The sequence below is a fragment of the Ruditapes philippinarum genome, unplaced genomic scaffold, assembly GCF_026571515.1.
Source record: "Ruditapes philippinarum isolate M1 unplaced genomic scaffold, ASM2657151v2 ctg1951_1_1_1_1, whole genome shotgun sequence".
Classification (NCBI taxonomy): domain Eukaryota; kingdom Metazoa; phylum Mollusca; class Bivalvia; order Venerida; family Veneridae; genus Ruditapes; species Ruditapes philippinarum.
In genome coordinates, this window is record NW_026861315.1 from 159,237 (window position 1) to 231,325 (window position 72,089).

Below are 72,089 nucleotides of genomic sequence, written 5' to 3' on the forward strand. Positions count from 1 at the left end.
TTGTCATTCTTGAACCGTCGAGTTGTTCTTTCTTTAAATAAGTTATCGTAAAATGCACCATTTCCCCGAGCAAACCGTTTAAATACCGTTTGTCTGATTTATTTGCAGATTCGATTGTGTATAAGTTTGGATGGTCTTTCTTACACACTCTTAGACCCAAAGCCCTAACGCAATCAATGTATTCGTCAGATTTCCTCATTACCTGGTCGTTTTCTGTAACGGCACATTGTTCTTTCTGTAAATTAAGTGTATAAATTGTCGAAAAAAAAACACCATTTTCTCGAGCCAACCGTTAAAACACCACTTGTCTGATTCTTTGCAGATTCGATTTTGTACAAGTTTGAAGGGTCTTTCTGACACAGCATTAGGCCAAAAGCCCAAGTCAGATTCCCACTTGGAATGGTCGTTTTCTGGGCTAGCAATTTGCTCTTTCTGTATGTAAGTTATGGTTAAAAAACATCATTTGCTCGAGTCAATCGTTAAAACATTATTTGTCTGATCCTGATGCGGATTCTTTTTAGGTATTAGTTTGGAGAGTCTTCTTTGCAAAATATAAGGACCAAATACCTTAAACAAGCGATATGGCATGGTCCTTTTTCGGACCGGCGATTTATTTTTTTCACATGCTTTAAATAAAAATATATCTACTTCTAAATGCTAGTTCTGATATAACAGGAACTGAGGCAGATGCTTAAAAGTAAACAATGATTTTCAAGATGCATCTACAATTCATCGAATATTCATAATTAAACAGATGAGAGTATTAATTTGGTCTTATGATACATTCCTTTTTCGATTCTTTAAACTGAATTAGGGTATTCGACTCTGTTTCCATTAATGTAACAGTGTTTTGTGACTGCAATTTTAATGCAAGATTTAATTTGATTGTTTACATATGGTTTTAATAATGCAGTGGTCCGACTTAAATCGACAAATATTTATCTAATGCTTAATAAAATATCAACTTGTTAAATGTTAAAACAATGAGAAATATGTTCAACGGATTCCAAAAGAGCTTGCATTGATATTTTCTATTTTGATTTTATTCTTGTGAAATGTTGTTTTACTTTTCATTGTGTTTATCTAGATTAGACATTCCATTGACATTGTGTTGTTAGAATTGCTAATTTATTGGTTCCCATTTATTGCAAAACTATATATTGCCGGGAATTTAAGTTTCGAATATGATATGGTCATGTCTGACCAAATTGATATACAATCTGGAATATTTATAAAGTCATCAGCTGAATAAATCCAAAATATGAAGATTTATAATGTATATAGAGAATTTCACAGACGTTTGCAGTCAGAAAAACGTAACAATCGTTATACACACTAGTTATTTAATGACCACAGCAATACAAGTTTTAAAAATTTGCTTGCCATATATCTCTTGTATTTTGTTTGTTTCCTTATAACACTGTTGAAGACGTTAGCCATTCGTGATATTATTGCGTAATCGTGCTTCAGATTATTTCATTTCTGTTGAAAAAAATAAATCAGAATTTTATGTCAACAGGTTGAAACAAATAACAAAAATGTAATGATTTAACGTTCAAACTCTCAACTTAGCATATTCTTACATTGTTTACAAATGTTATTTTGACCAAAACAATTATAATACTAATTTGGCAAGAACTCGCTGTTATAGGACTAAGAAACCCAACTGATTCAAACACATATCATTGAAATATATTTTTATATAACATAAGTAAATAAAGGATACTCAAGTTGTTGTTTTATTTTCTCTTAAAACAATTTAATCTCATCAAGTGGTATGAAAATAAATGTTTGTATGAGTTATAGTAATGTTCATACCACAAGACTTAATATAATTTATTCTATTTATTGACAATAATATTACCTGAATTTAGAAGAAAGTAGTCCGGCAAGACGCCATTGAAAATACGGGAAACATGTTTCACTGCAGTGGCAAATAAATTTTACAGTGAAAATACGGAAAATGAAAATATGTTTTTTATTTCGTCAGTATTTCTCAATATTTATCTATAAGTACATTGTATATAATAAAGACAATTAATAAACTCTAAAATAATATATGACTTATGGTTAAGCAATTACGTTATATTTTCAGCAGAATGACTTATTGTTTTCCATATTTAATATTCAGCCAAGTGCCACACATATTTTTTTTTTGACTTTATGATTTATTGCTCTACGATAATAGAGCAATAATTGTCTATTGTATATGTGAAGAAAATAATGTAGACTTATGTTTTACTATGGTTAACCCAAGCTGGTCTAAATACTTTGTTATCGTAAACATAAAAGAAAATTACAATGTTTTGGTTTCCGTTGCTATTGTTGGCTTACAGACGAACAAGCGCTTTCTGCATTGAAGTAATTTTCCAAGATAAAAATGTTTATAATACATTTTACAATTTCATTTCAATTTGATTCGTTCTAAATTTTGGAAATTTTGAACAAATCAAGTATTAAAAATACTTCTCAATCACACTTATTTTAATAAATGAAATATATTTCAACAATTTATCGGAAATATTTTAAGTTAAAACAAATATGTGTGATACCCTGATACAATGAAACAGTAAGTATTTCAACAATGCAAAATAAGAATTATAAATATGAATAAACACTAACCGTTTTTTGATAGTCAAATTGTCGTTAAAAGCAATAAAAAACAACAGATACTACTTTTTACGTAAAATAAATTCTGTTGACATTCATTACAAAATACTAAAACATATCTCTTATCATATACAGAATTTGACAGAGATGAATATCAATAAAATTGGTTAAAGATTTTCACTGCCTATCCTACAATTTATAATTCAAAAGATTTTTGTTCACTAACAGTATTACAATATATTGGCGTGAGATGTCTCAGCAAAATATAATTATAACAATCAGGTATTTCTGAAGGTATGACTTGTGTGTATAATTATATAATATTATAGTTTAACGTGTCCAAATTGTCTTGCATTTCTTTATTTTTGAAAATATCACTCTAATTATTGAGAAAGTCATGAAAGGAAAGTCAGTTCGTTTTGTGGCGATTTGGCAATTTGTGAGCATCGTCATACATGAAAACCCTTTTTGGCATAATGAGCACACTTTATTTTAGTATGTTACATAAACCAAAGAAATAGCACCATAAAAACAAATTGATAAGGAGGGTCAAGACACAAGACATGTTTTAATTAAATATATATCTTCAATTCAATTATCATATTGATTTCACAGATTATTAAATAGTTTACAGTCTGGCACGTAGCGTAGCTTTATAATCTTGATGTTTTAAAACAGCGACATTTGTCGTTGTGACAGTTTAGGGGTTATTTGAAAATACAAATTTCGTATTTATTAAGTTATGAACAAGGATATTTATGTAATTAGGCAATACATTTATATAACTTTAAAAGGAAATAGAAAAGAAATACGAACATGTTATTGAAAGTAAGTTGTGCGTTGTTTTAAAATGGCGCTACATGTTTCACAATTTCAACAAAGAGCTTTTCAAAAATTGGAACCGAAGTGATCATTTTAACTTTTACGTTACTCCAAATATTTCACAATACGAAACCTATCTTGGGATTTCGTATCTATCTATAACAATGCCTGTCAGAAACTGATAACCGTGACATGATCATTGGTAATAAATTTTAATAAAATACGATTATATCAGTATAAATATTATGTTGCAAGTGGCGGGGCAATAAGGGTAAATCAATCCTGATAAACAATATAATAATTATGTTGTTATTCATTTCTGAAAGTTTAACCAAGTATCAATTTTGAATCTTGCATAATATAGCCTGGTTCCAACGACTTTTACATAAATGTTTTTGTAATAATGAGTAACAGGTACTGTAAACTGAGCAACGTTTACGTTATATTCAAATTTTATGATGATGCTCTGTCGTAGGATTGATATTGCAAAATAAAGAATACTGACTTACTTGTATCGTGAACTGATAAAAACGATGTTAACAAATTACAGACATACGATTACTTACAACGTGTTTCATGTTTTGCTATACATAATACAATCACAAAACATAGTAACTGCGATTACATTTAAACTTTAACTGCTGTAATGACGATTTTAATATATCGTTTACTGCTAGAATGATAAAATCAGAGAAAAACTGTCTTTATTTCTTCGTTTACTGTAGTACATTACACGTATGTTCACAAATACATGTAACATAATTAAAATCGATTATTAAGCAAAACTGCTTTACGTAAAAACACGCAAATACGGCCATTTCTCGAATTGCTTTTTTTTTATTACACAGCGTAAAAACAGAATCACAACATCATGATATTTTATCCTTTATTGCTATAGTTCATGAAAGAATAAAAGAAAATTAAGATCAAATATATCGTTTACAGCTAAAAATCATGTAAAAGAATTAACAAGATTTTGAATATTCCTTTTCTGCGAGATAAGCAAATAGATTGCTCATGAACACCCAACCATTCTAAACTGTTGTGCAATTGTTCGCAATAAAAGCATCGGCATTTCTTCTATAAGTTTGATATTTTGTGAGATTTGTAAAGTATAATCACTTTAACATTAATCTGATAGAGTGGATGTCAAAATGAATTCAATTTAGAATGCAAATAAAACAAAAAATATATTATATTTCGGTACATTTTAATGTTGTCGGCATTTATTGCACTTACCGCATGAGTATTAATTTAACAAAAGCTACTATCTTTCTTTGAACGCTCAATAATGTCTTAGCTATTACTCTAAGAAAAAAGTCTTTTTTGATGTGAAACGAAAAATTATCAAAAAAATTGTCTTAAATGCTTTAAAAACTAGTATCTATTTTCCCACTTCCCGGCCCAATTTTTTCGATGAAAAGGAAAATTTTTTTGGGGAAACCATTTTCTAAAATTTTGATTTAATTTGGGTTTTTGGGTTTAAAAAAAAATTTATAAAAAATAATTTGAAATTTAAATTTTCTTTCAAGGGACATGGGGCGTGAAAATTATATCCTAAGTTTTTTAGGGGTTTTTTGGACACATAAAAATACGGGAAAGGTTTTCCCTTACAAACATTTATCCAAGCTATGCTAAAATATACAAAAATTACCCTGCATGAAAAAGGAAAGATTTTTGGGAGTATGAAAAAAAAAAAAGTTAAACCAAATCAAATTTATTATAATATGTAAGTACAATCAAATCTTTCAAATAAACAGACAAACAGCATCAACAGGATAAAATTAAAAACCAGGAAAAATGCCTCTGATGAATTATGTATCTGTTTTACAGGTTTAAGTGAATCACTATGAAACATTATATATATTTGACATATTTGATTGAAAATTTATTTGATTTCACTTCAATAGGGACAATGTATGACTACATTGTATTAGGTTTTGAAATAAAAACTATTATACATATTACGGAAATTTTTATTGAAAATCGTCCGTAAAATATTTGACAAAAATAACGATATATTTCACATTTTTGTGAATATTCTATCAATTTCTGTCAATAATTTATATGGATGTTACATTATAGCATATGAAATAAAAAGATTTCGTTCACAGAAAAAAATTTGCTAAGCCGAAACACCTTCATATAGAAGAAGCGATATAAAAACTGTACAAGACTGAAACTACCAGAAGTAAAATGTAAAATGTACAAAAATTATAATTTTGTTTTATATAGATGTTGTAACTTTTTTCTTTGACTGTTATAATTGCAAGTACTTAGACAGTTCCGTCAGTTTTATACAGAACGGAAAAAATTAACTGTATAAATGACAGGCCCATTGGTAATCACACAAACTATATTACTATTGTATGCCTAATGGACATAAGTGGCAACATTAATAGTCAAAACCTACTCCTCAATGATAAAGAATATTTTGTTTTCATATAGTATTATAAATAAGGTACATATTTAATAGAAATAATGTCTGCTAGGTTATACTCAATCTTAAATTGTAAATTATATAGATAACACAGCTATAGCTATTTATCTGTAGAATAATAGGAGTAGTATAAATAGATTTATTACATGAAAAATAATCGTTATTGAACATTAAATATTGTAATATTTACTCATATGTGTGTATGTGTTAAGTGCTTTTATAAATATTTCTTTTAACGAAAATACTTTATTGAATTCAACCAACAACCAAATCTGTACAAATCAAATACATTTTAATTGCTTAATGTTATATTAATTGCTTATGATAATATTAAACAAACTCACAAATACTGTGAGTCTTATAAGATGCAAATCTAACATATTCAGAATGAAGGAATGATTTGAAAATTAGCACATACGTTTTTGGTCCAGACATACATCGAATGGTACATAAATCATGAAAAAAAATTCAAGTCCCGTCATGTCAAAATATATCAGTGGAGGTCCTTTAAATGACATAGATAATTTCAAGAAACAAACATTGAAATATAAATACCCCTTACCGCATTATAAAATTTACTTATTGTATTACATTTCATTGTAGTTAACTACTAGGGATAATGGTCATATATATTACCCATTGCCAGACCTACAAGGCTAATATCAATCCGCACAAAACATCATATGATGTTTTTAGTGAGATTGAATTATTGGTTGATCTCAAACATTAACCGGGACACGCATGTCAAGTAGCGGACATAAAGCAGGATTATCAAGGAGTATAATGAATTATGTAACTTAATATACAATACAATGAATCCCCATTACGAATATTTTAGTTTCGTGGATGTGTTGGAACATGATTGAAAGCGTCATTGATATGGAACTAGTCCTTATGTCAATGGTTAATGGCTCTGTGTTTGTATCAATATCACTGTAACTGACCCGTGTTTTCTAAAATATATAACTAAATATATAGGTAGACAAACTTTTATCACTGCACCAGAAGACATGGAACACATAGTATCAGTGCACCAGAAGGCATCAAAAGATGGGACCAATTAAACAAATTTTGATTCCTTATTGAACTTTCAGTTACACAGTAAAAATGACAAAAATAGCGGTGTCAAAAGGTCATTATACATTGTTGAGAACAATACTAATCCTATAGGACTCGAACACAGCTGCAAAAGGATTATCAGACTCGGCTAGATACTTGTTCAATATAGGTTTGACAGGTTTGTACTCGTCCAGTAGAATTAAGTATTGTACTCAATAATTTCCTCAACAATTTATAATAACCTTATAATTATGTACTCCTATATGATGTAAGCCACTTGTATCATAATACTTTATCCGTTCATAAAAATGTTGAAATGATCTGAAAAATCAATTATCATAATTAATTCGTAAACAGTGATCATGTAAATGGCATAATGAAACAAACATATCTTTCCTTTAAATACTATCCCAACAACTAGTTACATTTTATAAACTGTATAATAATTTTTGTACCTTTTGTTCTAAAATTTTCACATATGTCATGATATAGACGCTATCGATTCAAATACTCAATCAAGTGCCCAATTTGTACTTTTTTAAACACCATCGATCAGTTTCTTAGACAATATCTTTTACAAGATAAAGCTTTTAAAAAAGATAAAGTGCTTCCGTGGAGAGTAGAATATCATTATAGAGGTTATAAATGTTTGATGTACTTGCAAGGAAAAAAACACTTTATCAGGACTTCATCTGCGAGGACATAAAAAATGCACTTGATACACTTGATGAATATTTTGTATCCCATTGAGAGTAGGGAGACAAGTTGTTATAGCAAACAAACAGAAAAAAAGTATCTTTCAAAACTTAAGTAATTAAGTAACTTATCTAGAATATGTACCTTTTAAAAAATTACACATACTATTATATACTGGATTTTTAAACAGATATATCATTAACAGAGTTTGTTTCATTGAATCTGTTACACTCGAGCAATTTTTAAACAGTATCAGCAAAGCTATTTTATTTTGGATTTTTCTAAGCACATTAAGATACCTTAGAGATTTAAACCCGACAGCTGATGTCTTTTATGATAAATTAATGTTTCCAATTACCACCTAGCCACTTGCTTGCGTAACCAATAAAATCAAATTTGCACAAATAACTGATTAGTAAATAATATGTCCTTCAAAAGCAAATAATAAATACCAAATTACGTTCATCCTTGCATTTGGTCACATAAGGTAAAGTTCACACTAGCAGCTGATGCCTTTTTGACAATATTAAGTTTCCTTAAAACAATTTTCACCAATCAACTTGCTTACGTTAGCAAAACGATTGAAACTTTGAGCACATTCAGATATATTCTTAGGTGAATATACGTCAAGTTAAAAACCTGTCCTTTGAAAGCATGTAAGAATTTTAAAAAAAACAATTCACGTTTATCCATGCATTCAAATTGAGAATATGTCCCTTAAAAGCATGACTGTAAAAATTTATTTTAAAAACAAATCTTGTTTTTCCCGACATGAAACAATGGAAAAATACAGAATCCCTACAGAAAGTCCAACAAGGCAAAAGTATAAATGTTGCAGGCTCGGTTTGATTGAGTCTGTTCATAGACGGTACTGGAAAGTATTAAGTTACCGTCAAAACCCCTAGCACCGGCTTAAGAAGACTAAGAAAGAACTTTAGTTTTATCATATGAGTATACATTAACAAAAGAATTATTAGTCTAGACAACTCACACTATAATCATAAAATAATTATACAAAGATAGAAAATCTAAATATATAACTGGATTTATTACTTATTACATAAATGACTTATTCGTGATTATTTTGTTCACTTTGACTTCACATATAATCGGAATTTTTGTTATATGCTTCTCAAGTTAACTTCAAAGGAAAAGCGATATTTTGAATATGATTTACGGATTAATCTGTTTTTTTTTAATCTAACGTACACTGACATAACAGAAAATAAGTTAGATATTTCAAAGCACACTAAAAACATAAAGTTAATAAGCCTGTGTTTTTAAGCATCCGCCATCAATCGAACATTTACAAAATGTATGAAAGGGTCCTACTGTTGTTAAATAAGATTTCAAATCATAAATTGAAACTTATATAGATCAAATGCAGTATTTATAAAGGAACATCTGCAAACTTAAAGATTATAAAGAAATATACTCTAAATCGAATTGAATATCGATAGAAATTTTCATCACAATTTCAGTGCAAAGAGTTGCAATGTTTTTGAAAGTTGTATCAATACATTTAGTTTTGAACGATAAAAATGAGTATTGTGGAACAACGGGTTGAGGAAATGTTTTGAAAGTTTGCACAAGATCACATGATATATCAATTTTGAAAAAGAAAAATCCAGGGTCATCATGTCAAAAACCCTAATTGAAAAACCTAATATTCCTTTCCTGTTTAGGGGTATGCTATATGTTTTATAAAACTACTCTTAACGTTTAATAATAAATATATCAATATATCAACTTCTATTATACTAAATTACTGTTTTCATTACGATATAGGCATTAACTGTTTGTTTCAATAAATGTAAATCGTTACATTAAATTGTATGTATTCTGATGTAATGCTTTAATGTGTACAGTGTTTTGACTTGAATTGGGAAGCATTTGTATTACTTCAATATGCAAATATAACTTACAAAATGTAGCAGTTGTCTCGGTTGTCAACGATCATGTATCTATTGTTCCTACTAACGAGTTAGAATTTTATCAATATGATATTAAATTGTGGTTATTTAATACATATCTATTTTTATGCATGTCAATTTATGTAGCTAGAAATTAAATCTGCTGCTGTTGCATGGCATTATATTTCCAAGTAAAATTAACTTTAGAATTAGGTTTTGACAGCTTAATTGATAGACTAGGTAAGAATTTACCTCCCCCTGTTTTTGACACAAATGAACTCATAAATATAAATGTTGGTTAGTCATTGTCATTTAAATGGTTGCTTATATCCAAAGATCTTTAAATTATCTCTCTTTTTGGAAATATTTGAACTAATTGCTGTGAAATACGTTCGATTCTGATATAACTTGTCGGAAATAAAGACAGTTTATCGCATGAAATTAAGTAATTGTAGTAAATACAAACTAAGATTTGACGGCATACCATCATCTCAATTGAAATATAGGTGATGACGTGTTATGGTTCTTTATGTATGAAAGACTTTAAATTGTTGCTTTCGCAATAAACGTTATATAATTATGTTGTTTTCTTCCGAACAACAATATATGTTGATATTGTTTCAAGAGGAATAATATTTTACGCAAATAACATATTCTAAGTATAGTAACTTAAAATTGAAACGGTATACCCATTGTCCCAATTGAAATGTAGCAGTTGCCGGTTTCTGTTTAGTTGATATAAGCTTTCAGTTTTTTTTCCGTCTTTACAAGTCACTTTTTTTTCTGTTACAACACTACAAGTATATAACATTTATATTTCCAGACAATAAAGATGTATAGATTTTATGATGTATTAATGTCAGACTACAGAACGATATTAGTTTTTAAGTTATTAAAGTATTTATATAATCATCAAAGACATCACGTGTCGATATTTGTTTCATAAAATGTATTGGTATATAATCTGTTATATAGAAACAAACGCTTTTCTTACCTTTTGACATTTAGACTTCTTCAGAAAACATGACTTTTATAAAGTAGCGAATGACTACTTAATATTTTATACAAATGACAAAACACTATACACTATAAAAGCTTTTCCAAATAAATAGAATGTTAATAAAAAAAACATTATATAGCAAGTTTTTTAATTTATTGATGAATTAATTGTTCGCAGTAAATAATATACCTTATTTTCCTAGACTCATCTTTCATATTTCTAATCTGATCCGGAAAAATTTGCGCAATTTTGTCCTATTGTAATGGAAATACCAAAAAACTAGCAACAAAACTTTTATCATTTTTATTAATTTCTAGACGGGAACTGAGTAACAAGTAACATCTCAAAAGACCATTCAGCTTGTAACTAAAGTCAGTCAAACTACAAATAGTGAAGTATTAATATATGAGTAAAACGAGCACCATTTTACGACATGAAATAAGCAATAATTCTACAATCAAAACAAAATAAATCTCAAACAAAATATGGAATGATGAATTTATTCTAACAAAATAGAACTATAGGAATTTTACAACATCATATTGATAACTATGGTTAAATATAATTGAATAACTCGTAACTTTAAAGCGCAGCGGTCTACAATGGACTGATTTTTTATTACTTATGTTTATAAAAACAATCAATAAAAATGTAGTATTTGTATATTATTATAGGTGTATAGTTTGTAAAACTAATGTTGATAAGATACTAAATGATTTAGTATGAACATTTATATGATAAATAATAGAATTTAATTCTAGATTATTTGTCTGATATATTTATTTTATGAAATATCAGATCTTGTAACTACATCAATGAATAATTCTTTTGTTATTTGTTTAGAAAATAGATATCAGTTTTGAGTGCATTGTTCTAGAATAACGCAAGATTGGATTTCGAATTCGCTAATCAGGAAGGCCAAAAGGCATGAGTGATTAAAAACAAATCATGCATTAAACCATGCATTATACAATTTAAAGAAATGAATATCTATTTCCATTCTAACTTGGTTAATAAGAATAGAATTGATTAAAAAATGCTAAACTAGATTCAGCATTTTTTTTTCTGACGTCGAATGCTTTATTGACATCATATCTGACGTCATACGAAGTGTAAGCATTTTTTTTATTCCGTACAAATCTCGTGTTATATAATGCACCCGATTGAATGGGGAACAATGATATCTGACGTCATACAGCGTGTAAGCTTTATTTTTTTTATTCCGTCAAATCTTGTGTTATATAATGCACTCGACAGTCCTATTTGAATGGGGAACAATGTGAAGCGTGTTAGAATGTTTTCTTTAGTACTAAACATTTCTTAAGTTCTTTTGCTATAAAAGAACTATATATATTTGCCAAGTTGTTCAAAACTTTTGTTAACTTTAACAACAAATTAACTTAACAGTTGTTAAATTTTAACATGTTCGTTAACTAACGAAACACAAAAAATTGGGTTGTTCAGAGCTATGTTAACATTTTCGTGAGTTAACAAGGTGTTAAAAGGCTTAACTTTAATTAACAAACAAAAAATAATCCTATAATGGAGTATTTTCCTTTCCTTTAAAAGAAAACAAAATGAACGATAACTCTCCAATTTAATAAGAAATACTAAAAAATCATTTAATGTACACTGTTTGCAAAATACAGTCGAGTCATTGACTAAAAGAAAATGAAAACTCATATCATGTAACAAGTACAAATGTTGTCGCAATGCAGCAATTGAGAAGCTCCACGCAAAACATGCTCTCATTACAGGTACCTTACGAAATCATTCCTGCACACAGGTCATTTCTATTTAGATTAAGTACTAGTGAACATTATCAAAGGGCATCCAAGCAAGAAATGCAGCAAGTGACGATGACCTAGTAGGCATATGATGACCAGATATTCTTATAAACTTTTCAATAGTTCATTGGATTTTACCAGAATTGTACATGTGTATCATAAATGAATGGGCGGATGAAAGACATTGTTCATCATGAACTTTGGTAGGCTTATTAGAGATAAGAATATAAAATGTATTTTCTTTCGAACGTACAAAACAGTAGTCAAAATGAACAAAGTCTGTTTTTTTATTATTATGATTGTAACAGTATAAAAATAGCATTAAAAGTGACTAATATAGTAATATTTCAAGCACATTTTTCATGTTAAATTAAGAAACATTGTTACTTTAAATACCTGGGAGTTAAGTTATATTCTAAGTCCCAGATAAATAATGGCAGAAGTACACACACTGGAGTGAAAAATTTGTGATGAATTTCAAAAAGACAAAAGTCAGGATTATTCTTGTTATATGCGTTAACAAAATAATGGTACATTAAAAAGCATGAATAAATTGATATTGCATGTTGATATAGTGAAACATTATTTATCAATGGAGGACTGTTACCTGAATTTCAGACAAATATGAGGAAGTTCACTAACATCATGTTCATGCGAGTCAAAGATATTAAGCTACTTGACATTGGTTATAAATAAAGAGCTAATGTTAATTGGTTTAACACCTCATGTTAAAACTGCAGACGAAAGTTTCTGTTGTTAAAATGTCACAGTATGCGGCAAATCAACATTTCACTCAAACCTACATGAAACCGATTGCCGTCAAACAAATAGGAATCAACTTTTTCCAGCAAAAATTCGGGAAAGCAGGGTCGATGGTAAAAAAATATCAGAAGTGCAATCAAGGTCGTATAAAAGAAAGGAGCAATCAATTTACCAAAAAAAAAAACCTACGTAAAAGACGATTTCAAAATGATAATACTATGACATAACAATAAAATTTTTCGATAAACTTATGAAGAGTGTAATTTAAGGTTGAATATGTTTGTATTTTATTTCCTGCAAAACTCTCCAGTTCGTTATTTATAACCATAGCGCATAACAAAAGATCGTTTACTAAATAGATTTTCGGACTTTCACAACGTGGATGTCATATCTAGTTAAGATAATATTATAATGAAATAGAATCGAAAAAATGTAACTATAATATTTATAACTAATTCCCAACACAGTGACTTTCATAAGAAGGCCGTAATTTGCGTTCAAAATTATAATGAATAGTAAACCACCATACACATTACCTTCACATTTATACCAGAAAAGTTACAGACCAATTTCTAAAGAAACTAATTATTTGTAATATGTGTTACCGAAAGAATGAATGAATCCTAGTTCCACTGCGTATTTTGCCGTGTTGAAAAAATACTTTCGATAAATTTCATTATTTTCCCCTCTACCATAGAAGTCGTTTGCTAGAAATAAAATATTTATTGTAATAAGAATAATTAGAATTATTTTATTTATTTATTTATTTCTAGTAGTACATAGAGGGCATAATTGGGATTAAATTAAAGTATCATAGAGGGAAAGGGGAAAGGAATATACTGTTTAGAAACGTTTATAAAAGTAAATGACCAGTTGAACCTATTTTCCTGTTCGTTAAATGCTTTTGAAAAAATAAACAATGTAACAGTATAGAGCGAGGTGAGTTTTGCAGGGTTACAGTATAGACCGAGCGACTTTGATCCGATTTTGTTACAGTATACACAGATTTCGGTTACAGTTTAGATACTTGCCAAATTTCAAATAAAGTTTGTTTTATAAAATGACCCATACCTTTCTTTTTAATATATTCTTGAAAGTTGTATTTTTGCCATTTTTTTTTCTGCAGAAAAGTTACAGTTTGAAACACACATTATAATGCATATTAGTTATAAAATAGAGAAAAGGAAAGTACAACACGGCAAAATTGAAAATTTTGCAGACTCGATTTGTTTGAGCCTGTTCATAACTGCAAGCTACCGTCCACCCCTCCTAGGACCATCTTAAGCAGACTTTAACATGAACTGGTAAACTGAAGAATTATTTAAACATCTGAAGATGTGTTTATATGGCGGCTATCATGGAACCTTCTTTGTGACACATAAGTGCCATTTCATGAAAAGAAGAAAATTGTCCCAAAGATTAATATTGCGTGTGCCCTAAACGAGAACACAATGGGTGAAACTAAATAAAATAGAATTTTTGAAAGGAGGTTATGAAGCATGCATACCACAGATAAGCTGTCAAAAGACACAATTAATTAAGCAGGAAACATACCCTAAAGGACATTAAACAGTAATCAAGTGAGAAATACTGCAACCTTAAAACTAATTCTAAGTATTTAAAAAGGGTGGTTACTTTTTTCACCGATATTAAGGTCATGTGAAAACATTCCTGCTGTACTGTATAAAAATCCTTTATGAAACATTTCAGACAAGAGCGGGCACCTGACTAGAACCACCGACTTTCCGTAATATAGCTTGATAGATTCCTCATATACAAGGAATCCAACGTCATGGCGGAATTCAACAACAGCAGTAAAATAAAGATGATTTGAAGTCGGCGACCTTAACCCGACTCTGCCACTATTATGTACCTCCATCAGGCTCTATGGAAAATATATTGTAATTGTATGTAATGTTTATAATAAAAAACGGCTTGTATTTCAACAATGACAAAATAATTCCCATTTCAACAAGGAAGCATTCAAAATGACGCCATGGTCATGATTCGATCTTTCTTTGCAAAATGCTTCACAGCGAATGCTTTTTGGTTCGGAAGAAGAATGATTTATATTGCCTTTTTTAAGAATCTATATTTTTGGTTTTCGTATCCCAGATTGCAACCGAAACCATTTGAACAACTTTAACATTTCATCAAATCTGGCCAAGTAAATAGTTACTGAGCGGATGTCATTGGACTCACATGTGTACGACAGACGGACGAATAGTCACCAGGACAATAAGCTTAGGTTTAAAAGTCTATAATATCATTAATACATTTTACCTAGTATATATAGAAAATATTGAGGTCTAAACTGTAACCGAAATCTGGGTATAAACTGTAACAAAATCAGATAAAAATCGCTAAGTCTATGCTGTAACCCTGCACAATTCACCTCGCTCTATACTGTAACATTGTTTTTGTTTTCAAACGCATTTGACGAACAAGAAAATAGGTTCAACTGGTCTTTTACTTTTACAAACGTTTCTGAACACAAAGGACTAACGTTCTGTAGGTTTACTTTTTATAGGCATGCTTTAATAATGTCGGAATTGGAGAAAAATGCGTTGGACTCTCGATTCAGATTTTCAATCTGTTACATCAACACATTTATGAGACAATATAGAGATATAACTGCGGTGCAGGGTCTGAAGAAATATATGACTAGATACCGGATCCAGTTCCTTACAAACAAAGCACAATCATATCTTTGAGAAACTGAACTACTTTTAGTATGGACAGGAATAAAATCACCTAACCGTCTTCCCCACAAATAATCCTCCATCTTGAAAATTCTATACTGTAACCGGAAAGCGCGATACTGTAACACGTTCCCTACCGTGATCCTAGTGTAAATCTGTCACATCTAAGATTAAATTCTGTATAATACAATATATCCGGTACAGGAACCTGATGGCTACTTCTCTTAACAACAATACTTATGATCCAACTGATCTTGACACACACAAAACATATATAAGCCCTTGGACCTTTTGACCAGCTTATAATGTGTGTAATCACTTTAAAATAATCGAAATAACAACTGGGGTGTATTTTGATGCATAGTACTTTATGAAACATTACATACAGTCCTGCAAAGATACACAAATAAATTGCAAATCAATACACAATTACAAAAAATATATATTTGAAATATAAAAAAAACTAGAAATGTGTCACCATGCCACGGATGCCCCCGCATGCAGCCAAAATTTCAGATGGTGCATTAATTATTTTTTTTTATTTTAAGTTCAAAGCCCTTAAAACTTTTCAATGTTAACACAAACCATTTTCATACAATGTTCATGGCACTGAAATGATTCAGTCTTATCCTTTTAAAAATAGCATATTGCATATTTGTAGCCAAAATAATGGCTAAAAGTATGAGTGCTGAAACTGAATGTTCAAAATTTTTCCAACATTCAGGAAAGATAAGTTTGTCTAAAATCATTGAACCACAACCAAATTCAAACTTAAACTGCTTATTCCTAAGATGTATCTATATTATTTTCAAAGTGAAAGGGACATAACTCTGCCAAATAATCATCAAACCATGACCAAATTCCAATTTGACCTGCCCATTCCTTTGACATATCCATATGTCAAATTTAAGTTGAATATGTAACACTGTTTGGTAGATAATGAACAGAAACTGTAAATTTCATATTATTTTCAAAGTGAAAGGGGCATTACTCTGCTAAAAATCATTGAACCATGACCAAATTCGAACTTGGCCTGGGCATTCCAAAAACATATCCATATGTCAAATTTGAGTTGAATGTGTTGTACCATTGGGGAGATAATAAACGGAAAATGAAAATTTCACATAACTTTCAAAGTGAAAGGGGCATAACTCTGCCAAAATCATTGAACCATGACCAAATTCAAACTTGACCTGTATTTTTTTCATGACATATCCATGTGTCAAGTTTGAGTTGAATGTGTTGTACCTTTGGGGAGATAATGAACGGAAACTGAAAATTTCATATTATTTTCAAAGTAAAAGGGGCATAACTCTGCCAAAATCATCGAACCATGACCAAATTCGAACTTGACCTGTATTTTCTCATGACATATCCATATGTCAAATTTGAGTTGAATGTGTGCAACCGTTCTGAAGGTAATGAACGGAAACTGATGATGACGGAATGACAGAATGACGAAAGGACGGAAGGATGGAAGGACGGAAGGACGGAAGGACGGAACAGGGTTATACTATATGCCCCGGCAATTACATGGCGGGGGCATAAAAATCTTTAAATAAACTTCATTTTTGAATACAACGGGCTTTGTCTAATTCCGCACCGGAGTGACATCTTAAGGAGACGGCCAACAGAATTTTCGTACCATATATTCTATAGTAAATCCATCACATTTAAGGCTAAATTCTGGACAAAGCAAATCCGGTACCGGAGCTTCATGACCATTTCTTTAAACACCAATGCAGTCCAAGTAAATTTAGCACAAAAAATAATATATTAGCCCTTGGAGTTTTTTCTGCAGCTTTTAATTTCTGTAATCACTATAGAATATTCCAATTAGTAACTGGTGTGTATTCTTGTGCATAGTGCCTCCTGAAACCTTCCACCCAGAAATGGAATCCTGCAAAAATACATCAAAAACAACCTTTAAAGTACTCAGAAATGAAACTTTATGTACACAATTACTAAAGATATACTTAAAATATAACCAGTATCAATTAAGATGACTTGAAATAGGCCATTTCAAAATTTAAAAGAACCACTTTCTAGACTACAACGGGCTGGGTCTAATTCCGTACCGGGGTGACACCTTAACACGATTACAAAGACCGGACGTACCGGATCACGGGATTTTCCCAACCGTTATTGAACCACGTGACTGGTTAACAATTATCTCTCCATTTTCTATTGACTACCGCTTTAGTGACACAATAGTTAATGGAGAAGAAACATAATTTATCTACGATTTTGTGAATGTTCATACTTGAATAAAGTTGTCTGTTAATACGGTTTAAACCTCATTATAACAGTATTTGCAGGTAGGTTGAAATTTATTTCATTTTACAATCTGGAGTGGAGTTGCTTACAATTTAATTATATACCATGTAATAACCAATTCAGTTTGTAAATAAATAAATAGCTGAGTACAAATCCTGAGTACAAAGACCTCTAGCACTCCGAGACATTATATTCTATCCTGGCAAGACATTTAAAAATTAGAGCTAGTGATGTACTAACTCATTTTAAATAAGGAAAATCACACAAAATGAACGGATAAAAGTTTATGCACTCTATACATGTTTTTGAAATATGTTATTGAAAGATTTTTATGTAAGGTGAAGAGTATTCAAATGATTTTAAATGCATTTGTAATTACGTTACATCATGAGAATTTACTAATTTCAACGAATTTAATTTATCAAACATTTAAGTCCAGTTAGTAAAATGTATTTAATATAACTATCGCAATTTCTTAGTTAAAATACTTTGCGATTATTATAGCATAAAATACATCATTTAATTGTTTTATGAAAAAAAATCTTGATAAAGTGAGAGTGAAAAATGGTAGTTAGAGCATACAGTAGTTGCCTAGTTCCAGAGACATCACTGGTCCTAACACCTTTACTTATTGGACCTCAATGACATTTGCAAGATTGTTTATTTATCAACACCCCCATCCCCCCAAACAAAAAATAAAAAAAACCCCATTAATTAAGCTGTGTAGCTCTACTGTTGCGATACAGCCTCCTTTGTAGTACGTCAACAGGAAACTGTATTGAAGTTATAATGTTGCCTAATAGTTTCTAGTTACTTAAAGCATGTTGTATCATTCTTAACATGTAGTTTTAAAAATGGCATATATATATATTTGTGGTGCTTACATGTATATACTGGTTGATGACTCTCCTGCATATATCGTTATTAACACCGACTAATTTGATCTTTTAGAAAACTGTATATCTTTATATGAACAAAAAGTAAAAAGTCACTGGACACTTTTAAAGTAGAGTTTGATAGAAGAATGATTTAAATGTTAATGAAAAGTTTAAATTTATTCACAGGTGATATTGATTGTACAGCTAAATAAGTCTATTTTGAGCTTCAATTGATATTGTAAATAATAGTAACGGTGTTAAACTTCTTGATATAACTATCGTGGATTATTTGTTTACCAATGAACGTAGAAAATTTCAATATAGATTATTTAAAATTGAGTGATCGTGCGCTTTTGTGTTTTTGTGTTTTTCTTTATCTTGTATCATAATGTAAACATACCCGATATTATAATTGCAACGGCCTGAGCTTAATATCATTATTGAAGATATTGATTTCTCAACCGAAACGTAGCGATAATGTTGTAAATTTAATACCTGTGTCAATATTTGTGACAAATTAGCTTCAATTTTTAATATTTCAGATAACTCTATATAATGTGACAGTAAATATATAAACGCAAACAATATATAATTATATATTGAAGCATTGCGGTTTTTAATACATGCACTTGTCGTATGATCCTTCTTCTAAGACAGAATGGCAATTTATGATTGTAAAGGACCAATTTTTGACGTAAACCAAGGAAATAAATTCATGAAAGTAATGAGTGAGATGGTTCGTCGGAAAGTTTGTAAAAACTAGACCCGGCATGCAAGTTAAGTCTAAATAAAACAAAAAATAATTAGTTGTTAAAATGAAGAGATGAAAACATGGGAAGGATATTGGATGGTGGCTTGAATATTGCACTGTTAAGAAATATTACACAAATAACAGTCACACAATTAAGATATATATAAATACGAAGACAAAATGATACATAACACGATATTCCAGACCGTACAATAAAATGGGCAGACGACCGTTCAGCAGTCGACAGCCGTACTAGTTTATACATGTCGGTGTAAAAAACATAATTGACGGACGATGAGTATTTATCTTTTTTGGAACATATCCCAATTGTGTTCGAGTAAATCAATGCTATAGATCCAAACAAGCATGCTAACAAAATTCTGGTGAGAAAAGATTCCAAGTAGGTTAAAACATCAAGTTATGATATAACGATTGTCACATATTAAATGTCACATGAACGCGCATTTTAACTAAATTTCAACACATACTTTTTCTTAAAATAGTCTGCCATATTGATGTCAAATGAAATGAAAGGTTTTCATTGGCTATTTTAATGCGAGTGATGTGATAGTGGCAATATGTACACAAACAAGAATGTGATAAAACTGAGTTAAAATTGCACTTTTTAGAGGCAAAGATTGTTCACAAATAGCTATTCAGTTGGAATGTAATCTTTTAACCTTCTTGAATTTTTAAAAATGGCAAGCAGCTAAATGCATGTTAACTTGTGGTTGATTTTAGAAATTCCGTTGGCACAAATAAGTCGACCTCGCAATTTTAAAGTAGTTGTTCACGTTTGATCATTATTGATCATAAATGAGGATAGATGGCTTAATATTTTAAACGGTTACTGAATTATGAAAATATGTCTTATTAAAAAAAGCGAGAGCTAAATATTGACCGTGTCAGGGGAAAACGCTACGTCGAGTTAAATACCTTGTATATATTTTATATAGTAAACAGGTGCCGGAAAGTAATTTTGTTCTTGATGACCAATGGGTGATTATTTTATTATAATTTGACCATAATTTGCATGGCAAATATGGCTAACGCCTGTGGTAATTGTTATCAAATATGATAAACAAAATCAACAAGGAAAGGTGGCGTTCAATGAATGCAGCCCCCACGCGACCCAGCAACAAGGGCCAGTGGCAAGGAGCCCAGGCGGACCCCAAACAAAAACAGGAAAGGGCACAAGGCAAGCACAGACAGGTTAATCACTAAAATGATAAATAATTTATAACTGATAAGGAATTCAAAGAAAACAAATAAATGATTGAATAATAGGAAATAATTTGTAACTTATAAGATATTCAAAGAAAACATGATTGAATTAAAGGCCCACAAAGTCAAAGGGCAAAGGGGAATGGGACAGGAGACCAGGGAAGGGGGTTAACTAAGGGGAAGATACTGACCGTAGACGTAAAAACAACAAGGGACACAGGCAAAAGTGTCACCAAAACAGTATGAAACAACATAGAAATACATTTGAGGAATTCAGAGTCAGTACAAGTACTCCCGGGGAGTTTAAACTGGCTAATGGTGCACCAAACCTCACTCTTAGCCTCACGATGTTCCTATAAACGAGACAGTGTAAATAAAATGAATCCCGCCAAGTGAAATTCTAAAAGTTGTTATGGTTACAAAAGTTTAAATAAGTAAAACACCAAAATGATCAACAAGAAAATCACCTGCAAGGGCCCGAAGAAGCAAAGCAGAAGACGGACATTAAAACAATTCAGTCCCAAAGGGCTTTAAGAACTGTCCATCAAAGAGTATCCCTCTTGGTCCGTCAGAAGTAATCAAAAGAGGAAAGCGTAGTGTCAAACTGTAAAAAGGTTGAACACTAAGCATGCAGTATGTCTTAAAATAGTAGAGTCATGACCTCTTTTAATAAAACGTTTCATGATTTTTGTAAAAACAGCTCGTTGAAATCCTTTCGTTGCTACAAGCTCTAGCGAATCTAACTGAGAAATATATACCCCATAAGATGTTACATAGGGTACGTCTTCATCTAAATGTGGATAATTAACTATACAAAAGTCAAAGTCATCTCTTTTATCATAGATTTTCGTGTGAATAGGATTTTTGTTGATAGTAATGTGAAAATTCAAAAATTTTAAGAGTTCATTTAATTAAAATGTAGTTCATGAGGATAAATATCAGACATCATTTGATCAAAATAAGATATATCTTAATTAAAAAATATCATCAAGGTATTAAATGCAACTTATCAAGCATTAAAACGAGGTTAAAAACCCCTAGGTTAAATAGGAAAAGAAAGCGCATTAATTAAATCTCCAGCTATCATTGAGCATCCATCCAGGTTTCTTTCGAAGACGTTTCTGCCTGTATATTGTTGTTTTTGTTCTTAAATAATCTCCCAGTGCATGAGTTACATATTTATGAACCAGTAACGTAAACAGAATCAGATGGATTATTTGCAACATATGAAGAAGTCCTTTGAGTTGTTGGCGTGACATTTTGTTTGTCGTTTGATGTTCCTTTACAAGTAGTTGATTTACAAGTGCTAGAATCATGTAAAGGGGTAAATAACTATGCAAAACTTTTGATGGGCTTGATAAGAATGAGGAACATGAATCTGACGGAGCTGATTTTTAAACTGTAGGAGAAACATTAGATGAGGGATTGGACAACGGGATCTGATCCGAACATTAGTCAGAGGATATGGGCTTGTAAAAGAGCTAGTGGTTCCACACAAAGCCATTCCAATAAAAGCAAGTTAAAGGTTTAAAACCCGCGACTTTTTCTATACTTTTCTCCTTTCACACCTCATAGTTAATATTTCCCTCTAAAACCTATATTTCGGACAACTAATCGATCTCCGGGTTTCATTTCCGCTTCTCTCACACGGAGGTCATAATGCCTTGTATGTTTCTTATCTTGTTTCTTGAAATCTCGAAGTGCAACAGAATTAGCAAATGTGTGCCTGTTCACATAAGAAGAGTTGTCTTTGCAAGAGAGGTGGCTGGTTCTATGCCAAGAAACACAAAGATGGAAAGTCTTGGGTGGTGACCGAACATGAGAAACTAGGGACATGGGCATTCCAATTTGCCTTCTTGCCATCCTGAAATGTCCCCAACATATGTAAAAGGGTTCCGTTAAAGCTCCCAGGCATTCCATTTCCTTTTGGATGTTTCGGAGTTGTTCTGGTCGCAACGCCAAAATCACTTCACTTTCAAAATTTCACTCATGGTCACTATTTTGCCGCTTAGGGAAACGTCAAAGAGAAGTTAAGCGGTCGTATGTTCAGTTTTATTCTTGGCAAGGGTAGCTTAAGCAAAACGAATACACTATAGTGGTCAGTTTTGATAAGGATGTTTTCATAGCCTAGACGAGACATTTCAAGAAAAAAGAAAATCAATACAGACCATTTCGTTGGTTAACCGGACTGAACAGGATCCAACTAAGCAGTGTTTTTTTTCTAATGACTTTTCATCAAAGGATACATATGATACAGTTGCGAACTCTGTGTTCGATTAACTGCTTATTTGGCCAAAAGAAATGTGAACGAAATAAGGAAAATAAGGAAAGCATGTAAACCTTGAAAAGCTTAATAAAGAAGATGTTCTAGGAGACGGTCTTTTGACGTTATACATCCGACTTCAATCTCATCCCTGGGATTAAGAAAATGAACAGTTTGATTAAAGGAAATGTATTCCACGGCAAAAACCTGACCTGGATCTTCAGACTTGGATTTTTTTTAACGGCATCTGAAAAGAGAATAAATTAGTGTCAGGAAGATAAGCTGAAGGATTTTATTAGAATGTGTATCGGCATCGATATTCTCTTTGTCAGCTATTTATCTCATGTTGATGTCATAAGTTGACAAGGAAGACAAACCCCTGTGACTAATTTCACAAAGGTTAACAACTAAAACAATTAGATGAAAGGGTTATCGTCTGTTGGAACTTCCACAGAATTACCATAAAGGTAAACATGGAACTTCTTGTGAAATTTGTTTTGGTCCTTCGGGATCATTGAGTCTGATGTCAGAAATAGAAAATTTAAAGCACAGTTAAACGAAACATTTTTGGGAATATTAAAAAAATACAAAACGTTACGGTATCCTTTAACATCTATGAAGAATTGCGAAGAGATATATTAAACGTACAAATGCTGATAATTTTTGTGAAAGCCATTACTTTTATGACTTGTATACTCCACAATAAGGAATAAATCAACCAATAAATTAAGAAGGAAATTTCAAAAGCTATCCCAGCAAACACATGACCTTTTGGAGTTCAACGTTTGATAGACGTTAAAATTAAATAGTATTCAAATTTAAACATCAGAATCCACCGTTGATTAAACGTCTTGTATCATCTATTTTCCAACAAATTCTTAATGTAAACAAAGCCAGTTTCAAACATGATTCTAAGCATATGCTAAATTAATTCCAGTCAGTTTCCAACGTAATTCCAACCATTTCCTAACATAACTCCGACCCATTGTCATGTATTCCATGTATCAAAACATCCAATTTAAGAGAAAAATTCAGAACTTTCAATAGTGCTTTTATTCTTTGTACATAGTGAGCAACAGTAAAATGAAAAACATGATTACAACTTCGTACATTAATGTAAAATTGCATATAAAAAAATTGTCAATATGAAAATTAGAAAAAAAATACTTATTTTTAGTAATTTACAGAGATAGTGATAGTATAAATTAGAATATTCAAAATATGTATATACAATATCAAAAATAAACAAAATAGTGCAAAAGAATGCAGTGATCGGACCTCCTTCAATAATGCAAATATTGTGATTATTTTCTTTTGAAGGTTAAAGTACTTACTTTTTATTTCATGCATTTCAAGGTTTTCTTTAAAAACTAACTCTAAAAAATAATAGAATTTCAAACAAACGTTTTCATTGAAGTTCATAAAATCAGTAATCTGAAGAGTGGTAAATTATTCCTTTCTTTCAGTATTAAGTATGACGCACAACAAATGTTCACTTTAAAAAGAAGGAAGTTATTGTTAGTCTTCATTCTAGTTACTAAACCCAGCTTTAAAGTATTTAATCTTATCTTGAGAAATACTCCTGCGCAGGAAACAATCTAGTATACTTAACGACTAGTACCTGATCCTGATTCTTCTCATATAAATGTCAAATAACTAGCACATAGATATGCTTACAGTAACACCTTGTCTTGATGTGCCTTTTGCACTATAAGAGAGAAACAAAAATAAAAATGTACCTAATAACCAAAATGGTTATAAAAAATATTGCATAGAAATTATAAAATACCCTAGCAAATTATAAAGTGATTAATGAAATGTCAATTGATGTTGTGAAATACTCCAAAAAATGACTTCAAATTTATCTTGCCGAACATATCGAGTAATTTAATCTTAAGTCATTGCCCTCACTGATTTGAATACCGTTTCACAATTACTTTTCATAAAACAGAAATCCTACAAAGTAATAATTAGTAAACACGACATTCTAAAGCCATTAATTTTGATTTTATTATTACTTGCTGATTACATGGCCATCGTGGGCAAGGCAAGTCACTTATGGAACCTCAAAATAATTTAGATCTTTTATATTCATATTATTACACTTAGGGGTCTTAAGATACATTCCAGCAAATCATGCAAGTATGTCACGGACGTACACATACATCAGAACATATGAACAATATCGCAGGAAGGTAGTCTAGTACTGGTGTCACATTCCAGGAACGATTGTTAGGAAACTACCCGCCTATATAACTGAAATACTGTTTGGAAAAGGCGTAAAATGAAAAAAAAACAAAAACAAAAAACAAACGAACAATACAGATAGCCTTATGTCATATTTCATTGTATTTGTACTTTAAAAGCAATTAACAGAGGAGGAAGAATTCAGGCGTTATCAATTAAGACTATGCGAAAGGCTTATGAAATTGTTGAACTTTCGCACTTTGAAGTCGGCTTAGTAAGTTTTTGTATATCACTTTTATTCGAACGGCTGTTAATGTAAACATTTGACTACTTATATAGTCAATGGGTTTGATGATGATGTGACTACATGCACTAGTATCAATCATCTCAAAATCCTTAGATTTCTGTATTGATATCATTTCTGTATACACTAATTTGAATGTGTACAAAACAAATATTACTGTTACAGTAAATCATGCTTTTGCATGTTTTGTTTAATATATGTCACTGATAAGGTAATGACATGTAAATCAACAGGATATTTTGGTAAATAAATGTAACATTTCTATTAATTTAAACACCAAGGTATGTAAAATATGGTATCTTTGTCATAATGTCCTTAAATCAAAATTAGATATTGTGATAAAGTCTATGAAAACACAGTCAAACATCTCGTTTGGTCTATAAAAAAATCTAGTGAAATCTTGGATAAATTCAAAATTAAGAACTTTCAAGCTTCCACTGTCAGTACATACGATTTTTCAACACTTTATACAACTTTGCCACATAAATTAATCAATGATTAACTAATTTCCCTTATTCAGAAAACTTTCGCACGGGAAAAAAACCTTTGTAGCATGTTATTCTAACAAAGGTTTTTTTTACTAACGGTATTGTTAAACATTATACTATGTGGACCTATGACGAAGTTTGTAGAGCACTTTCGTTTGTTTTAGGCAACATTTATGCCAGGTTTGGTAAAACCCTTTTATAACAGATCATAGGAATTTCTATGGGTACTAATTGTGCACCCCTTGTCGCCGATTTGTTTTTGCACTGCTATGAAGGAGACTTTATGTTGAGTCTCTCTGAAGATAAACAACAAGATGTTACAATCGCATTTAATAATACTTCCGGATACCTTGATGATATTTTAAATTTAGATAATTCTTATTTCGATCAAATGGTTTCTGACATTTATCCCCATGAACTACAACTTAACTACAACTACAACTTGCCCTGTCCAATCCTTTTACAGTTGGACACTACGCTTTCCTCTTTTGATTACATCTGACGGACCAAGTGGGAGACTCTATGATGGACAGTTCTTAAAGCCCTTTGGGAATGAATTGTCTTAATGTTAGTCTTCTGCCTTGCTTCGTCGAGCCCTTGTATGTTTTTTCTTGTTGCTCTGTCTTCCTTAGGACATTGAGTTCTTGTTATGGTCATTGGGTTTACATTTATATGTTTCTACATGATCATTTTGGTGTTTTACTCATTTAACCTTTTGTAACCATAACAACTGTTAGAAAATTCACTTGGCGGGGATTCATTTTATTTACACTGTCTCGTTTATAGGAACATAGTGGAGCTAAGAGAAAGATTTGGTGCGCCATTAACCGGTTTAAACTCCCCAATAGTACCTGTGCTGCTGACCGTTCCAAGGCGGCGCCCCTCTGTGTTCCTCAAATGTATGTCTATGTTGTTTCATACTGTTTTGTGGACATTTTCGCTTGTGTCGCTTGTTGTTTTCTTGTCTACGGTAAGTATCTCCCGCTTTGCCCCTAGTTTGTATTTCTTTAATTTACCCCCCCCCCCCCTTTCCCCGGTCTCTTGTCCCCTTCCCCTTTGCCCTTTGACTTTTTTGTGGCCTATTATTCAATCATTTTTTGGTTTTCTTTGAATTACTTATCAATTACTATCTATTTCTAATCATTATGAATTATTTATCATTTTAGTGATTAACCTATCCGTGCTCTGTCCTGTACCCTGTCCTGTTTTTGTTTGGGGTCCGCCTGGGCTCCTTGCCACTGGTTATTGTTGCTGGGTCGAATAGGGGTTACGTTCATTGAACGCCGATTTTCCTTGTTGATCTTGTTGATCATATCATATTGTATGAAAATGATTAAAAGATGGATGCCTCCAGATGAACCAAAATATTTCAAGAAAGTCAAACTTGAGAAAAATGTAAACATTTTAAGACACGAAGAAAGATTCAATATTCAAGTAATTTTTTGTATGCTTTGTGCTCTTTGTGACTTTGCAGTATATATAGCCATATTTCTGTTGATTGATTAACACATTTAGATTTTTTTTGCACATTTCGAACTCTTTTTAGTAATTTACTTTACATGGATTGTAAAAGTTGAGGTTTGCAATGTGAAAATGACTTTCCTTGTTCACTTCAAAATATTTCACTTTTAAATAAAATTTATAAATGTTATGAACATAAGCATGAAAATTTGTATTTTTTTTGTGTTCCTGTTTAAAATATTTTATACTTGTCAACTGCGGTTAGAATAAGATATACATTGTTAAGACTTTAAACTGTACATTAAGAATAACCTGTTTGCCAAATACCGTATGTTTTACGGCGATTATCTAGAATTTTCTACATTCGTCTGGGCTCTCCTTTCTCCGATATATCTTCAAAATATCTTAATTTGTTAGGTTTTCTTTTTCAGAATGTCCGACAAGTACTCCCGATTGGTGACATTTGTGATAAACATTTGTCCAAAGCCATTGAGTGAACTTTTTATCAGTAAAGCAAAAAAGGATAAAAACATCCAGTACACAAATTTAAAAGACTACCTTGTTTTCCGTGAACAAGATATTCGTAATTTGGAAAGACGAAACAAAATTACCACCGATCAGCTGGATCACATTTTTCCGCCGTACGGGATTGTAGATATTCAGAAATGGGACGTCACCTTATCATCAGCCCTATTAAAAGGATTATTTAAAAATGAGCTAGATTCCGGTGAAAGATTGTGTCTCGATACAATTACAACAATTCGCAACACTCTACAGCATTTTCCAAGCACCAATTGTATTGAAGATGAATTCTTTGATTTATCATGGAATGATCTAACAAATGCAGTCCTTTCACTATCCAATTACGCTGGAGCTCCCGAACAACGATCGATTGAAGAAGAAATTAGCAAGGCTTTAACTGAAAATATGCCAAATCTCGGAGACGTTTTGCAAACATGGTACAAAGGATTTACTGTTCAACTCAGTTTACAAAACAAAAGACTGGAGAAGAAATTAAATGAGCAAGCCTCTGAAATACAAAATGTGAGAGCTGCGTCTGAAAAAGGAAAGGCTATACTTTTTAAAGGAACGAGAAAAAGACAGAGACGTTCAGGTATTCATTTTATGGTAAATGCTACAAAGGTCAATAACGTTCTTCTTACTAACTTACTACAAGTTTGTGTTCTTTGTTAACATGCATATATTAGCTTTCTGGAAAAAGTTTTCTCCGATTGTTTTTATAATCCCCCGCCGAAAGCTTAGAAGGATATGGTGATTAATATAGTATTTGTCTGTCCGGTCTCAAGTCCTACATTTTCTTAACTTAATAAGGTGATATTCTTATTATGGAGTACTACCGTGGACTACAATAACCTGTTTGTTATGTTTCTTTAAATTGTTGCACTTTGCTATTTTTCATGATTGTATAAATTTTGTTCGAGCATAACTTGAACGGTATGTGGAATTTGGATAATGAAGGAAGTTGTTAAAAAGTGTGTGATGCAGTACAAATAACCCATACCCTCCATAAATTCAAAGAACAAAATATTACTCTTCATAACGTTTGAGTTATTGCCCGTTGTTATTTTTTTTTATTTATTGTTGTCAAGATATCTTCTTCACAGATGAAGGATTGCAGTGAACAGTAAGAAATCTCTATTCATCCAAAGCATAACTCTTCAAAATTTAAAAAGGTTAGGGATAGCAAATAAAACTTATTGGTAGAAAGATCATATGATACGAGATGCATGCACAATAGTAAAATCTCTTTTCCTTTAAAATGTTTGAGTTTTTGCCCTATTGGTGTATTATATTTTTTATAATTGTCTTAAGCATAACTCAAACTGGGATCAGATAAATAGATTTGTAATGTTTATAGTAAGATACTAGATCTCATTATGCGGCAGTGTAATGCACGTATACACAAAATGGGACCTGCACATTTTGTCCTTTTAAAGTTGTTGCTTTATTTTTGTCCGAAGCATTACTAGAAAATGCTTGAGATAGCAAGGTAAATACAGTGTAACTTCTGAAAACCGAACACCCATGGGACTTGTCAAAAAGTTCGGATTTCAGAGGTTTCCGGAATTCAGAGTTTTATGATAATGTGGACAAGACTAAGCCACTAAATGTCAAGGAAAATGTGGCCATTACTGTAATATCATAAATAATAGTCTTTTAATCAAAATAAAGATGTGAATGAAAAGAATACATTTTTATCTTACCTGCAAATGCCTTTGATCTCTTTTGGTATGAGTGATATGCCCGTTACAAATAATTCTTTATAATTAAATGCCCTTCTTTATTGCCATGCTTATTTTATGTTTGCGATGAGAAACTTGGTGGATATATCAGATCAAGTCTGTACAGTGCACAAGAATAAAAACTTAAAACTTTAAACTTATTGAGTCATTGCTTCAAAGTTTGAAATATCTCACTGAAAAGCCATGCACTAGATATACATGATAATTTTTCACTTCATATTTGTGTTATTGCCCATTGTTTATATTTTGTAAAAATATTATTATTTGTAAAAATGCAAATAAAAAAACATTATTTGTTAAAACTGTTACCCTTTAAATTTTTTATACTTATAGTGACAGCTTCTCGTGCTTATTTTCAATTTCATTATAAAAATATATTACAGGTGCCGCTGTAAAGGCTTTTAACATTTATGACCAAAAAGTGGATAACATGAAAGGTTAGAACGCACAATTTTATTGGACCTAAATGTGTTTTTGTTTTTGTGTTTTTAATAAAACTAAAAGGCCATAATTTGAAAATTTATTGTTTTACTGTTTAAATCGCCATGTATTTTATTTTAAAAAAGGAAGGACATTTTATCAAATTAATGTCTCGGCAATTATTGTCTCGTAGCAAAGAAAGCATTACCTTTTTAAAAACAGATTTTAACTTTATTTCATCACGAAAATAATATTTAGTTACTTTAAAAGACCTATAATTTTGTTCGAAGTACATTCTGTATCGTCTGTGAAAAAAATCAAGCAATAACTAGTATCTTACTTCTAAGTAGTAAATTTCAAATTACAACTTAAAAACAAATCAAAAGTTATTTAAAATATTTCAGAGAAGTTCAAAAGGGGTTATGATAAGCCTTTCAATAGTTCTGAGTTTTATCAAGACCGTATTAAGCTTATTACCAAACAGCTAAATGAAAACCACCGTGTTATCGTTACCGGCAATGATAACGACCTGAATTACAAATGTGCATTTGCTGCAATAAAAGAAGCAAACCAATACATTGATCAATGCTTAGAAATTAATAACCCATCTGACTGGGGATCTATCACATTTGAGGATGCTAAACTCGTTCTGTTCAATGAGCCATTTGGAAGGTCTAAATTTGATGATAGAAAATATGAAGCAATGCTTGACGAAATCGACGGAATGCTTGACGCAACCCAAGGAGAGGATGACGACACTATCAATATCGTAATAGTGGCAAACCAAAAGCACCTGAAAGAAGCGACAGATCGAAGTGATCATGAGATGTTATCCACATCATCTGTTGTTGAAATCGATTACAGCAACATAGACGGTAAAGGCAATTTCCATATTTAATTTATTTTTATTTTTTCTAAAACAAACGTTTAATAACATGTCATTTTCCCGCTAATATCACGTAATGAAGCAAGTCTAATATTGACCTACCTCTTACTTAAATATATGCAATATTGTTGTTGATACTGAGTTGTCTGTCAGTGAAATAAACCCAAATCTCTCATTCATATTTATCACATACCCGTGCCGTTTATGCAATTTCGTAAAAATGGTATTGTACGGCCGTGCATATACTTCATAACATCATTTGCGCTTATTAAACATTAAATTCGTGTAGGTTCATTACTGACTTTACTGAACATGTTGCATAAAATAATGTTATTCTCGTCAGAGGCTCGCATCATATAATTTTGTTCAACTCTTTCAATGAATTCAATATAAAACTGTCACTCATTCAGTATCTTGTATTTATGTCTTATTCATAAACGTATATATATTAAACATATCAGATGGTGCATATTTTCTAATATATCTACTTATATCCCGTGTTTCTCTATTTTGGCATTATATGTTTTTTTTTCAGATAAGACTCTTGTTGTAGATGATACCATACACAGGAATTTACTTGGTTAGTTGATTTTATGCACTATAGAAATTCAAAAAAAATATTTCTTTTTGTAAATGTTTGAATTCTAGAAACAATGAAATAAAAAAATCAACCTTTCTAAAAAATAATTTATCCAAGTTGAACAATTAGTCAGCAGAATTTAATACAAAGTTATATTTTAGTAAATTTTCAAAAATAAACACAAATATCCTTTGTGCTTTGTGTAAAATGTGATCTTGTTGACGTTGGCAACTCCGCTACAAATTCAGGTTGAAATTCATAAAATAGTATTTTTATTTAATAATATAAAATTATTTATGACACATGATAATTTTACACGTCAATCTAATATCTTTATCTTAAGCATGAATACCATGTACATACAAAAGGGTTAGACCAATAGTTAAAGCACTATTATTTAGGATCCTCCCTAACGTTTATTTTGTTGGCATAATTTGTATTTGTGGATTTTAGAAATGCTTAGATATTTATGAAGTAAGCGATTTATATTTCATTTATATCTAATTGTAAACGAATTAAAATCAAAACATTCCGTATCAAAGCACAAGTTAACCCTAAAAAGTGAAAGAATAAAATCTTTGTCGGAACACTATATCTATAGCTCATAATAAAATAAACAAACAATTTTGCTGGAATTGCGATATTGACAATTTCAGATTTTTCTTTTTGTTTCCAGATATGGCTAAGACTTTCAAAAAATCATACATACCAAAGGAAGTTGACAGTCAAGCTAAAGAAAAGGCGAAACGACTCTTCATAGATGAGAGCATGGTGGTTATCGTTGGACCAACTGGAAGTGGAAAAACAAGCATTTCCTTTGAGTTGTTATCTTCATATGACCTAAGCAATGGAGAAGATAATTTTGTCGTTATCGCCGATCCAAGCGAGTTGAAGTTTGTAAATCTTTCGCTGCATCCTGTGATTATCATCAAGTCATTGTGTGGAGTGAAGTTTAACCATGCTGAAGTGCACAGGTGGTATAACCAGTTAGACAGATTGTATGCAGCTGTTAAGAGAAATCAGATAGCCGTTATCATAACGATAGATTCAAATGTATTCCAAATGATTCAATCACATATGCCACCACATCAACTATTGGCACATACTGTTACATTGACCAGCAATACTGTCAACGAAAGAGAAAATGGAAGTAAAGGTAATTTGTAATGCCATATTTCATTCATTTAGATATAAATATTTATATGAAATAAACTATGTTATTTAGCTCAGTCTCACTATAACACAATACTGTCATACAATTAATGATCAATTTTATATGTTTATTTTTAACTTTGATAACTCCCTAAAATGTGTTCTTTGTACATGTGTAGATGTAATGATAGAACGTTTGAATTCATCATAGCATTAGTTTAGGCACGGCATCATTTCTTGGCAGGTTGTCAAGCATGTGTAATGGCTTTTCAAAGGATTTGCTATTACTTTTGTACATGGTCAAACAGAAGTTCACTGCGAAAGATTGCAGACAAGAATTCATTATTTGTCACAAATAGACCTGCATAATCCGGGAATCGAACCGTGTCTTCTGATTCACAGTCCAATACTCTAAAAAGGCAACGACTATGAAGATCTTAAACCAGATCCTGTTTAGAATGAAATATGTAGCTCGGAGTTAATTCTTTTTCTGTGGTAATGAGGCTCTGCCGAGTGTCCGTTAAATAGTTACCCAAAAGAGAGTTTTTCTGGTCTTTTCCGGCATTTTGGTTTGTGGTCCTTTTTCTTGCCTTATGCATAATAATTATAATTCGGAAACATATAACTACAACTAATTTTTTAATTTAGCACGCTTATAAATTCTTACAGTAACGTTCAAAACGGCGAAATAACGTCATTTTAAACTCAATAGAATCAGTAGGAAGCGTGGGAATGACGTCTTTAAAGCACTCAACCAGTCTTACACATGGTAATGGAAACAGGTTTTGCTTGCACTAGTATAAACAGTAGATACTCTGACATAACCAACTTGCAAGAAATTCATATTATTTTGTTACAGATACAATTGATTGTGAAGTACAGACTGACGACATAAGGTAAATAAAGTAATTTTAATTATATTGTTCAGTTTTTTATTTGACAATTTCAAACTAAAAGCCTAAAGAGATCAATATAAAGTATTAAGCAAAGTGCTATAAAAGAATATATTTTAAAATCAAGCATGGTAGCATTAAAGCTTTGAGACATGTTCTACCTCATTTCTGTCTCTACCACTGATATATTTGCAATACCTTTCGTCCTTGCCTACCATGACCGATGGAATGTGTAAATCTTAAACTATGATTACACTTTTTATAAATTTGTTATAAATTATAGTTTTACGTTTCTACGACTCTGACATAATTTTCACAATATCACAATTCTTTGCTCCCCCACCTATCGTCTAGTCATGTTCTCTCGGTTTTAATGAACAGTTGCTTTGACTATGCATACACTATACGTGTTATATGTGTTTATTTGTAAATAATAATCCTTAGACAAATGGCTATAAATAATTTGAAATATGAATAAAATTGATAAAAATGCTATATATTTGATATAAACGGAGCCGATTTAGCTCAAACATTGAATGAAAAATTGTACAATATACATCCGTTTTGCCTTTCTTACTTATATCCATGAAAAGAAAATGTCTACGTATGTGGCCTTTCTACGCTACCCTTACCTATATGATTTCTGTTCTCTTTTCTTTCTTTTTCATCAAAAGTTGATTACTTGATTAACTGACATGATTAAATTTTATTTGATAAAAACCTAAATATATGGATTGACTAGTTATTAAAATTCGAAATTCACTTTTCATATGTTCAAAATCTTGTTCTTACAGTTTTAGTTTTTCTTTATTTTTACCAGTTTGTACACAATACCGGAGGGAAATTCAACACAAGCTGCTACAACTGTTGGTGAAAATGATTTAAGGTCTGTAAAAGGTTTTCGAGAATATAAAATGTCTCCTTTAACGTTATTACCTAAGCGTTGTAGGATTATCAGTTTTTCTATCTTACCTTCTGGAGAAATTTTGTTTATTGAGTATTCAGGTAAACTTATAAAACTGAACACAAATTTTAAAGTAATCAGTACCTTACAAATAGATATTGGTTTGTTGCGTTCATGTGTATGTTACACTGGGAAAGATATTGCTGTAGTATTGAATCAGGATCAGCTTATGTTTGTAAATATCAAAGAAGATGTGTCACTGATAAATTCACGAAGTATATCTCACAAATGTTACTCATTAGCTTGTTATAATGACAAACTTTATGCTATAGACAAATGTTCAGTGTTTGTTTATTCAACTGATGGTGATTTTCTGAAAGATCTTTATGAGTCAAGACACACAATGCTCGAATACATTGACATTGCAGTGAGAAATGACGGAAGTATGATATTTATTATGACCGATGCGAAAAAACTTATAACTCTCGACAACTTTGGTAACACTTTATTCATGTTAGACATTCCTGATATTGAAGGTGTATTTATAGGAAATCAGATACGTTTATGTGTAGGTTTTCAGGATAACGTCTTCATATTTGGTGACATTCAAAAGGGAAGTAATCAGAAAAAGATTGTACAAGTTCATCCTGGTTCAAGGTCTTGCAGAGTTATTTTACAATTCGAAAGTGAGGCTGATTATTATGCAATGCAATATGATTTTGACAAATGTGCAGTTATGTTAGCAGGAAACTCAAATATGTTAACAGTTTTAGAACTACGTTGACATTGTCTGTATGATAGTTACAAACATGATTAATTTTCATAAATGTATTTAATTTCTATGACATCATGTATCATGCTAATGACACAATTGTTTTGTAGATACTTTGAAGTTTCAAAATAAACAATGCCTTTTTTCAAAAGCTGACTTATGGTATTTGAGTTAAATATATGATGACAATAACCAGAAAGTTTGCAGCAGTAGTTACTTTTTACAGTTAATTGCTATTTATTATATAAAGAATTTGAAACAGTATATACGGATAAGTGGGGAATGATTAAGTGACTCTCTGATATATCATTAATTATAACTTTTTTTTCTATGTAATCAAAGAAGGAAAGTAGCGCGCGTTATTTCAGTACAGTGCGCTTTTCCGTATAATTCGCATATTCGTTACTGGAGTACAGCACTCAAGTGCATACTTTGTACTTAACAGAAAGCTCTGTATGAGCACATTTGTCTCGGAGCACATTTGTCTCACGAAGTGTGACCGATGTGTTTATAAACATTCATATTTGCGACAAATTGGAAATGAGACAGATGTGTTTGACACACAATAGAAAGGACACTTGAAGCACAGTTTCTCACATTTTTCCATAAAATTCTTAAAGGGTAATAATATAATTATGCCCATCTGTATGCCGGCTATCAGCTTTTGCTCTGTGTTTTCTGTATTTATAATACCGTTTTAGGTCTCTTCCGGTCAGTCAAAAACTCCCTGCCTCTGCATAGGAGTCATATATTAAATTAAAGAATATCCCTGTTCTGCATGTCACAGCGAAAAGTGTAGCACAGATGCAGCAAGTCTATTCTTATCGTTATTTATTGTGATACGTTTATTGTCAATACTTAAAGTTTTATACATGATTTATTGCACTAGAAATAATCTTAGCAAAAACAAGATAGTATCTACGGTGGCATAAAGGGGAAATAGAATTTTCTAATTTATTACGTGCGCACACGATAGCTTTTGCGTGGCGACGCGATACTTTTACGCGCGCACGCGATAGCTATAACGTGCGCACGCGGATATGCATTCCGCATTTGGACCCTGGCCTGGATCCGCGCATGAATAGTTCGACGGTTAGGAGCAAGTGGTTTTTTGAAATCACTCGGCGACGGAGGCCCTTAAATGATCTATAGCAGAAAATAAGAAGACCATTACACACGTATTTTGTTTTCATCAGAAATAATATTATATGTATAGAAAATCGTCATTTTCCAAGAATTGCGGCTTTCAGATCCGCCATTGAAAAAGCACTAACAACATGCACGAGTTCCTAAAATATATCGGGCCACTTAATATCGGACGAGACGCGACATTCCGATGTAACACGAAGCGAGACACGATATTGTAACACGAGATTTCGCAATGTCGAAGTATCCCGTGCCACGGGATTTCAGAAATGAATATTTTTTTAAATTAATTTTTAGATAGGGCAAGTATGAATTTATTAATATTCAAATAATGATTTCTGAGGAAGTTAGATGCATGTAACAAAAGAAATTAGCGGTAAATGTGAAATAATGCGTCATAAAAGTAGCAAAATGTAAACAAAGTAGTATTTTGATTTCAATACAAAATTCTAAATCACTTCAACTGCACAAACTGCAAAACAAGCAGCAGATGAAAAAATGCTTAATGCAATTAGCCAATGAATAACTTTTTGGAGCTATAAAAGTATACCAAAAATAAAAGCTTTTGAGGAATACAAATAAAAGCATTTCTCAGGCATAATTGGCCTTTAAGTGATTTCATGTAGACTATAAAGGGAATACATGTAATCAATTTCTTGTTTCGCGTGGACGAACGAGATGCGAAGCGAGACGCGAGATTTCGGCGAGATGCAAAAAGAGTCACGATATTGTATCATTCAATATCAACCGAATACGGTGTTCCGTTTTGGACATAAGTAACATTTTGTCTCCCTGAACAGCTATGCCCAATGGTACAAAGGGCAAAATTGAGATGGTACGATGGTACGATGATTAAAACACGATGGCATGATGGTGAAACACGATGATGCGATTACACGATAGGGGAAATAATATCATTTTCATCAACATGCCATCTCAGTTTCATCATACCGTACCATCGTAACATCGTTTTTCACCTTAGTACCATCACGTTTTCATCATCGAGCCTTCGTTGTTTAACCATCGTGCAAACGTTGTTACACCATCAACCGTTACAACCGATGTTTCACGTTCGTACCATTGTGTTTTCACCATTGCATCATCGCGTTTTTCATCAACGTACATTTTGTCATTGCGCTGTCACCATCGTACCATCGTGAACGGGATTTAGTATGTTTCAGTTTACGCCTTCATGTTAAGCCAATCGATTTCTTGAATTAGAAATATTATAACTAATAGTTCATTTTAGGTTTTCGTAAAGAAAGCATAAGTAAACCTATTGATGATTACACTTGACATGAGGTAAGACGACGAACCTTGATTCTAAAAAAGAATTTCTGCCGTAGGGAAATATGTGACAAATAATAAAAAAAGAAGACAGGAGACAAATGTGCTTACTTGTCCCTTAAAACACATGAGACAAATGTGCTTTCTTGTCCCTTAAAAAACTTGATCGGAGCACATTTGTCACACAAATGAGTTTTTTGGGGTAGACATTTGAGGTCCCATTTGTCTCATGTGAGACAAATGCGACCGCATCGGTCTTACGTAAGACAAATAGGTTCCGAGACAAATGTGCTCCTACAAAGCTCTATCACCGCAGACATAATTCAACGTTATACTTTTCGTTGTTAAACCTTTTAAAAAAAGAAGAAAATGACAAAATTATGATGGTGTTGTCGTGTTTAGTTTATTATCAAACTATTTGTATAATAATAAGTATAGACACAAAAATTTATGAACGTTCAAAGTTTAATTCTTAAAAGATGTGCACGAATGAAAGAATATCGACGGTTGTATTTCTTGCCGACTGGAACATCCTTAAACCGTAAACAAACATAACCTACGTGAATGTAGTCTAACAATACATTGTCATGCCTTGTTGAGAAATATCTTTATTTTGAGTATAATCTTTTACGTTATATTGTTCAGCTGTTTGTAATTAATCATTAGGCATACGGTGATTATGTTACTGTGTGTGTGTGAACTCCATACTGTGCACTGTAATGAAACATAAATATATCTTTTTTCAAAACATTTTTAGGTCATGTAATCCTCAGGACTGAAAATAAATTAATTTCAATACACAATTATATAAGAAATGGGAGTTGCTAGTTTTGATATATTTTAACTTAACTGCCTTTCAGTAAGTAACAGTTATCATACTAACATACCATATTTACCAGGTTATATAAATTGACCGAATGAACGAAACTTAAATGTCTAAAGTTGCTAAACTTTAATTCTTTTCTAAAGAAGCCTTTAAATAATCTTTGTTCCCCTCAAGCGACCATTGCCTGTTTTCGTAAGGTAGGTAGGTAGATAAAATATGTTTTTATCCAAAATACTTTTTCAATCTCAAAGGTATTTGTAGAATACATTTCATTATTGATCTGTCCGAGGAGTGCATTTTCGAAAGGACAGATAACCCGGAAGGGCACATCCTTACCTTTTCATAATTTCTACACAAATTGCATAAATTGTTGAAGATTGGTGCATATATCGGTTACTTGAGCTAGAAATATACTAAATATAAAAACGAAATCTATAAAAAAATCAATCTTTAAAACTAATTTACATGTATAATAAATAATTAATTAATCAAAAAGCGCCTTATTCTTGGAGCTTAACTATATGATATGCCAAGTGGCCCTTAAACTTTTTTTAAATATCGTTCCTAGGGTCGGAATAAGCGTCCTCTGGGTTTATTGCATTTCCTTGTAATTATTCATATAGCTTAAAATAATATTTTCCTTTAAGAATTAACTAAGACAAGAGCTAAGATCTAGTCGACCGTTACTAAGATTGTTTAAATTGTAGCATTTTGGTCAAAATTGACCCACCCTCAAAGGCTAAGGTTTAGACAGCTTGTATGTCTTGTGGTTGCTGCTACCAAAGCTGTTCAAATTATGGCCTTGGGTAAATAATGGCCCTGCCCCTGTAGTCATGGGTTTTCCTTTAATGTATTTAGTAAAATCTATGAACCCACAAATGTTATAGCTTATTGTTTGTCAAGGGAGCTATCAAGTTTCAATAACATCCAATGTTTTCCATAGCAACAAATGACTTTCCATAATTTCCAGTGACTTCCATAACAGTTTTTGTTTCTCCATAGCAATAAGTAACTTCCTTAGCAATCATTGACTTCCAATATAGCAACTACATATAAGTGGTTCACTCATATTAACAATTTAGCCGAATTCTACTAGCTCACCCTACACTTCATTGGCAGCAATTGTACACTATATAATAGTTGTACACATCTTATCCATGTATACACTTAATTTAATTACAACTCTTAAATTTAAAACTCGTATTAATCAGGTTATGTACCGACAAGTTTTGTTATTATTTCATACAATCCAATATTGTTTGTATACTTCTATGACAACTACTTATCAGAATGCAAGAGTAAGCATACCTCCTGAAATGATTGAATATACCTGAATGTATCAAATTTAATCTACTATTTTCAGTATGGAGTATGATGTATCTAATTGAAACCACTCGAGTCTTGTACACTTATCGCATAGGAATCTCAAGGTGGCAATGAGGATACGCAGTAAGTAAGAATAATAAGGCACAGAAGTGATGTAATTAGTGACGGTATAAGATTTAGAGACTCACGAGAATTAGATAGTGATCCAGTATTTTGTACTTGATACTCCTTTTGTACTTTTTGCTATGCACTATGGAGTGTCTTTAATTGTTATGTCGGCAATTAAAGAGGATATAACGGATTCACTGTATGCACTCGAGAATTCTATCATGTTTAATATATAACTTTGGACTTAATAACCTTTATACAAGGTATTTCACGACCCATGGCCATGTGAGATGTATTTAAAAATTACTGTATATTTTAGGTCATGATAGTATTCGTGTGGAATACAATTAAGCCAATTATGATATGATATTCCCTCAAGTATGTTATGTATTTTAGTTCACGTTTGAAAAACTATATATATAGATGGTTTATTAAGTATTGGAGATGAGAACATAATAACTTTTGCCTCTTGAGTCCTGATGTAAAGGTGAACATGATCCATTGAACAGTGCTCAGCATTCCTCATTATGTCGCGGTCTATTAACCATTGTCACAGTAGACAAATCGATTTATTATTATATGACAAAGAGATTCTGTTGAATATTTATCATTTATGGTGAATTTATCTGAAAAAACTCGTTTATTAAAGTAGAAAATGTTTCGGGTGAGTTTCTTGCCATTACTGTGAGTAATGACGGTAGTATGATATACATTTTCAATAACAGTAATGAGCTGATTACTATTAACAGCTCAGGTTACCATTTATTCAAGTTAAACATTCCTGAACCTGGCCGATTTCTTTCTTCGTCAATCGAACGACGAGTGTGTCTAGATGATCAAGGTAATGTTTTCATATTATCTGCAAAAAAAAACTCAAGAAGTAAGCTTATGAAAATAATACAGGTAAGCCCAAACGGAAAGAAATGTTACGGATATATTTCAAATTGACAAGTAATACGAATATGTAAGGTATTCGTATTTTTGACTAAAGTTGTGGGCTTTGGTGTTAAGTATAAAAACAAAGGTAGGTAATGGTGACTTAGCTTATTATAAACGTGTGACATACAGACAAAAGCACTTGATAGCTGATTTGCTTGAGAGGGATGGTTTCATGTTTTCTTTGATTGAGTGTTTATCTGTATTTCGTTGCTTGAGGTGTAAATATAAATCGTTTAGTGTTAAACATACACAAATATATATGCCCAGATTTGGATGTGTTATGTAGCAATCATCATATTCTCGCCTAAAGAAATAGTATATCCGACTAGGCTGTAGAGTTTTGGACTGATAATTGACTGAGCTGATTTTTGTAATTTAATAGTAGACTTGCATTGTTATTGTATAATCTATTGAGCACTTAGTAGAGTTTGATTGCATGTTGTATATCAAAGGATTAGTAATTACTCAGTGTTTATCCTAAGAGTTATAAATTTTTATTATCTCATTATTATTGGAGAAGTAGAAATATTTCGTGTAATATTATTTTTCCGTCTATTTCCTTGATTAGTTATATTGTTGCAGTGTTATAGCAACGAAATATATGTGTTCATAAATCATGTCCCTTAATGGTTTATCGTAACTTAACATTATATGTCTGTGGTTAGCTGAGTAACTAACCACTTGTACATAACAAATAACAACGTTACAAGACATTACATTTATTATGGGGAAAATGATTTTCTTATTCGTGAACTAATGTGGTTTAATTTAGTATGTTTTATCATTTTTAAAATGTAGGATTTGTATCGGTTTTAGAGTGTCAACTATCGTTTTAATTTCCTGTTTTTATTGTTTTATTTCTCTTTGGTAAGTATTGATAATTAGCGACGTTTTAGCAATACAACTGTTTTTTGTGCTTTTATGTTCTTTGTTGCCATTTTTGATTTTGTGGTTTTCTTGTTGTTTTTTTGGTTTTATTTTTTTTGTTTGTTTTTTTTTTTTTTGTCTGTTATTTTTTTTTGTTATTGTACGTTTTGTTTTTTTGGTTTTTTTTGTTTTTTTTTTTTTTTTGTTTTTTTTTTTGTTTTTGTCTTTTTTGTTTTTTGTTTTTTTTTTTTTCTCTGGTTTTTTGTTGTTTTTGGTTTTTTTTTTGTTTTTTTTTTGTTTTTTTTTTTTGTATTTTTGTTTTTTTTTTGGTTTTTTTTTTTTGGTCGTATTTGTTATTTTTTTGTATTTTTTTGGTTTTTTTTTGTTTCTTTTTGTTTTTTTTTTTTTTTTTTATTTTTGTTTATTTTTTTTTTTTTTTTTTGTTTGTTGTTGTGTGGTCGTTTTTTGTTTTTTTTTTTTTTTTTTTTTTTTTTTCTTTTTTTTTTTTTTTCTTTTGTTTCTTTGTTTTTTTTTTTTTTTTTTTTTTTTTTTGTTTTTTTTTTTTTTTTGTTCTGTTTTTTTTTTTTTTTGTTTTTTCGTTTTTTTTTTTTTTTGTTCTTTTTTTTTTTTTTTTTTTCTCTATTATCTGGTTCTTTTTTTTTTTTTTTCTTTTTTTTTTTTGTTTATTTTTTTTTTGTTTTTTTTGTTTTTTTTTTCTTTTTTTTCTTTTTTTTTTTTTTTTTTTTTTTTTTGTTTTTTTTTTTTTTTTTTTTTTTTTTCTTTTATTCCATTTATAAAGCAGGATTTCTGTCAGAATGACAGTGGTTATGGTCACTATCTTTAAATAATTTGACCTTTAGCATACTAAATTTAGATATTGCCAGGAACTATTAAATCTAAAGGAAGCTATCAAAGGTTGCCTGGAGCTTAACTTATCCTACAGAGGTCAAAAGCATATTCCTTATTATAAATCACCCGAATGCAGACCCACAGTTGAGCAATTTAATGGCGTGTGATAATGACAACAAAGTGTTATGTACGGGGGTGTGCGCCCACGCACGCGTGTGTGCGTATGTACTTATCGGTGTTCATTTATAACTAAACACCCTGCCATTTGTCTGATGCAATTCACTTTTATAGAGGTCAACAAGGTAACGCCGCATGCTAAATTATAAACCCATATTAAGATATTGTGTTTTCAAAAATGAGTATTGTTTTTCTAAACTATGTTTGCAATAAAGTCAAAAGAACAAATGTGATTAAGCCATTTTCCTCGAGATACATGATTTATTATTTATTACTTCCGTAGAAGCTCTTTACGTATTTCCACATTTGTTTGTTTGCTTGTTTGTTTAATTGGGGTTTACGTCACACCTACACAGTATAGATCATATGGCACGATCGGGCACCTAAGTTAAACCACTGACGTTCCGTAAGCTAGCTGGATACGTTCTTTACATGAAAGAATCCAAAGTCCCTGTCGGGATTCAAACCCACAGCGGGGCAAGTGGTTTGAAGTCAGCGACCTTAACCACTCGGTCACGGACGCCGCGAATTTTCCCTAACTAAGTTATTTGGCAAATACGAGGATTGTTCATAAAGGAATACGACTAAGGCTCTTGCATTGCAATATTTCATTCAGTTTAGAATATTTTCATTTATATATAGCGATCGTTTTCTTCAGATTGAGCATCAGTTTATTAAATTATTGTGCTAAACGTATGTTCCCTGTGTTATTGATTAACCATAATAAAAGCACTCAGTGCAGTGTATCAAAACAGTTACTGAAGCAAGGCTGTAGTTGTAATTTATTCATGATTTATGATTTGTTTGTCCATGTATTCCACTTACATGTTTATTTATATTATAGCAACATTTAGTTGACGTCATTCAGACATAAAATGGCTAAATTATCAAATTTTAACAGCAGTGGTCATAGCACTAAACGTAGAAAAATGGCTTTTGTTAGAAGAAAAAACAAACAATTGTCCGAGCGCAGATAATCATTCTGATGCATACGAAAAGATCTAATTAAGAAAGGACAATTAATCAGGCTTTAGAACACTCGTTTTTAGCTGGCGAAAGGAATTTAAAGATCACAAACAGGAAAGGGCGATGATGAATGTGGAAAATTGACAGTACGTTAGTGAAGTCAATTGGAAAAGCGCTGCAAAAGAATCGGCGATTAATATATCACAAATTGTCTGGCATATTTGATGACTGCATCTGGTCTACTTATTCAGTTGGGACCAAAGGATTTAAAATGAAACATTATTTTATTGTCTGAAACAAAGCACCTGATATCTCCCAAAATTATAAAAACAGTGTTGGTATGGCTAAACACACAATCATTAAGCAAAATAAAATATAACTTTGTCGCCTAGCACTAAATATTCGTATACAATGTATTAAATGGTGGTATATTTCTGATAATGAATTAAAGTCTGATACTATTATAAAACATTCACATACATGCAGAGTATGTACGAGTCAGGAATATATTGCATTAATGTTTATTCATTCGGACCAAGCTGACGAAAACATATTTATGAAACGGGGCTCTTGGCAACATTAAAAAATGTAAACTGTGTTTTTATGGTGTAAAGGTATTATCTTCTCTATTTTCTTAATGCTTTTCTTTCGTTAATAATTTATATTCGCGTGAGTTAACATGTTAGAATAACCACTTAGAATAATGATTTTAAGATTTGAGAAAAGATCAATAATTCAAAGCGAAACTTGTTACATTTGTTAATGTATTACATTATAATACAACGAACTCGGCTTTCTGGCGGCAAAAGATTCTACATAGCGACCACCAGACCACGATTAGCTGGAACATTCATACCGTCGTATTTATGGCAGAAAATAGGCTTTCAATTTTGTTTTAAAAAAGTTTAAAAGTCAAATTAATAGAAACTTTATAGCCTTAACTGCAAAATGATTGCATAGTAAAAGAAACAGCTCTCATTGTCCTTATTTTTAAAAGAAATGATATTTTTCTACCCCGGAAATTTCTCAAAGGACACTGAAATAATACAAAAGACTCTGAAATAAATGACATTTATAACATCTTTACATGTTGTTTTATTATATGATTTTCATGCAAACAATTCAAGCCGTAAAATTGTCAGAACGAAACAATATCGCATGAAAGTTCTTTATGCATGAAAAGGGCGCCGATGTATGGCCAGTTTTAGTTTAATGAATCAGATCAATCCATATACATGTATCATATTTATTCCCGAACTTGACAATGTTTCGAGAAAACAATGTTTTATGTTCGTAAGATTTTGAATTGTATTTATGTAAAGAGAGCAGCATGTATTATGTATATGGCCAATCCCTCATCTGTATATGTTTTCTAGGGGACACCTTCTGTAGTTATTACATTGAACAATTTTTTCCGCGCGTTATGTTTAGCATTTTCCCATTACCTTTGAAGTGTCATTATGCCCATCAAAGAGTGAATCGTCAGTAAACATGTAAAAATAAAACTTACGTTACATTTTGTTATAACTTTATTGAATTCAAATCATACTATGAAGAACTTATCAATACTCCATATCATCTACGTAAATATTTATAAATTTCCGCTCGAATATACCGATAAAATGTATCGATAACGCCGATTCTTAAAACGAGTGAGGCAGTTCGGACATCTTTTATAATATATATAACACAAATCAAGTATCAATTATTTGTTAATAACCATTTAAATGGCCAATCTTTTGAATATATTATTTATTTCAGCTCAACTAGACTGCGAAGCAATGAGCATAGTGTCTCTTTAAGGATTTGATAAACTCGATTTTAATTACTCTTTTTACATAAATTATACATCATTTTCTCTATGGAACCTTTTATCCTACAAATACAATTAAGTCGGGAACATAATACTGATATCATACCTCAGTCTATGTTTTTTCGAGTCAAGCACGATATATTTATCACTGGCGTTTCAAAAACAATCTGATTTAAACTGCATTCTTCACCATTTATATGATAATCGTAATTAAGTGAATGATTGATCTATGAGTACGGACAAATTAAGGTAAAAGTCTGAAATTCATTACAATTATAAAGTATAAGCGTATTTTACTGTCACAAATATAATATATAAATGTCTAATTTAAAAGGTAAAAAAGTTGACTGTATTGATGTTAATTAACTGACCAATTTTAACATCCACTGATTTGGTAAATATTTTGGTATTAATTCTTTACTTAAACTCTTTAATGTAAGTATTTTGCATATGTGCTAGTGCTACAGTTTTAGATGTAAATCAAATTGATGTAGTTTATTAAAATATAATTAGAATACCAAATTGGAAATATGATATATAGCACGTAATCTTACTATTTCATAAACACGGTAACTTTTATCACATAAAATTTGATTAATGTATTTGCCTCTATTGAACGGAAATATTCTGTTGTTAAAGTAAGTAGCCAACAGGTTAGATTTCTGCACGAGTACCAAGAGCGTCATTAGAAAAGTAAAAATGACTTTAAATAGATTTTAATACCACCATCTCAAACGTTTAATAGCGCTTTTGAAGGAACTTTGACATTCATAACACTTAATAAGTTATTGAGTGGTCTTTTTAAGCAAATCATGTCGTTAACTAGTCTCAGTGTTCTAAAATCGCTAAGTAGTTAGAACATTTCTATGATGTACAAAATGCATAATTAGATTCACTCACTGTATATTATATTATTTCAATTGTATGCATTAATGTCTACAACATTTGCCTCCTTCAAAACACAATTCTCTCAGCAAAGCAAATTTACAGTGACATCCTGCAGACCGGTAAGCACTGCTTTAGTAATTACAGAACAGTACACTTGCCTTGAACACTAATGATGCGTGCGAGGAAGTCAGAGCATTTACCGTTGTAATGATGTAGTATTTGAAATAGGTGTAAAAACACATACTCTAAATCAGAAAAAGTACCTTTACAAACTTGAAGACAATCCGTTCTTGAGAAATGATTAAAAAGAAAACATCTTTAAGCCTTGGGGCTATTTGATTGTTTACTCAACATAGCATTGATAATAATTAGATTGATCTTCACAGCATAAAAGTCAAAGAATTTAGTGTATTAAACTACAAAAAATACTTACATTTATTTTAATATAATGTTGACCAAGAGTACTTACTATTAATTCTTATAATTATATTTTAAGATATCATCAATTAAACATTTTCTCATGAATTGCGATGAAGACATTTGAAAATGTCAAAATGGTGAAAACATTGTGCCTCAATGCAAGCGTTGAAAAGGACAATATACATGTATGTTTCTTGAAGCGGCTTTAATCTATAGTTTAAAATGAAAAATAAGATAATGACAGAAGTTTACGATTTAAGTCAAAATATTAAAGCCTCAAAACTATATTTTTACCTCTTCTACGTGCACACATACACAACCCGTGTTAGAAATGTGTTTTAAACTATAAAAGCGGAATTTGTTAAAGAAGTTCTGTATTTATTTACACTTATAGTGAATAAGATAGTTACTTCTAATATTTTTATTAACACTAAAAGTTAACTTGATATTTACTTCTTATATTTAATGACACTAATAGTGAACTTGATAGTTACTTCTAATATTTAATAACACTAAAAGTGAACTTGATAGTTACTTCTTAGATTATTGGTGGCGATGTATTCTACACAAGCGACCAGTGCAGACTTTTATTAGCCCTTCGATGTTCGATTTTTGTACAATGTTGCTTGGAGAAGATGAGTTATTTTGTCAAGATTGAGACACTGCCATGTACATTTAAGATATTTTGATGTGGTAGCGGTTACAGAAATGTGATTTAATGTCGAATCAGTACCAATGTCATCGGTAAATTACATCAACACTGATAAATGTATATCAGATAACATATTGTTAGGATTTTAACTTTATTTCTTTAAATGTTTTTATTAGATAATTTCGTTGTTTTAAATGTCTTGAACAATGCCTGAACTTATATTCACATTTTGGTAATATTAGCGCAGAACGTAACTAGGTAATGACTTGATTAATGTTAATCTTGAAATAAAATTTACAGAGACGAACCTAGTGGCTTTTAAGCTGTCAACATATTCAATAATAATTACATATTGCGTGGGTTCAGACATCTGTCGTCTTTGAAACTGCAATTCGTTGTTATTTCTTAGGTACATAATCGATGCACAACATAAGGTTGCTGCAAAAACAATTGGGAAAAGATCTATATTATGTCAGGTCGTGTATCTATTTAGACCCTTTGTAATCTCATATCAACGAGTTTTGTAATCAAAAGAAAAAAATCGTAAACATCTGTTAATGAACATAACACATGTTCGCACGGGAATGATGACTTATGGACATGACAATAGCACAGATGAGCAATAAATCTTCTCTTATTTATCGGTATTTAGTTACTATATTAAGTATTCTAAATTTGTAACAGCGTGACGTGTGAAGCATCTATATTCGGTTCTTTGTGAATATTTGGCTGCATGGGCGCCAAACAAGAAAGTCCATGTAATGTATTGAAAATATTTTAATTCCTTAATATCTTAAAATAGCATTGCGTCTTATTGTTTTATTGTTAAAATGTATTCACTGGCACCTATGTTTGGACTTGACATTTCAATATCAATGTTCATAGCCAATTGTACTGTAATGTTATGATACCGATGTTATAAAAAAACAATATAAAAACAATATTAGATATTATAAATTCAATTTGTTCATTTGTAGGAATGTATCCACTGTATTCCATTCTATTATTGATATATTCTCAAAAGCCTCTAGCAAATAGGATAACATAACTAAGATTGGAACTCATCACATGTCCTTGTTCTGCACTTGATGTTTGCTTTTGATTGTTGCTTTTTATTTTTCATTCGTTGCTTGAAAAAATAATTTATCAGTTGGTATGATAGTAATGGTCAAAACCAGACTAATATATACCTTTATTGTGTTGTTTTATTTCTTATCGTTAACTTTGAATTCGGTATAACGAGGTGAATTTGCCTTCTAGTTTATATATATATATATATATTATAGCAGGTATGAAATTTTGTCAAATTTTCAATAAACTTGAATTCTATTGGCAGTTATGATATAACAAATTATTTGAAAAAAGTTGTTAAAGCATAGCTTGAATTCATTTAAATTGTTATTCATTTCTTGATAATAGTGAAAATATCAATAATATCTAATTACAATGAAAGCATGTTTGCCTCACTGTGAAGTGAAATTAAAATTCTCTGTATGAAAATATAAATTATAAAGTGGAGACAAAACGGTTAACAAAATTCATTATGTAAAGTATCTGTCAGCAATTTACTTAATAAATATTTGGAATTAACATAATACAACTTCGATTAACAGTTCTTAAAATATGATTTCTTTTTATAATAAATAAGGAATAGATCGAACATGATATATCAATAAAAACGCGGTAAACACAATCTAATATTCTAACAAATCAAACAAACCTAAATTAAGCAATAAATAAAATATAAAAAAAACGTCGTATAAAAAGAACAACTAAACATGTTTAAGTATTATCATGACAACAGTATTGGAAATAAAGCAACAGCAAATAGTTGCATTTCATTAAACATTTAATTCCAATGTCTGAAAGCTTCAAACAAGTACTAAAACTTGTTTTGGTGATATTGATTAATTTTTGTTAAATAGTGTAAAATGGCATTTTCTTACAAATATTTCTCAACCAAAGAGACAACTAATATGTTTATAGTTCGTCTTTTTCTGATGTGGTGTATTAATATTGAAAAGAAATGTATTGTGTTCCAATGCAATATTGCTGATTAAAAAATCGAAGAACTTTGAAATATAGTGTACAGATAATGCTGGTTTAAATAAAAATTTAACATTTCACACGATGTGAAAAAAGTCCAACTAACTTTTTAAAAGCTTGTTTAAGCCTTACCAGAGCAAACAAAAGAAGACATCCTATATAAACCAATGTCACATATATCTTCTCTTTGCGTTTAGTGTGACAATGTGAATACATCTTTTGTTAAAATCACCCTTAGTTGAAATGTTTACCTTGCACATGAACACAGACATTTCAACTACACTTTGCATTTCTTCAAAAATAGTATAAAAGTTCGTCAGGAGAAATTGTATTAAGTAGTGATAAAAAAAACACAATTTGTTCATGTAATGTGTAACATATGTAGTGCGTATCACAATCATCGTTTCTCTTTATAGGTTTATCGTTATTTATTTTTATTTTGATTGTGCCGTCATGGATAAAAAATTCCCATACTACTGCATTTTATCATTTAAATCTTGTCCTATTGTCTCAAAATATTCTCAAACAACCTTAAATATATGAGTTTTTTACATTATGTGTTTGCTATAGTTTGAGTTATAAAATTTTATAATAAGACATGCATACCGATCTTCATAAAAAGACTGAAAATTATAAATAAATATATCCTTGTTTGTATATGAAAAGGTATACATTGTATATTAAATATATAAATGTTATGTGTGAAACTGTATCTTGTGTGATGAACTGGAATTCATGCATGTTACTTATAAAATTGAGCCAGTCCCACGTCCATTCCCATAGTTTCCCCGTCTTTGCTCAGCTTAATTTGAGAAACAAATAATTTTTCCTTTCTTTAATACTGGACACACATTTACACAAAAGTTTCTTAAGTAACACAAATATATTTTTTCTTTTAACGATGAAAAGGTAAAAAACCGTTATGTTTTCGAGTGAGTGAAATATGAAATATCCATGTATTGTCATTAAATATGACAGTTTTAACAGTTCAATATATTTAACAGTTCAAATTCATTTCACAGTGTTAGTACATGTATATTGGATTCTATCAGGTTTCATGAAAAATACATTAGATTTTCTTATTTCACTAAAACAAAAAGAAAATATCGTCTAAATATTATTTTAACTTTAACGAATTTTTCGAATAAGATTTAAATTATTATATTATAATATATCTTCGTTATATACAAATAAATTAAGTTGAACATCAATTCATCAGTTATGCTTAGCTAACAAAAGGTTTTAGTGTAGTTTAACAAGATGAATAGATAATGAAATTCGATGATCACAAAGATGCTGTCAAAGGGGTCGTCATTGTAGTTTAACTTCATGAATGAATAAACAATTTGATGATCACAAAGATGTACCAACTTCGATTTACAGAAATCTGAACAATGAGTTTGATGTCGGAAATTTAAGCAAACATTTATTTGTACTTAAAACTCAAATGCATTGATATCAATATTAGAATTAGATAAATTGAAGTAAAACTGGCTAAATAAAAATATAATAATAATAATAATGAAGAATATCAACAACAGTATTAGATAAATAAACATTTCACGAGATATTCTTTTGTCAGAACATATTGAAAACGTTTTTGTAATAAAATTACCATGTCAACAGACAATCATAAAGCTTCACTTGACGTTATCACTTGCATAGAATTTGAATTATTAAAGTGTTTATGCCACTTTTCCATGAGTTTGACGATTATTCTTCATATTAACTTTTCGAGATTTTGTCAAGAACAATAATTGATCTAGACAATTAATCTAATAAAACCAGAATTGTCAGACCAGAGAAAAACACAATTTAGTATATAAAAGTTATTGAATTACCGATTTTTGCTTTTATGTAACAGCTTTAATATAACTGCTTACAGTAAAGTGAAGAAGAAAAACAAATTGATTTAATATGATTCTTTCAGAAATGTCGCGTTAAAGAAATAAGAAAAAAATAATGGCAAAATGACTGCTTATAAATATAGTTAAGAAGATGCTTTGTAATTATCACGTTTATGAGTAAAGTATAAAAACAAGTTCTTAAATTTCCCGACGTTTGATTCATTATCACATAACATTTGCACAGACATTACCACATTGTTTGACAAACAATACAACAATAGACAGAATCTGATATTAAATCATGATCAGGTGAAGATTAATCTATTTCAATAGGTCAAGCAACATAAAATATAAAGCTTGATCACGGAGATATTAAGACCTTAAGATAAATGTGTCAAACTTATCCATATAATTATCTCAAAAAAGTTTTTAAGCCTCAAAAGAGCAATCGTTATAGATAATTAATTTGTTAAATAAACTTTATCTTTTTTATTCCAGGAATATCTCAACTGACAATAGAATTAAAATGATATTTGACTTTCATATAACTAGATTTCTAGATTTGTAGTATACCAAAAATTACAAATAGCATTGATCTTTGCAAACATATGATAACAAATATCGTAAAGAACATAATAAAACTTGGGATAACAAGATATTCACTCCATTTGAAGCATTCATTTTAGCATTTGAATATTTTTCGACATTAGCAATGATATTCTTACAATACATTTTGTCATCAATTTCCAATGGATGTCTTTAGTTATCATTATGTTCTACATATTGAAAATACATTGTTTTTTAATCTTTACTGAAATGTACAACAACATTAAACAAAATGATTTATTTTGATATTGTCTCTTTTTTAAACTGATGTTTCCACAGCAGTTGTATTTACGTAAGTTATTTATATATTTTGCAGACAAACCGATAAGTAACATAACTAGTATTTGTATGTTTGTCTGAAAATAAAATATAACTTATCTCTGAATTATTCATTAAAGACATTTAACAGAGAACATGTGAGTGAACTATTAACCACAATGACAATGAACATAAAGTGATTTATAGATCATTTTTCGAACGAATTCCCGGTGTTGAGGTTTATACGTGCATATTATACAGAAGCGTGTTTTAAGAAAAATTTCTAGGAACTTCATTAACTAAACTTTTGTATAAAATTTTGTTAAACTTAACAAGGTGCACGTTTTTATTACGTATAATTTAGTATTTCAGTATATCAAGTTAAAATGGGAGACAATTGTATTTATTCAATATCAAACAAATCATGCTGAGGCTGGAATGTATTTTACTACTGTTTTTTTTAAATTTTCAGTACATTCATTGAACGTGTCTGTAGCTGTTTGTTCATATGTTGATCTTTGGTTGAACTCTATGGAAACATTTTACCAAATACTGGAAACGCAGCATTTAATCTCGTTACGTTTTGCGCTGATTAAAATGAACCGCAAGTCATTTTTTTGCGGAAATGTCACAATGTTTCAGAATAATATAATATTTCGTGACTGTTGAAGCTAATAGCTATAGCGTGGGTTCAGACATATGTCTTTTCTGTGAAAGCAGTCACTTGTTTTAGCATTCTTGCAAAACAATATTGCAAGAAAAGCATTTTCACTTGATTTGAGTGACGTGTGCCACGTCAGAGGTCACTGAAGAGCATCCGTTGATAATGAATCTTCGAAAACATTGACTAGCAACATAAAAACAACATCAAAACAAAGGTTATATAAAAAACAAAAAATGAAAGAATAATTTCATATTTTACGAGTTACAGTGGGATTATATTATGATACCAAACACATGGGACCTATAAACAATATATATGGCTGAAAAACACACTAAAAAAGTCACAGTAAAGGTACAGTAGTTGCCAAGCTCTTAATTTGTTTAAGCGTGTATTTCAGTAATATTAAATATAAAGTATCTACTACAAATTTCTTAAGGCATACATGTAAACATCGGGATGATGTCAGGTATAATGCACAGGTCAATTCAACCGGTCACTTATTTCAACTGTAACATTTATGAATCTCGGAAATATTTATATATCCCTGGAACCAAAGGGCGTAGGGGTATATACTGAACACTATTTAGAAACAATTCTCTGGCTCCTATTTCATGAAATTGCACAGAATATAAGTTATTGATTTCCATATAAGGGACTTTTTTTTAATTTTCGCTCCGTTTATTTTGTCTCCCGTTTGAAATTATGATAGGAAAGCAATTTTGTCGATAAGTGCTCAAATCCGCAACTTTTTATTTGCAACGATATCCATTAACAGTTGGCAGATGGAAGAATAACCTATTGTGCTCGAGTGTTCGGCTAGACATGGCTATTCTGTATTTTGAAAGAAAGGAAAAAAAACAACCACCCGGCCTGGTAAAGTGTATTTAATTCAGGATTACAAACACAAATATAAAACCTAAATTTATCATTATTTTGTTTTCTTCTTATATTTAGCTTATGGCTATATTAGTTGCCTGATACTTTAAGTAGTGAGAGAAAAAAATCAAAAATAGGGCGTGGCATTTAAATAATAATAATAATAATAATAATAATAATAACAATAATAATAATAAATGAAATAATAATAATAATAATTTGAATAATAATAGTCTCCAATATTTAAAAAATGAATGTCGAAAATTTTCTAGAAAAGAATATAAGAAATGAAAAGCTGATTTTAATTGATGGTTATAAGGGTCCGTATATCATTTTAACCTTATTATGGTTTATACGCTTATCTCAACATTTTGCTATTACGACTGGTTTCGACGGTCCCGGTAACTTCGAGATAACGACAGTCGATTGTACATCTACATGAATCCTTAAGACAGTGTCTTAGATCAATTTGTATACCGCGCAAAGTGAGTACTTAAACATATAAATGAATTAATCTTTCATGGATCAGATTCAGATATAAAATGCCTCGAATGGCACTTAGGTGATATTTGATTTTTATCGCACGAGAATTCTGTGAAATAAAGATATATTACCAACATCGTAGATTTGTGCAAGAAATGATAATTGTGTGGAGAGAATAATAAAAGTAAATTCCCCCTAACATTAAATAGCTTTTACGTCTATCCCAACATTAAATTTCGCTGTTAAAATCCTTCGTGTTTTAAAAAAATTTTTTAAAAGTTATTTATTGTGTTTAAAGGGAAAATTAAAAAAATTAAAGGAATTTTTTAATTTTTGAAGGAAAAATCCTTTTCCCAAAAAAGAAAATTTTTAATAACTTTTTCCGGAAAAATTTATGTTCCCCTAATTTTAAAACCCCGTTTAACAGGGCCAAAAATTTTGTTTTTTGAACCCATAAAATTTAATTTTTTTTTGCCTTTTTGAACCTTTAATTTGGGGAATTTTGCTTGTTAATAAAATCAAATAAACCTTTTTTAAATATAAATATGTCTATTTTGAATTTAAAAAGGGCTTTGTAATAAAAGGGAAACTTTATTTTCAAAAAATTTAATAAGTCTTACTACTTTTTAACAAAGGAAGAGAAAAGATTTTTTTAATTTCATATGTGTATGCCGAAATAAAAAAACCCGGGTTGTCAAAAGGTCTTGCAAAATTTTTCCCTCGTTTTTTTTGTTTGTTCTTTTCGAAAATGCAAAATAAACTTTTAAGGGACAAAAAATGTGTCCGCTGGATAAGAAAAAAATCAAAATGACATTTAAAAAATCAGCCTAATGTGTTATGCATAAAAGTCAGATACTTCAGAGTTTAAAAAGTTTAAATTTAATATCAAAAATTTAAGGTTTTTTTGGGGATTTTCTTTAACCTTTTAAAATTTTGGGTTCCAATAAAAAGAAATTTTAAACTAAAAACCCAAAATTTTTATTTGTTTTTTCAAAAACAAATATGAATGATCAATTGTTTAATTTATTAAAAGGTATTTATAATTATATTTTTTTTCCCTTTAACCCCGCCTAACAGAAATACCCAAAAAAATTGTTTTTCAGTTGGCAAATTTTTAATGAGAAAATTTTTCTTTTAAACCCGGAAAATTTTTTTAATTTTTCCCTACTCAATTTACATAATGTATGTTAGTGAAAAGAAAATGAATGATTTTGATTATATATTTAGGTCAGATAAAAATCTTGAAGCGTATTTGAATCCTCTTTCACGGAGAGCCGTTCGGGATGATGTGTTTTTGGAAGCTATCCAGTAGCATATGGAACGTTTGTCGTTCTATTAACCTAACAGATAATTTCTGGAATCATGCATTAATGTATATTGGTTACCTTAGAACTTTCTACAGGTGGTTATTTTTTTGTTATGTTGCAATAAGCACACATCTTTGTAATGTTAATAAATCTATTTTTTCATAATTAGTGATAATCTGTGGAAAACAGAAAACATTGCTCGTTGATAGTCTTTGTGATTCTCATAAAATCAGATGTTTGGTCAATTTATTAAAACTGAAAGTTTTAATATGTAAAATACAGCAGGGGGTAAAGGGGGCAGGAAAGTTTGAAATTAATAACCCCAGTTTTTCTAATTTAAAACCGGGGGCTCTTGAGAAAAAAAAATTTTTAATTTAAAAAAAGTTAAATTTTTGACGGTAAAATTTTAAATTTACTTGGATAAGATGGGCCCGGGGGAAGGAGGAAGAAAATCTTTTGGGCTTTTTAAACTGTCTTCATAAAAAAAATTTCAAGTGGGGGTTACATTTTGTTAAGTTTATTTAAGTAAACCCCCCCAACCCCTTACGATTGCTATTTAAAATTTTCCATTTTATTAAACCTTTTTTTCAAAAATTGGGTCAGTCGATTGGTTGAATACATGATATGTTTGATATTGCAGATTCAACAAGCTTTTGTGTTTCCAAGATTTTCATTTTTTACTGCAGACCAAAAGCTTTCCCATTATTGTCAAAACAAGAAAACAATAGATCTTTCGTCCATTAAACAATTTAATTGATATCACAGAACGTTTGAATGTTACAAATGAAACAGAGTTTCAACAAAAAATTTTGTTAAGTAAAGTTGTTGTTTTGTTGCTTAGGTTTTGTTGTTTATTGACTTTTCTGCTGATTTGGAATATTTGTGGTTATATATTGGTGGTCAGTCTACCTTTCTATGATACTGCATTGTTATTGTTTGAGCAAAAGTTTGTGCATTGTATCTGGTCTTTTATATTTATCTGTCTACTCTACAGAACAGAAATGCAATCTATTTATTTATACCTCTTTCAAAAGTTTCATAACAAACCAAACAAAGACACAATCAAACTAAAATGTTTTATTCAAATCAAAGGAGAAATATTAAACCTCTTTCAAAAAAACGTAAACAAAAACAAACAAAGACTTAACCAACATACACTTTTTCTAATAAAACAACGCTTTTTCTTTTTCTTAGCTATTTATTTTGAACTGCCTTAACTTAGCATTGACTTCTTGAAACAAATACTGAGCCTGTAATTTGTCCAATCAACCGCCAAAAAAGCTGTGGGTGTGACAAAAAGGCATGGATATTTTAATGTATTAACTCTTTAAAGGCTGATACAATATCAGAAACAGATAAACAAAAAATACTTTCTTGACTTACTTCACACTGATGTTATACATTTATATATTTTAGACTTTATTTACTTATAAATCAGTTCGTAAATTAAGGAAAGGTTAAAGAATATATTGTTACCTATCAGCATTTCGGTATTCGACAACCTTGTGTGACTGCATAACACAAGAAGTGACCCCATTTGAGAGTCGGGCTGCGGCAGTAGTTTTCGGCTTCAGAAAACGACGTCTCTGGTATCAGATCCACATTTATTTCATTTCTGTAAACGTTGTCATCCCATCTCTCGCAAGTAATGCCAGTTTTTGTTATGTTCCGTTTTCCTTTGTAGCTTTTAACGCGTGTGATATGAAAAGTCAATAAATGATATTTTGTCATCTAGATTACTTTCCATCTGCATCTTAAATATACATATTTTGTTTCAAATTAAGACATATATTATATAGTTTTACTATTGTAAACATTATTGCTTGAAGTGATATTGAGCATGTTTTATGTAAAATATTGCACACTTTTCTATATCGATACTTTTCAAACATATTGTATTTTAAACTATAAGCGAAGGGAGAGAACACACAGGGAGAGAACACACATTAAAATCAGGATGTTTTGTAAACTCGTTTATTCAAGGATCTACCAGATATTGTATTAAGCGAAAGGAGAGAACACACGTTAAACATCTGTGTGTTTTGTAAACTGGTTTATTCAAGGATCTACCAGATATTGTATTAAGCGAAAGGAGAGAACACACGTTAAACATCTGTGTGTTTTGTAAACTGGTTTATTCAAGGATCTACCAGATATTGTATTAAGCGAAAGGAGAGAACACACGTTAAACATCTGTGTGTTTTGTAAACTGGTTTATTCAAAGATCTACCAGTGATTGTATTTAAGCAAGGCTTTTTCTGCATCCTTTAACTTGGTCAATATGGAAGGTAACTATAGTTTGCATTTTTTTCTTAACGGAATTAATGAATTATTAAGTTTTCGTTAAATAAACATTTAATCTATATTATCTTTTTTTAAATTTGAATAACAAATCGTTTTTAAAGAACTAAACATAAAAATTCCGAAATATTAAACATTATATTTTCTATTAAGATAAAACTTAATCTGGAAACGAAACTCCTAAAACATGGCATTTATTTAATACTGTCTGTCTATAATTAATGAAAATAATTATATACATATATTGAAAAGGCAATTTTGATGTCTTTCATTTGTTCCAGCTGTACTGTATTGAAAATAGACTGTTTACAATACAGTACAAGTAAGTGTCCAATAATAATGTGTTGATATAAGAAAAGTGTAGTCAAAGAAGTTCGTATGACCGTAGCAATCATTTAAGTGGACTATTTGCGAGTAAAAGATCAATAATTATTGCCTTAACGTTGAATTTTATGTAAAACACCTTTTGTCAAATACTTGGACAAATAACATGATATTTGATGACATTGTCCATTTTATATCTGTTTTGTAATTGAAAGATAACCACCTTGCCAAACGCGTACTTTTAAGGGTATATACATTGATTGTTTCTAAACCCCACCCTCTCCCTCGGCCCTATGTAAATTACAATTACAATGATTATAAAAATTAAAAACAATTATAGGAATATAAATAATAAAAGTTGTAATTATAATTATGATAAATTTTTGACAAAATGATTTGGTTCCTTTCTCCATTGATAAAAATACCAATCTACATAAGGCAACTTGACACTCGTTCATTATCACTTTGAAATGATATAATAACTATTATAGATTTTGTATCGATATCAAAGGATGAAAGTAGCATGCTTTCAATTAGCAATTGCAGTGCGAATACTTGCCCGGTAGCATTCACCCGTTTCCTTCTATATAAACGACTACTTGGTCCTCATCGCTGCGCGCTCAAATCCAGACATAGACTTTTGATTCTTTCATGTGAGGAAGCTATCCAGCTAGTTGACAGACTGTCGGTTGTTCCACTCTTTCGCCCGTTCGTACATGAAATAATGCACGGCAGGGTGCTCTTCCTCAACCAGTAAAGCTGGAAAAACGCCATATGACCTTTACTGTTTCGGTGCGACATAAAACCAAATCAAACAAACAAATTGTTTAAACGAACAAAATGTGGGAAGGAGTAGAGCGTAGCGTTAATGCAATTAGCATTATGTTGTCATTCCTTAAAAAGTAAGAAACGAACATTGAAATTGCATACTTGATAAAAAGAATACAAAACAAGTGTCTGAAAAATTTAAAAAGCTCGTGAAGTATATAGCCGGTCAAGCCAAGGCCCGGGCCCCCGCCTTCCATTTATGATCTAAGATTTAAAAAATCACTTTGCTTTTCATGGTTGATTTTTAGGTTATCAGTTACCATTAGATGTACACATAATTTCGTCAGATGTGGCCCGGAATCTAGAGTCACAATTTACAGTTGCTGTGCCCATAAAGTTTGTTCCGGATATCAGAGAAATGTTTCCATAAGCTATAGATGATGGAATCCCATAATCTGTGATCAAGTAAATAGGAAATATTCTCAGAAAGTAGTATTATAACACACGCTTATTTTCAAAGACTTTGTCAACATTACGCAAGGTCAATGACATGGCTTTTTCCTAATATAACAGGGGTTTGTACAGGTGTAGGCCCTATCACAATTTGATAAGGCTTGTTGACATAAAATGATAAACAAAATTCCCTTCTTCAGAAAACCTTTGCATGGGAAACAGTTACCTTTCTTGAATGTAACTCTCAAAAAGCCTTCTTTACAAATTGTATTGTAACCAATATACTATGTGGAACTGTGGCGAAGTTTGTAGAGCACTTTCTTTTCATTTAGACAATATTTATGTCAGGTTTGGTAATACCCTATTTAGGAAATCCTTTGGGTATTATTTGTTCACCCGTGGCCGCAAATTTGTTATCATATTACTATGAAAGAGACTTTATGTTGTGTCTCTCTGAAAATACACGACAAAATGTTATATTAGCATTTTATCATACTTCCAGATACTTTGATGACATCTTTAATTTAGATAACTTTTAATTTGATCAAATGGTGTCTAATATTATCCTAATGAGCTACAACTTAATAAAAAGAATTCTTGAAATTTTAGTAAATCAATTTTGGATCTTCGTATTACTATAACAACAAATATTTGCACGATTAAAGAGATGACTTTGATTTTGGTGTAGAAAATTATCCGCATTAAGATGGAGACGTACAGCATGCAACATCCTACGGGATATATTACTTTCAGTTAATTAGTTTCGCTAAAGCTTGAAGCAACGTAAATGATTTTAACGAGCAAACTATGTTCATTACTAGCAAGCTGCTCAAATAGGGCTACCGCTATTATAAATTACGTAACTATTTTACAATACTTTACAATATTTTACAATCGTAACTTTGATTGAATTTCAAAATTCATAAGTAAATGAACAACAAGTCTGCGACAAGGGATTAGTCAGCCTGATTTTAATGTTGATCTGATATACAAACTTCGTAAGGTATCGGGTCATTGTAAGTTTTCTTATGTCTTTACTAAAATGATTAACGTTTTATTTAAAAAGGTTCTGTCCCTACTATTTAAGACATACCGCATGCTAAGTGTTCAACTCTTTTACAGTTGGACGCTATGTTTTCCTCTTTTGATTACATCAATGGGAGACTATGATTGACAGTTCGTTAAGCCCTTTGAGGCTGAATTGTCTTATGTTAGTCTTCTGTCTTGCTCCGTCGAGCCCTTGTATGTGATTTTCTTGTTTCTCTGTCTTCCTTAAGACGTTGAGTACTTTTATTATGGTCATTGGGTGTTCTTTATGTTCTACATCATCATTTCTGTGTTTTACTTATTTAAACTTTTGTAACCATAACAACTGTTAGAAATTTCTTTGACAGGGATTCATTTTGTTAATATTGTCTCGTTTATAGGAACATGGTTGGGCTAAGATTGAGGTTTGTTGCATTATAAAGGGTTAAAACTCCCCAGCAGTACTTATGCTTCTGACCGTTTTAAAGGCGGCGCCCCTCAGATGTATGTTTTTGTTGTTTCTTACTATTATGGTGACACTTTTGTCCCTTCTTGTTGTTTTTGTCGTCTACGGTAGGTATCTTCCTTTTTGCCCCTTATTTTTTTTAATTTTCCCCTCGTCTTCCCCCTTATGCATACCTCGTTTCGTATAGTAAGTGAAGCTCGGTTACAGCGGGAAACCGAGTTTCTAAATTAACAAACATTTGAATATCCGGATCAGGATTTGTATACATGTAATATTTATCAAGAAATTAAAGTAGTAAGTGCAAATTAATACTAAAAGTGCCTACCTAAAGACGTTTTGAATTAAATTTGGACTGGTTAGCGATTGTATTGTAGCTGCCTTTTCATGCACTGACATTAGTTTATTCTTAAGAAAAAGATCGATTTATGTTCAAAATCGTCGTCTTGCCACTCGGTCAAGCGATGTCCGATCCAAGCAAATGTGCATTTTCGCTTTAAAAATTGATTTTTTGTCGAGCTAATATTGTACATTTTCAAAAAGAGAAATTATTTCTTAGTAGATTGCACTTTATTTGGTGAAAATTCGTTGAACTTTAACAAAGACCTGATACTTCAAATAAAACCTGGTGATAGTTCCGCCGGTTAACCTTTCTACCTTGTATTTATAGTATTATATGTTCTTTTTATAGTATGGAAAAGATAAAAAAAGCTTTCTTTTTGTTTTACTAAAAATTTTATGTTTTCAAAAACATTGTGAATAAATGAATATTTAATTTATCAATAAAATAGGAGTGGTCATGTAGATGTATAGTATCAGAGCCACGCACCGACTGCCTGTATAAACAACTCGCGATCCAAAGCTCTAAAAACATTAGGATCAAACAAAATAATAAAATTGCTATAAAATAAAGCACAGAAAATGAACTATTTTTCAACTTTAAGATGCAGTATAAACCACAATATTTCAACCAAAAATATTTACTTTACTGAAATCAAATCAGCATCAAATCAGCATCAGAAAACAAGTTAAACCAAAATAAACAATATTTAATGATATCCCCAAAACCAAAGCATCAACTAAAAGAATATCGACAAGTCGAAATCACTCAATACAACTCAAGCAACATCAACAATCATATCTTGCGAAACATATATCTCGACAACCAAATATCGTGCAACAACCAAAAACGACTAAATACAATCAATGAACCCTGATCAAATAAGATCACCACATTTTAATTAAACCAACTTCAACAAATCGACAAAATTCCCTTCAAAACATCAATAGTCTCTTCTCTTTAAGAATAAACGCTGAACTCTCCAAGTGTGTCTCTCCTTAACTGATGTAAATTTCTCCAAAAAACGATCGAACGATCATAAAATATTTGCTAGCTTAAAGCTGCATTAAATAAAGTTGATAAAAAAACAGAAATACCGACATTTCAAATAGGGGTTCATATCGACTCCAGGTGTAATTTTGGTGTCTAGATAACCAAAATGAGTTTTATAGGCATTTAAACCTGAAACCTCATTGTGAGGCAATCAGAAGTGTACTTTCTTTTTGCACGAAAAACTTCACGTACATCAATATTTAATTAACAAACGAGTCTATATGTAGCAGTTCAAATTTAACGGACAATTTCCGCATTGTGATGGATGTTTACATACAGATTTATTATTTATATGAGATATTTACTTTTTTCTGAACGCCAGGCCTAATGCACCTTGAAGCTAAAACAGTTCAAATGAGTTTGCATAAGAACATCTCATATTTACAGTGTTCCATATAACAACTATGACACTGTGACGTAGCGCATATACGAGCTGATTATAGTCTTCATTTGTATGTTACAATTCGTATATAAACTAAAATAATACCCTGGGATGTTTACATAAGCGCGCACAGCAACAGGTTTTGCAAATAAATGTTCATCTAAAGTGTATCGCTGTAGGAAAGAAATAACTCGTCGAACATTAAATTAAAGATAAAACAACTCATTATTTTTAAAACTACTTCAGGTAAAACGTACTTAAAAAGATATGGGCGTCTCTTTTCCTGTCTTACTACATCGAATTAGCTCACTGTCTAACAACTGATTATATGTTGTAAGGGCCATTTATTTATCTTGTCTAAATGTGACATGTAAGAAACTTGAATAGGTGTAGACGCAGCCTAACAAGTTATAGATGCTTATCAACACTTAACAAGTCGTCGAGGGTAACCACGAAACATATATTTAAAGATAACGGAACGAATCTTGTTAGCGGAGACAAATAAAGAGGCAAGCTGATAAAGTCCAAATCGGACAAAATCTTTTTGCAGCATGATGTAGACTGGCACTTTAACCCGTCCTATGAAAGTCACATGGGCGGGTCATGGAAACGACAAGAAAAGGTCAACAATTACTTTTCTAAAAGCTCTTGTGACAGAACAACTCCTTACTAATGAAAAGTTATGACCCTGATTGCCGAAACTGAACGAATAATCAATGATAGATCCATAACTTATATAATGAAAGCAGTGATCCGAGAGACCCACCAGCACTCACATTAAACAGGCTTCTTATAATGAGGTCTAGTCCTTGAATACGAGTCGGTATTTTTATAAAAGAAGACATCTATATTAAGAGTGCAAACAAATCCAATATAAAGCAGACATATTTTGGAAAAATGGGTAACAGAGTAATTACTAGCCCTAAAAGCACGCCAGAAGTGGCAAAGGGAGACTAGACGTTCATGTAAATGACATTGTGCTTGTGGTAGAAAATAGTGTTCCGAGAGGACAGTGGCCGCAAGGAAGAGTAACCGAAGGGTAGGGATGGGCATATTCGTTCAAACTAGGAACTCAGCTATGATAAGGCCAATTACAAAGTTGTACCTTTTAGAATGTCAAACTAAATATTTCTATTACGCAGACAATATTTCACACGATAAAGTTAATCTTTAATGGGATGCATGCATGTAATATGTATTAAATATTTTTTTTTTAACATTAAGCAAGTACTTTAATTTATTACATGTTTTGCAGTAGATTACTGAATTATATAACGGTTAATTATAATTTCACAGTAATGATTACCAAATATAATTTCACAGTAGCCGAACTATATTTGGCGTAAAAATAAATGTAGTCAATCATAATAAAAAATGTACGTGATAGCTGTAGTTCGTAAATATTTACGAACGTTGTGCTGAAAAACATCTAAAATCTAAAAATAATCATGGAATTATAATTTTGCTTCAACATTGTGACGTCATTATTTGATAAGAGCATGACGTTACGCGGCAAAAATCAGTAAAATGGTGTAAAAATCGTTAAAAAATCATGAAATAAACAGAAAATTTGTTTGTTTTACATGTAAGATCAAATAATATTTCACTCGTGAACCCCAGCTATTATATTTTCACTCGTGGCTACGCCACTCGTGGAAAATATTGCATCTGGTGTTCACTCGGTGAAATATTTTTCGATCTTACACTGAAACAAACAAATATCCTCTATATAATGGTTATTTAATGTATTCGATGTAAACGATTCTAGTTAAAGCATTGTTTTATGTTGTTTGACGCCAATTTATTAAACGTAACGCGTTGAACAAAATAGCGCGTCATTTTTTGACGTTATTGTTTGTAATGTCTTTAAAAAAGACTTTCGTCATACCGGTTTGAGCTGTTTAAATCAGTTTTGATATTTGTTTACGATTAAAAAGGGATTTTCTAATGAAACATTTATTTTGTATTTAATCAATTGTTACGATTATTTATTGAATGAATTGATACTGTACTTCTGTATCGTATCGTAAGATTCTTCATCATATGGAATAATTATCTAATTATTCTATTCATTATTTCTTTGTAAAGATTATAACTGAAATAAATGTATTAGTTAATTACTTTATATAATTTATTTTAAGGAAGCACTATTTGGACCTATATAATATTATGCTGATGTATGAAAATAAAAGATAGAAGCGCATACTCAAATAGTCTAGTCGTTTTCCGAAATCCTTTACACCCCTTGTTATCTATTATATTCACTGAAAAATCAATTTTGACGTGGTTTCCGGCTTAGATAAAGATATTTGTTTAGGATTGTAAACACGTTTTTTGAAACAAACATGTTTGATTCATACTTCCGGCAGCAAAACGCATACGTGGCATTTAGATAAGAGCAAGAGAGGGAGGTTATATAACAATGTGTACGGTGCATAATAAAAACTTGACCGAAAATCAGTTAAGTGAAAATTGTTCAAAGATTGTTTTGGAAAAGTTAAGGAGGAGGGAGATTAAAAGTAAGGTACGTTTCGTTTACTTTATCAACTTCCATTTGACTGTCTTACGTTTCATTTACTTTATAAACTTCCATTTGTCTTCTTGTTCTCATGGTTGTTATATAAACGCAGGGTAATCTTCACGGGGTGAGGAAACAAAATGCAGCCCTGGCCGGGTCGTTTTTCCCCGCTCAATCGACTTAAAAAATTTTAAACCCCAAAAAAAAAATAAAAAATTTAAAAAATGACATATTCCCTTGGGGCAAATATTAATAGGCCCCCTTAAATTTCTCAGAGCTTAACAAAGAATACTAAAAAGCTATAAGGGAGGGAAAACCCCAAAAAGTCAAAAGGATAGAAAAAGTTGGGGGGTGAAACCCAAATTCGAGGGCCCGGGGCCCTCAAAATACGTCCCCCGACTGGGTACCCACCCGAGGGTTTGCGGTCGCTTACCAAGGGCTACTCTAAAAGTGGAAATTTTTAAGCCCCGACCCTTTTTTTCCCGGGGCTTTTTTTAATTTCGTTTTGGGAAAAATGTCATGGTTTTTCAAGAGCAATGTGAATTAAAACTGTTATTATATGTCGTCACGGCGCCAATTGTCACATGGTGAGGAAATATGCAGCATGCCGGAAACTCGAACTGGGACCCTCTGAATACCATCCGCAGCTCTACCGACTGAGCTATGCGGCCACTTACACATATTCTACCCTTAAAAGAGTATTAACTGTATGCAGTGACATAATGCACGTTTCGAAATAATTTTCTTTGTAAATCAGAAATGTACACACTTGTTGAAAGAAACAGAAATAGTTATTGAGGGATATGGGCACCTTTCTCCCCAGAAAAAGATACAACAGATCAGCTTCTGAATAAAAAAGATTAAATCAAACCAAAAACATAGGATTTCTGTAATGCTCTTCATGGAAACCATGTCAGATAACAAATTAAACAAAAACAATACAAATAAAAAAATAAAAATGTAGATACTTTATCCAAGTTATATGAGTAAAATAAATAATTTCAAATAACCATCTGTAGAAATTTTGCATACCAGTAATAAGTCCAGACCTTCATCATTTGGTAGGCAAGAATCGAAAAGAAAATGTCGAGTACCTTCATATCAATAAACCCTTAGTGGAATTTATACACTATATACTTATACACATATACTTTTTAAATAAAGCACTGCTACATGTATACTTCAACATGTCAACATGTCAATAATTCAAAAAGTATTCCACAAAAGTAACAAAAAATTACTTCTGAACTTTTTTACAGAGTGCTTTTTTACCCTAACTGCTTTGTCAATAGTGTTAATTTACAATGTGGCCATACCACGTGGCTTTTCGGGTACGGAGCACGCCGATTTTTCACCCGATTCATGTGTGTTATTTATTCATAACTTATTTATTACTCAACCGATTTTGATCATATAAGGCGCAGAGTACCCGGAATTATAACAGCTTTCCACGGTATATCAACATTCTGAGAACCCCTTTATGGTTTTTGAGAACATTCGAGTACAGTTTTCTTTTATAGCCGGGGCTGAGGGGAACGGTACACACTCATTTGTCATAACAAGCGATTTCTAGGAAGTCATATGTTTTTGTCGCTATTTCATAGAAAAATACATGTTAAATCTGATATATTTACTATGTCCAATGTATCGAGTGAATGCACTGATGTTTTAGCATATTTCCATAAACTTATGTTAAAATGGTACGGAACACACTGTTATTTCAAAAGATACGGTACACACACAATTTCTGTCTTTGAAATAATTCTAAACTAAAAAAAATATGAAAATTTAATTTAAATTATAATGCGAGTGTTGTTTTTTTCATAGTTATACATTTTATTAATTTAAACAAGAACCCTGGTGTATCAGTATGCTTTCTTTAAATGTTAATATGTATTTGTGCATTATATTACAAGAGATCACGCTTAACATTTACAACCTCCATGTAATTGTCCTACTTAAAATCACCTAGGGTATGTTAAACATTTCGAACTTCACAGAATCAGTTAGTTGCGTTTAAAATGATTGTTCTATAGGAAAAAATGTTGTTATAATGCTGTGTTTATTGTTGTTGTAACCGCCTCCGTGGTCGAGGGGTTAGAGTCGATGACTTCTAATACAGTTACCTCTCTGGCGTGGGTTCGATCCCCGGGAGATGCTTTGGTAGTTTAGCACGGAAGAAGGTAGTCTAGTACTGGTGTAACTCTCCAGAAACGATGGTTAGGAAACTATCCGACTACATGACTGAAATACTGTTTGAACAAGGTATAAAATTAAACAAACAAACAAACAAAAATTATTGTTGTTTTTTTTTATTTCTTTTAGTTTTAGTGAAGTGCAAGATATGTCTTTTTGCTTCATCCTGACAAAATAAAACAACCTAAATTGCTGAAGAATATTATAACTTGATAACATTATATATATTTATATTTTGTTAATAATAAGTAAGTTGCTAAGTACAATTTTGCAATATCATGGTCATGTTTAATTAATTCAAAGCACAGAAGGCACTGAATTTGTTTGGTTCTCAGAATGTCAGAAAGGTGAAAGTTGTGAGATTATTAACCATCTTGTTTTTGTATAGTTCCAACAATGCTGTTTCCAGTGTTTTAACTGTAGTAAATTTGATATAATGCTCATTGCGGTTGATATTCAATTCAATATTTATTTGGCTTAAACAATTAAAAAAACAACACGAGTTGCCTTAACTAGGATTTGAACTAAGGACTTCTCTCTTCCTAAACGAGCGTGTAACCCCTCGACCACAGGGAAGTTATAAGATAACAGTCTGAAAAAAACCATATCATTTTAAATAAGGGTTTGTAACCCTTAACAATTTCGTTTAACACTGATGTAAATAATCATGGAACTTAATATTATATGTATATCTGTAAAGAATACCACAATATTTGAAATCTTCGACCAATCGGAAACTCATTTTTCTTCCCTCGAGAAGGCTCGAAAATTAATACGCCTGTCATTTGACAATCTTTACGCAGTGATCTTGCCTTTTTTGCGGCGTTTAAGTACTTATAAAGGTAAGTAACCGCTTCGAGGAGTTCGGACTACTTTCTGATTTTGCAAATAAGCATATCAGAATCTGACGACCCAAACAAATAAAAATGTAGTTGCCATGGCTTAAATTTTTAATGTTTAAAGACATGAAGCTTTAGAAATAACTTTTAATTCAAGTAATATAGATCATTTTTGGTTTGGTTTCAAGGCTCACCAAAACTGACATGATCATGTGGCGACTTTTCAGTTTTACAAGTGACCCTTTGGGTATAAATTAAGGTACGAACGGGCACCTGAGTAGAACGACCGACGTTCTGTACTATAGAGGCTATTCGTTGCCAAAAATCCAGCCTTTGAAACTTGACAATGCATACTTCGGTTCTACTAAACAGATTAGTAAAATCTAATTGTCGATGCGAGAGTTACATAATGCACTGGTATTTAGCATTTGATTACCTCGATTTGATAAAATGAAAGCTGTTAACATGCAACTTAGATAAATTGCAAACTGTATTTATAAATGTATAACTTCAAATTTGCGACATGTAGAAATGTAAACGATAGAACGTACACAATACGTTTAATGCTGTGCATCATGACTGCATCAACTTGACACACTCAGGTTTACAACACCACACTTTCCTTTTACATTCTAACGCGATTAACATTTGTAAACGATTTTGCAACTTCCATATATGGAATTATCACGGAAATAGACGAAAATTAATAGGCGGAGCCAATTTCACGAAAGCAGAATATGAAGAGAGGTAACTCTTGCTGGTACAAAAATATTTCAAATTATATAGAAACTGTTACATCAATCTTGACTTTGAACATCCTCTGATTTTGTTAAAACGTTTTCTAGTACAGGATATTCAAGTAATGCAAAATTGGTTAAGATATATTGTAAAAATGTAACAACGTATATACTGATAATGAGCATAATAATATGCAAAAACTTAAGTTGGTGAAATAACATAAGGAAATGTTTCCCATATATAATGACACACACCACTATTCATTGATATCAATGATAGGGTTTTGTGAGCCACGGCAATACTCTTAAGGTATTAGCACCCTAATGCATTACCTCCGCTTTGAAGAGTATTCAAATAGGCTAGGATTACTGTTAACTACATTGAAAATGAGGGCCATGGGTTCAATCCCCAGAAGGGTCAACTTTTTTTTTCTTTCTTTTTTTCTTTTAACATTATTTATGTATCTCTCATGTCCCATATGGAAAGAAAAAAGTGTTTAATTTTGAATTTTTAATTTATATAGGTATTTATTGGCTAAATTATGCTAAATCTAGTAATAAATATGGTACCTGATATTTTCAAAGTGTAATATAATCAAAACTAGACGGTAAAAGTATTTCATATTTTACAAGATCAACCAATATACTTTTTTAAAAATTTAGGGAAACTTTGAAAACAGGCACTCATTTGGGTAAATTTTAAGAATTTTTTTAATTAGGCTCCCTTAGTAGAAAAATGGTCAGACATGTGGTAAAATTGGGTGGGGTAGGGTAACATTTTTATACAGATTTCATAAATTTTAAGTAGAAACCATAATTTTGCTTATGTGGATTGTTAGCTGAATGGTACTATTTGTTTCTTACCAAAAATTCATGGGAAAACATTTTTCATTAGAATGTTATTGCAGATTATTTAAAGGATCCTCATTTCTTAAAAAGGGCCCTCATAACATCCTAGCTTGAGTTCAGAAAAGTGGCCATAACTTGATTTCCGTACGGTAAACTTTGTTTAAATTTTGCATACAGGTGTACTTTAAGGTATACATCTGACCTATGATGTCAATTCTTTAGTTCCTGATAGTGCCCATTAGGGTCCTAATACCTTAAGCATATCTTTTTTTTACCTTCAGTAAATAATACTAGAATGCGATACATGGAAGGCACTTTTGGCAACACGAATAAAGAGAACTGAACAATAAGCCTGTGCCTTCTTTCTTTAAAGGACTATGTTGGGTTATAGAAAAACTCCTATTTTTGACCAAGTGTATAACCACGAAACAATGCAAAGTTTACTATCGATAATTCCGTTGTATAACCAAAACTTGTGAATTTGTCCCATTTTAATGTTGAAATAAATATTCAGTGTATCCTGGCAACTCTGTTTACCTCCATTGGGAGGTATTTTGAGTCAAAGGATGTGATTTAGCCTTTTATTGTTAAATATATGTAAGCTGGCGTAGGTTAAGGTCTTTTTATGCATTGTGCTGAATCAATAGCACCTCTAAAATATGTGTATACATGCTGTCATTAGCTGTTACCTAGATTTGCTGTCTAGATTTGCTGTCTATATGATCAAAAACAGAGAACTTCTTTTATTTACATGAAATACTACACAGAATATTTATTAAGTTTTGTAAGTGATGGCTTTCTAAGAGATAAAATAAACAAGGTATACATAAATTGATAATCAACATACATACATTTGGACTCATTTAAATTTTACTTATTGAAAAACAAAATGGGGAAAATGGGAAAATATATGGTAAAAATAAAAAGTTATGTACGAAAGGGTACATACAACTTTGGTTATAATTTTACTATTGTTAGAGGTTTTTGTTTCTTGTCAAGACGTCATACGCTAGAATTAAGGTTACTAATATAATAGTACTACTAGGAAAGACAACAGCCAGAATTTGGTCTGTATTAGTAATTACTCGTATCAAAATCTTTATCAGATGTTGACTTGAAAATTTGAATGTGGTAAGGTAGCAGCTTAACTCTTAATGTTACTCATTCCTATGCAAATTGGAATACCATCAGTAAAATTTATTTATCGTTGAATATATTCTTTTCAATCGTTTTCACTTCCTTGAAAAATATTTAACCTCAGACAGTATGTAACCTGGTGTTTTTTGGGTTTTTTTTAAGTTTCTTTTTCCAGGAAATGTGGTGTCTACAACGTTTTAAAACTTATATGCCTATATTCCTTAAAAGTCCGCTGATGTTGATTGTAGGCAATCATGCAACTGAATTATGTTTAGTAACTAAACACCTAAAAGGTATGATAAACGAAAACTACGCCGCTTCTTGTCGCCGACGGTAAATACCGAAAATGAGCGGAAAATACGTTTATTTACGATGATTTAGTGGGCGGGAAAATGGGCGGAGCTTATTCTATCTCCTATTGAAAAACGTGTAAAGCTGGATTATGCTGATCTGAATCATGATGGTTCGACAATGTAAAGCTAAGAATGTAACTTCTGTTTTGAGTATTCGAACACTTGGTATTGCTACTATCAGTTAATGTTTTGTCGTTTAACAAAATGTATTTTGTTGAAATGCATGTTTACAATGTTAAATCGGCAAACTCAATCCAAGTATGCAACATTGGAGTTTACATACAAAGAAATACAAGAAAAGCATTGATGCAAAGCATCAAAGGGCGTCCAAGCAAGAAATAAGAAAGTGAAGATGAACTAGTAGACATATGATGTAAAGATATTCTTATAAACTTTTCAATGGTTAATTCACGGTGCATATCCATATCGGTACCCTCTTTGCGAAATCTGCTGAAACGGCACCCTCTTTGCACATGCACAGGCCACTTTCTGCTCAAAACAAAC

At 31.1% G+C, this 72,089-nt stretch overlaps 1 protein-coding gene across 1 annotated transcript; it reads left to right on the top strand.

Annotated features, from left to right (window-relative positions):
• The first annotated feature begins 17,977 nt into the window (after positions 1-17,977).
• LOC132715220 (uncharacterized) lies at positions 17,978-35,518 on the top strand. Its single transcript, XM_060698210.1, has 8 exons — positions 17,978-18,109; positions 28,056-28,738; positions 30,272-30,325; positions 30,713-31,183; positions 31,730-31,774; positions 32,451-32,930; positions 33,786-33,822; positions 34,640-35,518. Exons 2-8 carry the CDS (start codon positions 28,057-28,059, stop codon positions 35,505-35,507), a joined length of 2,637 nt encoding a protein of 878 aa, XP_060554193.1. The 5' UTR covers positions 17,978-18,109; position 28,056; the 3' UTR covers positions 35,508-35,518.
• The last annotated feature ends 36,571 nt before the right edge of the window (positions 35,519-72,089 follow it).

Coding starts and splice junctions, on each gene's coding strand:
- LOC132715220 (XM_060698210.1), top strand. CDS start 28,057: ATGTCCGACAAGTACTCCCGATTGGTGACATTTGTGATAAACATTTGT. Junction 31,775..32,450: donor CATACACAGGAATTTACTTG/GTTAGTTGATTT, acceptor TTTTGTTTCCAG/ATATGGCTAAGACTTTCAAA. Junction 32,931..33,785: donor AAGAGAAAATGGAAGTAAAG/GTAATTTGTAAT, acceptor ATTTTGTTACAG/ATACAATTGATTGTGAAGTA.